Raw genomic sequence first — 72,089 nt, forward strand, 5'->3', positions numbered from 1 at the left:
TTTAAAATTGATTGGTAATTTGTGTTTACATTGTAAAATGCCTAAGTTAATTCAAAACTGTCATATTTTAAACTGTACAGCTATACATACTACCACCAAAAACTTGAAGGATTTTTTAAATAACCAATAGTTACTGCGAGACATTTAATGAGCAATTTAGCTCTATAAAACAATTAATTTTTACACTTACTTAAATTAATCGAATGCATTTGATTGAAGTAAATATCTTAAGATATAATATGTTTGTGAACTATGGACAATAGATCTCATAAGATATGCTTAATAATAAATGAGAATTGTAATTGTATTCAATCGTACTAGCCTGGGAAGCCGTTGATAATATTTGTGCTTTGTCAGAAGAAATCATACCTAATATCTATGCATTAAAGATCCCACTTAATTTGCGCTAATTAGTGTTAATTGGCATTCACGGAGTTTCTGATATTGTCAATTTGCAGGTAGAAAAAGTTAGAAATTGTCAGACTGGATTTCCAGGCTACAATCGTAGCTACGTTTTAGAGAACTGCACTTTCTTTTCCTTGTAAGCATGCATCTTTTTTTATCATATTTGCCTTTGCCTTAGATAGAAACCGACAAGTTTACTTTTCCTGATTTAAACATGTTTGCAACTAGTTTATTTCTACAAACGCGAGTTGTCCTATACCTTCTGTTAAGTATTCAACTGTTTATTAAACGAAAAACAAAATCTATACGTAACACCGGTCAACCGGCAACAGGCAGCACTTCGATGATATTCTTCTTTCGGTTTATTAGAATAGGACTGGTTCTCAAACCGCCGGAAATAAAGGAGAAAACCAATCTCAGAACGGCTGCGCCGAAAAGTATTCGGGCAACGTTTGCATGACCAGCAAATGATGACGATTTATACATACAAAAGTTCCATTTGAATGGGAAACTTGAGCAGTTGTATACACAACATACAGCTGTATTGTAATATACTAGTAAAGGTTTAGTTCCGGAATTGATTAGTATGGACACGTTACTCTAAGAAAGTGAACAAACAATATTTTACCAGTGTGGCAAGTCTGAAGTCAATTCATGTCTGAACATGAAATTTGAGGACGGATTTGACCTCAATGTGACCTTGACCATTGATCTACTGATACGGTCCATGCTCTCTGCTCATCATCGCATCGCCACCTACAGATATATATATATATATTATATATATATATATTTAACTATAATTATAAGCTATATTTTGAAATTCAGTATCCTTTGTCTCAACACATTATAAACGGCCTTCGGAGTCAACACATTTTAAACACTGTGTTGTGTTTCATGTGTATATCCGTTTATCAAACACCAAGAACATATTCTAAAATAGTCTCCATGAAAAATATTCTGTTTAAAACATATGTTTTACAACTTCAAAATAGACAAAGGTAAAGGGACAATGCAGATATGAACAGATGTGCCAAATTATTTGAGTCGCGCCATGAGAAAACGAACATAGTGGCTTTGCGACCTGCGTGGATCCAGACCAGCCTGCGCATCCGCGCAGTCTGGTCAGGATCCATGCTGTTTACTAACAGTTTCTCTAATTGCAAATGGCTTTGAAAGCGAACAGCATGGATCCAGGCTGGTCTGGATCCATGCTGGTCGCAAACCCACTATGTTGGTTTTCTCATGTCGCGGCTCATTATAATCCAGTACTGTTGAAACTCGATATCTCGGACACGCTATTCCGAACACATTTTCAATCTCGTCCCGAAAACGCGTGTTTTAAGTCAAAATTTGGTTATTTCAAAGTAAAACGCTCAATCCCCTGAAATTTGAGGTAACGAATTTCAACAGTATACACTTGTTTTCCGTTTACAAGTTCTAGGCCTACTTTCAGATCAGTACCAATTTGTATATTGACGGATTTACTTTTGTTTGAGAGGAAGAGAAAATCCGTAAATTCTGACGTCTAATGATTAACAGTCACGCAATGCTACATAATAGTAATACATCTTTATACACTACCGTATTAATGCGACAAATCTATCTTTTATGTGTATAACATTGGTTTTTAATCAATGATTCTTAAACATTTTCAGCTGTTAACAGAACGACAAAATACAAAAGAAAGTGTATATTTCTCCCTCAAAGTTGGCGACGTAGTACACACACTACAGAATGAGAGAGATGTAATGTCACTTTACGTGAGCGTCCACGATGATCCGGCGATTGAAAGACTCCTAATAGAAGCATACAAATTGACCGACGACGCACTTTTAAGACTCCCAAGTTGGGTAACAGTTAATTTTCCAAGCAAGTTCCGCAGTAAAGAGAGTTTTATTACAAGTTTGACAGAAATGAGGAACCAGACAGAAAGCTTGACTTATAAAGAGGTTACAAGACAGTTTGCAGACGACATCGGTGTGTTTATAGACTGGATGATGAACGCTGTAAAAGAAGAGAGAGATAGCGATATATGGGCAGAACTTGTAGCCTTTCACATGCTTATCAATGGGAAAGAATGCATAGGCGTACAACTGTCACTTGGAGCTTATTTCTTTACACATGGTAACTATAGTTATCTACTGTATTAACTTTAAGTATTTCAAGAAAATCCGTGATTCGTCAAAACTATAGACAGTTCTAAACACAAATGTATTTTTTCAATTTTGATTTCTCAGCTTTATCTGTAGATTATGTTTTCAGGTTAATCAGGTCAATTGCACTATATTACTTCATACTTCATACTCATTTATTTCAGAAGCAATAAATTAGCTTCAGAAACATATGGAATAGTTAAAATTACCATGTATGTAAATCACACGGACTGAACAATGTGTAATATAATCTCCTTGCTTTGTATAGTTTACTTTTGATGATTTAAGGTGGCTTGGATTTGAAAGCGTTACTTTGGTACAAGGCGAATCACGATCTTGGTGAGACGTTTCTGGGCATGTTTGAGAGTTATTCGGCTGTAGCGTTTAAAAGCAGACTGGATCATATAGACATAGAGCTGGAAAGTCGCATGCAGGTGATGCAGCAGAAGATTATTGAGAATACAACGGAAGTGTACTCTACAGAAGAGGGGATGATATGGGTTGAGAATATGACATCATATATTAACCAGCTAAATGATGTAGTTCGTGCATTAGCTGACTACATCACAATGGTATTTATAAACATATATGCTCAGTCAAAAATAAAACAAAGGAAATACAACAAAAGTATGCATAGTGTTTTAAACAACCATGTACGAAAATCCATAGTTTACATATACGATTATTTGGTATCAGTTTAAAGATTCATTTATGGTCCATATGATTGCATCAATGTTTTTATGTGTTTGCAGAGAAAATGTGAATTAATCAGTGATTTATGAGGTATGTTCAATTTAAAACCCCGCAAATGTTAAAGAAAGCGGTCAGAAAACTGTAGGATAACACAGCGCTTTTCTCATAAGCAGGCAGATATCTAGTGTGACCATCTCTTCCACCGATAAATGCCAGTAAAGGCGATCGCATTGGCTTGACATAACATATGATGGCGTCTATTAGAATCCCGTTCCATTCAAACATAAGCGCATTTTCAATGTCTTACAGATTGTTAAAAACGTAAATTTTCTGACTCTCCTCCCCAAAAGATCCCAAATATCCTATGTGCAATGACAACCTGAGGAAAACGCGGGTCATGGCAAAACATGAACGTTTAGTTCTGCAAAAAATTCCCTTTTATGGGCAGTTACGTGGCGCCTGGCGTTATCATGCATAAGAACTATATGGTGTTATTGAAGAAATGGAACTGCCACAAGACGCAATGTCTTATACACATTACCACATTACGCTTAGTATTCAGTTTCCCTTTGAAAACAGCACTGTTAGATTTTCTTCGTCCCATAATTCCACCCAGGCCATAATACTCATTCAAAAAGACACATTTCCCGATAAACACGACTCCCGCCGTCTGCATTAGACTACATAATGCCGGCTGTTTGTCATTTTACATTGTTTTTAACTTGGTGGGCAACAAAAAGGACCTTACATGCCTGCCTGATGACAGGTGTTTTCCTAACTCTCGGGACAGCGTGGATAAGCTCGGTTTCTCATTCCACGCTGTCCCGAGAGTAGGGAAACCCTGAGTGACACAGGAATGTGTGAGGATCCGTATAATCCGCTACCCGGACAATCTTGTCCAATCACGTATTGGGGAAAGATATCCCTGGCTTTCCCTATATGAAATAGCTTGCACACAAGTGACGTCGCATCAGTACTAGTCAATTTCCGACGTCATAAGCAATTTTGTAGTTTACTGTTAATGAATATCATTTCTTGTTCAATTAAAGCTGAACATGTTTTTTGAGCATGTCAGTTACACTCGGCATTGTTTTATATATTTCATCAAATGATATCTTCTCCTTTGCAGTTAGTTTGCGGTAAGTCAGTCTCTGACGCATTATCTAAAATACTTATATTGATTTCTTTGGACTGTTTTCAAAAGCTTCTGTTTTGTAGGCATTTGTTAATCTTTGTTCTCTGAGGGCATGGTCTTGTAATATCACAGCGAGTTTACCCGTTCTGTTAGCTAAATACGTATTTTGCCGTCCTCAGAAACCTGTATGTCATGTGATACTGGCTTCACAATCTCGAGTAGATGTAGTTCTGTTCGATATCCCAGTTGTCCAGTACAGTAATCTAGTTTCAGTTTTTTATATTCTTTTTGTTTCTAGCATAAATGATGTACTAGCTCAGGGTATTTTTCAGTTGCTTCTGGACAGTAGTAGCATATGAAAGAATACATTCTTCATTTGAAAAAGAAAATCATTACCAATACTGAATATTTCTTGCATCTGCGTATATCTTTTATAATTGTAACATTTCTTTAAAAAATCAAAATTCATTTGAAAAAATAAATTCTTAAATGCTTCGGAGGTATAAAAACGATAAACTACAGAGCGGGAAACCTTGTGTATATAACAATAAATGGTCTAATTTATTGGCTAAAACAACTCTTCCTGTATTGAATTATGTACTGACATAATTATGCATGAAAAAAGATATAAGATATAAAAATAAGATAAAACAATGGACGCACTTGCTTGCCAGTGTCCAAATTGATTACTGCACTCAATATTATATGTCTCGACGTTTAATTAATACACTAACGTCTATTAAGTATCAAAGATTAGCTTGACAGCTTGCTCTATCTATCTTTGTTGGAGTTTACAATAACCTGCTCTGGAACATCGCTCAAAATTTTTTTATCCTTCGCCAATCATCGACCAATTTTCGTGTATATGGTGTATTTCAAACTTGAAAATCTCCACTGAAACATCGATATAGGAATTCAGAAAGGGGGAAGATTGATAATACAGTCCACAAAGAAATTGTCTTTGTTGTATGATATTTTAAATGAAATGTAGCTATAAACTTCATAAGTTTAACATTTACCTTAGCCATTTCCCCTTATAATGACCCTTTTTTTGAAGATTTTAAATTGATTATGGAAACTTCATTTATTTCTAGGTACGGCAACTGAGGTGTTTTGCAAAATGTTTGTTTTTAAGAGACCAAAATGAGGAAAATAGTTATCCCTCAAAGTTTTCAAATCAGTGTACCGATCCTGCGCCGAACATATCCGGTTACCTAGTGTGCGTTTGATATTGAAACCGCAGGGAAAGAGTTTACGTCAATTTATATGAAAATGGAAATGTCAAAATGACCTCAAATGAGTGCAACTAAATGGTGTTAGTGTGCTGAAATGTGACAAACATTGGTCGACTGGTTACACGAGAAAGAAACATGTACACTTTCTCTTTTGACTGAGCATGTATTTAAAGCGTATTTACATTTAATCATGAAAACAGTAGTGTTAGTTTCAACACATTTGTTAGATAACCAAAATTATATTAGACGGTACACAGTTTCATCGAACTTATGCGCTTGCACTTCAATAATTCTGTATTAGGCACATTTGTAAACCCCAAACTTTATTCAATCATACTCATTTATTAACAAATAATAAGCCGACATTTAATCTATTTTTTTCTCTCTCTGAACTTGAACTCATTTAATCTGTTTTATATTATTTAATTTACTGATTTGAGGCAGTTTAAAAAAGTTCTGTTGAAATTTATATATGGTTGAACGAAGTGACATGTAAGACATATGACTATTTTGCACACTTGTCACAAGATAAAGCATTGCTCAGAAGCTTTTACAAATAATTATAACATTGACATTTAGAAACGTCTCACCCTCTATGTGGTTCAGATGAAGTAGCTGCGAAAGAGTAAGACAACCTATGACGTTATGATTTCATTGCGTAGCATGATGCTCTCTTACTGTTTTATGATGTTATAGCATACACTATTCTTATCAGTGTGACTTTCTTTTAGAGAACAAATGAAGAGATTTTCAACCACAGATTGAATGTTACGGTTGATGTGACAGTACTTGTCATCACCATGGTTGTTGCTTGTCTCGTATCCTTCGTTATCTACAAAATCTCCAAAAGTATCGACAGAGTGAAGAAGTGTCTTCAAGAGAAAACCATGCATCTAGAAAAAGAACAGAAACGGACCGAATCATTGCTATCTCAACTTGTCCCGGCTAAAATCGCAAAGCGCATGCAGGAAAGTATCGTTGAACCAGAATATTTCCAATCAGTGACTGTAATGTTTGCTGACATTAGCAACTTTAATACGTTTATGAGTAGGAGTACACCTAACGAGTTGTTAGAGCTGGTAAATGATGTATTTGATGTGTTCGAGAAGCAGCTGGAGAAACGTAACGTCAGCAAGCTTGGATCAACTGGTAAGATAGCAAAGATTTTGACCTGTTAAATATGTGTAATGAAGGCCTTTTCTAAATAGAAAACAGGAATAAATGAATAACTTTAACCTAACCTTTCAACAGAAGTATTTGTTAAAAGACAATAACCAAAGACCTTCCATGTAGATGGACTGTTAAAGCACAGTCGCGTTAAGATCAAACACTGTTTTGGATTACTGTCAATCAAATTGATTTAAGATATAAAAGGCATAGACTCTTTCCTGGGTCATATAACACGTATTATGACCCACTGTGTGGTGTTTCGGTGCACGTGTACGAGAAGGCAAAGACAGAATGTACGAACAACTGAGCTAATTGCCGTGTTTTTAAGTGTTCCGGCCGTTAGACACGAAGATATAAAAGCGTGGCAAACTGCGGAGTGTCATTTGTTCGTGCATTCGGAGTGAAAACTCGAAGACACATTAAATAAATGACAATGATACGACGTTTCTAACCCGCAGGCACGAAAGTCTGGCAATAGTATATTTTGTGAGTTTACAATAAAGTTTAGTTTTTTGCCTAGACCGTTCATGTTCTCGTGTCTTTGCTCACAAGACACAAAAATCAGCTGGTTTTCATCCTTCCGTGTGTTCAGAGCGATTGCATGAAGACTTAACCCACATTGCATAACTCGACTTTTATATGCTGCAAAAACTGCAGAGTCAGCTGATATTGAAAATGTAGATAAATTATTCAATATTGTATGTTAACATAATGGCATGTCCGTTTGACAAGATAGTATGGTCAGAAGACAGTATAGCATAAAGACAAAATAACACAGCTTTTAACAAGTTAATACTGTATGTTAACATAATGGCATGTCTGTTCGACAAGCTAGTAGTTTGGTCAGTAGACAAGACAGTATTGCAAACGGACAAAATAACACAGCTTTTAACAAGTTTATACTGTGTCTTAACATAATGGCATGTCCGTTTGACAAGATAGTATGGTCAGTAGACAAGACAGTATATCAAACGGACAAAATAACACAACTTTTAACAATTTAATATTGTATGTAAACAATGACATGTCCGTTTGACAAGATAATATGGTCAGTAGACAAGACAGTAAGCAAATGGACAAAATAACGCAGTCAGTACTGTATGTTAACATAATGACATGTCTGTTTGACAAGATATTATGGTCAGTAGACAAGACAGTATAGCAAATGGACAAAATAACACAGCTGTAAATAAGTAAATACTGTATGTTAACATAATGAAATTATAGCTGATCACACCAGACAGTCCCAGCGTTCCATAGAATCCATAGAATCCACGGCTTATGGTTACATTAATCCCAATCGTTCATGTTTTTGATACAGCTGCATTCAGTCTATTGAACAGTTGATTGAATTCATTTTTGTATACTGGTAAATAACCAAGTTTGACCTATATTCCGTTTTGAAAATCTGTATTTTCAGTTTATCAATTAATCATTACGAACTTTTAGTAACATCGATCTATCGGAAAATCTATAAATTTGCCTATATAAACAAAGAAGGTTTTGTTTTTGTTTTAGGTTTAACGCCGTTTTTCAACAGTATTTCAGTCATGTAACGGCGGGCAGTTAACCTAACCGGTGTTCCTGGATTCTGTACCAGTACAAACCTGTTCTCCGCAAGTAACTGCCAACTTCCCCACATGAATCAGAGGTGAAGGACTAATGATTTCAGACACAATGTCGTTTATCAAATAGTCACGGAGAACATACGCCCCGCCCGAGGACCGAACTCACGACCCCGAGATCCGTAGACCAACGCTCTACATACTGAGCTAACCGGGCGGGCAAACAAAGAAGGATAAAATTACTTAAACTTAAATAGAAAAGGGCGTATTTGGAAATCAAAAATTCGGTACCCCAAAAATTAAAGTTTTTTTTCCGGATATTAAGAACTTATATATTTTTGAAAATATTTTAATATTTGGTTGGTCCTTTTTGACTTTGAATAGACCCACCTCAGTTCATATAGACTCTGTAGAATGCAGGAAAAATGACTTTTTCAAATATAACAGATAAAATGAGATATTTTCCGCGAATAATCGAAAAAACGGTACCCCTGAAAATGTAGATAAAATATTCAATTTGTGTTATGTGTTATTTGTTTAAAAGCTAATAATGGTTTATTCTGCTTTGGACAATATGAACAATTCTTATTCAGATAGTAAACGTTTTGCTTTTTCAAAAGTTAAAGGTTTCTGTAAAAACTCTTTCGCATATAATGGTTGTAACCTACGTAACAGCTTGCCACAAACTGTTAGGGATGCAACAGAAATTTCAACGTTTATGTCAAAGGTCAAAGAACAAATCAATTCTTAATTATTGTATTTTTATGATTTCACTGAAACTGTGGATTTCTACAGCGCGGACATTTAGACCGGTAAACAAGACTGTCTTTGATGTCTTTCATTTTACACTAATTACTTTTTATAATTCTGACATACTGTCAGGTTTTGCGAAAGACTTTTCCCTACTTGAGCGACTGTTTTCTTGATTGTTGTTTTCCTGTTAGAACATGGCCCTTGTTTTTTTTGCAGAGAAGAAGACACGTCTGTTCTGTAATTTCAGTCATAATTTTGAATCTAGGCCACCAAGCTAAATTGAAACATGAGAGACTTCTGTTTCATTTTTGTTGATTCGCAGTAAGCATTCGTCTCAACAGTTCTTTAAAATGCACACATGAATATCACTTTGTGCTGCTTTAAATGTGAAATTACACGTGAACTGTATTGGGAAATGTTACCTTATTCTTCGCATATGGATTAAATCAATCATCTAGTTACTGTATGAAAATGTGTCGTAATGTCGTTTAATGAACAAACCGTAAACACGCAGACAGATGTAAATTTAACAGAATAAAGGCCAGACAGGTGCTTCTCTCGGTTTTTCTCATTCCTTGCTGTTGTTGATTTATTAGATATGAGCAGATGTCTGTCACATGAACAAATGGAAAGGATGAGTTAACTAACTCAAACTTTGATTAAGGTTTTGAAGTATATCACCAAACCACTTTGTTTTAATATTAAAATTGAACATCAAATTGAATATGTTAACTTTGCTGGTAAATATTTATCATTTTATTAAAATATGCATGAGAGCCCGGAAAGAGACACCAGAAAGGGGTCTAGCATAGTTATTGTTATGATAGTGCATTTATGCAGGGTAAGTGAAAGCTTAAATTTTAAATTTGCAATAATGTCCTAGCCCTAAAATTAAAAAAAGTTAGTGTTTCATTGATAAAATCAGTTTTCTATTTGTCCGCCACACGCAGTTTTCAGAAGTCGTCATTTGCAGTCGTCAAATCCGGTGCCTCAGTGCAGTTTGTAGATTTCAGTTGTTCTGTACGGAAGGCATGATTAGTACTTATTAGGCTTTACCCTAATGCATAAGTTGAATTTGCTCAATGAACAGCTTCAATAACAAAGAAGTAGTGAAAAATCTTTTATCTCAGTACTTAAATACAAATTGTAAGATGTGAAAGGATTATTACAACAATGTCTTGATCTGGCTCGAGTGGATTTTCTTAGGTCGAATCACACGAGTGTGATCTGACCTGGTAAATTCCACTCTAGCAAAATACATTATCCCAACTCTAGATTATGTCCTTTTATTATATACCTCCACCATTTCGTTTTCGGTTTATGACTAATGTACTTGCCAGACAGGACATCCCCGTGTTTTGCCGGTGAGTGAAAACTCGCCTTACACCATTGATTGTAAGATGACTGTCGTGGTTTAATTTATTAATGAATGTGTAAATTAAAATACTATTATAACAAAAAGTGTTTTAAAGGAAGCACCTCGTTTATTTTTTTGTTCCATTATGATTATTTGAAGATAAAATGAGTACAAGAAAATAAATCAGTCACTGGTAAAAGACGCAGATGCAAGTATCCGGTTTTCAGGCTACTGTTTTTGCGGTAACTTATACACGATTATACTTGTATATAATAAAAAAGGAAAACAAGGTTTAAATAGTTAACATGGTCTTGTTTATATATGAAGATACATGCATTCAAATTTAAATCATAACCCGGGTGTCATTTGTTTTAATATTCTCTGGTTGTTTATGGGTCATAGAGTCCATTCAAATTATATTTATATTAGAGTTGCTAGAGCCTAAGCGTGAGAGATATGTACAGATCATTACCTGTATTAACTCAAGTTTACTATCAGTTTGACTTGTTACATTAAATGCTTACAAAGGATATTCTTGTGAATTTTATTTCATATAAATCTACCGGCTCAAACAAAATGTATTCACATGAGATTTGGTAGCATGATCGGTTTAAAGGAAGTGATCTCTGCCAATATTTGTTTTACTTTACTTAGTTTTCTGGACAATGAAACATGCAAGAAAGTTTTAATCTTGAGCATGAAACAATTTCTTCATCGTTTGCAGTTCATGATTTCTCAAAGGACGCATAATGTGCCCCAAAGTTTATCTTAAGCAAATATTTTGTCAGATAGTCATCAGTACCTGCCTAAGATAAATGAAAGATCACATCAATAGAAATTTATATATTGTACATATTAAATGCGTAGCAAAAATCATTTGGTGCATGCATTTTGTTGTGTAAAAGCATATCAGTAACAGTACTTTCTGAAAATTGAATCTAAAATTTCACGTCATTTGTGATGATAAGATAATCAACTCAAATTACTTTTTAAGCCACAATTACATTAAATTTTGCGAATTTATGCAAAAATGCTAAAAGTCCACACGGATTTCTCATGTAAAATGTGATGTACGATTAACACTAACGTTTGTTATAATTTTTCATACTTTTGAACCCATCTCTGTTAAACAAACCGCCAAATGATGTGTTTTGATAAAAATCATAACTTTTGACTTGACTAATATCCTTGATTATCAAACTTACTCACAACTAAACTACACGCGAGGAACAACGCACAGATGACGTATCCAGAGTAATAAAGCAAAACGATCTAATTAGAAATATTTCAATTACTGTACAAGCTTCTGTTGACGATTTTACAATCAATATCTAATTAAATGTTTAAGGTATATTGCGTTTCCTTAATTAATATTAGGTGAGCAAAAGTTGTTACACACAGAACTGATGGAATATATATATTACATAATACCTTACTTTCATGTAACTCACCGTGACAAACGCAGACTTCATGCAGAAAATACATGCAGAATAATTTGAAAATTGAATGAGCCTGACAATATTATGATTTTTGTTTTGTTTGTAAAATATCTATTTACTGTTGTATAGAAAATAAGTTGAAATATACATTTAATCTTCATTTACATGAAAATATATACACCTTATTTAACTTATTATTATATCCTTCCTGTAATCTCACGGGGCCATTTTCAAGGAGAGAGATTTAAATACCGAGGAGTATTAAATCTGAAAATGAATTATAATGCTGAGATGGTGCCAAACAGATGCTTTTGACATATTTTCAAAATAAGATTCTGAATACAAATATTGTATAAGGAAGTTGGGCATGAAAAGGCAAACTCGTATTTAGATCTAATGGATTATTTTCCATAATGGGTACTATAAGCTCTGAGTTATACTTCTATCAAATGTTTTAGTACTTATCGCCTAGTTACAGACTTGAAACTGATGCTTTGTTATCCCTGCCGATGAAATCGGGAGGGGGATATTGAAATGGCGTTGTCCCTCCGTCAGTCCGTCCGTCCGCAGCCATTTCTCAGTAACTACCTGGTAGAATTTCATGAAACTTGAAATAAACATGAACCAACATACTGCGATGATGCCCGTCAAGTTTTTTTTTTGATTGATCAATTTCCTTTAGAGTTATTGCCCTTGATTTAATGAAAAATGTCCGTCCGCAGCCATTTCTCAGTAACTAGCAGGTAGAATTTCATCAAACTTGAAATAGACATAAATCAAGATACTGCGATGATTCAATTCTAGTTTTTTTTCGATTGGTCAATTTCCCTTAGAGTTATTGCCCTTGATTTAATGAAATATGCACAAAAGTATCCGTCCGCAGTCATTTCTCAGTAAGTAGCAATTTCCCTTAGAATTATTGCCCTTGATTTAATGAAAAATACACGTCTGCAGCCATTTCTCAGTAACAAGTTTGTAGAATTTCATGAAACTTGAAATGAATATGAACGAACATACTTTGATGATGCCCGTCATTTTCTTTTTTCATTGGTCAATTTTCCATACAGTTATTGCCCTTTAATTGTTTAAAAATCCACAGATTTGTACATAACAAACCAACCAATTGGAAGAATTTCATTAAACTTCTTTCATTCTTTTCCATGAACATTTATCATAAACATGTGAAGTTGTGTACCCATAGCTGGTCGCCACATTGCCTTGGTCACACCCCCTCCCCCCACACCCCCCACCCCTCCTGCAATTTTTTTTATTCCTTTTTTTTTTTTTTTCAAACCTTCCATGAATATTTATCAACATGCAAAGTTGTACCATTCTCTCATCTCACTCCTCCACCCAGTCATGCACACCACCCCGATCATGCATCATTCCCCACCTTCCTTTTTTTTCATTTTTAATTTTCCATCATTATTTATAATCAACATGTAAAGTTTTGTACCCTCACCCCCACCCCACCCCACCCCCAGCCCCCCAAAAACATTCATTTTCTGTTAATTTGATTTTGACTAATGAAATAATTTGCTTCTTTGTAACGTTCTTAACTTTTTGCTGATTATATTTTTTTGCCGTTCCTCACCATAGACCCTTTCGGCGGGGGATACCAATTCATCGAATTTGCTTGTTCACCGTTAAAATGACAGTTTTCCAGAGCATTTAAAATTTCAGATTCAGTTAGGCATTTAATGCAATCTGACTAAAGTACATCTCCTATTACGCTACGCATAGGATCTGACAACGAGCTATTCATGGCCTCGTTCTGACAACCCTTCCGCTAGCCAATCAAAAGCTACCTTACAATATCCTGCAAGCTTTAAAAGCCGTGGATTTTGATATCAACAATTTTTATGTCGAAAGATGTCAGATAGCCGGTTAGCTCAGTCGGTAGGGCACTTGCTTTGTAAATGAGAGGTCCCGGGTTCGAGCCCTGGATTAACTGCAAATTTTTCTTACTCTTTGACATTGGAACAAGTTGTCTGGTTGGTTCAAACAAAAATAGATTTGCGAAAATAAAAATAGCAATATTGGAAATCCAAAATATACAGAAGACGAATGTGAATGGGTCGTTCTCAGATCTTCGTTTAGAAGATCAAGTACTTTAGTCAGATTGGCATTTAATGCATTTTGTTGTCAACAATACGCTGTTTTATTAGAGAATGTGAGTTTAGATATTTAGTTATATGTTAAAGTTATTTTCGGTGAAGAATGTTAAATGAGCCGCGCCACGAGAAAACCACATAGTGGTTTTGCGACCAGCATGGATCCAGACCAGGATCCGTGCTGTTCGCTTTCCTGCCTATTGCAATTAGAGAAACCGTTAGCGAACAGTTTGGATCCTGACCAGACTGCGCAGGCTGGTCTGGATCCATCTTGTCGCAAAGCCACTATGTTGGTTTCACATGGCACGGCTCAAATTAGAAAAATGTTCTCGTAATTTAAAACATCATGCTTATATCGGTTACAGAAAAATGAGAACGATAATTTTATTTCACTAATTTAAAACCTTTTCATTAGTTTTGACTACCCCGCTCCAACCCACCTTCTTTTCCTATTCCCGCCCCACCCAAGACCATACACATAAAAGCGAGAAAATGATAAATGCGAAGGACTTTGAAGCAACAAATAATAATCAATCATTATTAATGTAGAAAATTAAATGGTAGCTTTTCGTGTGTCTCCGTTTTGGGCAAAGGCGCGAAGACACAAAAGAACGACAAATATACGTATAGTCGTGTCTTCGTGTGCCTGGGGCGAAGATACACAAACGCACGACAAACTGCCACTTCTCGTGCCTTCTGTCGTCGTCGGGACGAAGGCACTAAGATATGAAAGAACATCATTTGACTCGTCTTGTATTCAGAGAGAAGGCATGAAAACACAAAATATCGTCAGACTGCTGATTTGACAATATTCGAATGTTATGCTATCATGCACAATTCGTACTGTTATAACACAGAACATATCTATTTCAGATGAAATTTGTTGAAACACTCTGCAAAATGTCGATGGTTAAAGCATTTTCGATCTTAGTAATTAACTGGTCTTGTGTGTAGCAAGAAAAATAATCAGATTTCTTTTTTTTTTGTTTAATAAAACAGTGACTGTTATATTTCTAAATCCCACTCGGTTTTCTGTTCTTATTCAGTAAAATAATTACAGAATGATGTCAAAATAATGATAGCCAAAACCATATCATAATGCTTTTGTTTGTTTGTTTGTTTTGGGTTTAACGCCTTTTTCAACAGTATTTCAGTTATATAACGGCGGGCAGTTAACCTAACCAGTGTTCCTGGATTCTGTACCATTAAAAACCTGTTCTCCGCAAGTAACTGCCAACTTCCCCACATGAATCAGGGGTGGAGGACAAATGATTTCAGACAAAATGTCTTTTATCAAATCGTCACGGAGAACATACGCCTCGCTCAGGGCTTGAACTCACGACCCCGAGATCCGTAGATCTGCGCTCTCCCTATTGAACTTTGCGGGCGGGCTATATCATAATGCATTCAGACATAGACATACATTGTGTATCTATGAGAGATATATCTATCATTTAAAAACAAATTTGAAGGGCATACTGTGATGGCAAGCCTTTCTAAATCATTAATTCGGCTTTACGGGATCACCTCAAATACAACATTTGTATAGAAACTGGTTAAAGCCCCAGCATAGGTTTATAAAATAGATCTTTCTTCGGTTTTCACATATGTTAAGATTTATTTGAAATTCCTTGTTCCAAATTTAAGATTCTTCATTTTAGACCAAACAAACAAGAAAACAATAGCATCGTGCATGCATCCCCCTCCCCACTCCACTCTCCCCGAAACACATATACGCACACATATATCCTTGATTCTCGTATACAATGCTAATGCTTATACTGTCTGAAGCATTTTAAAGTAGATTAACGGTGATTCTATTCGTACATAATGTTTATACTGAATAATACATCTTAAAGTAGCTTTACAGTCTTCTAGTTCTAGCTAATTCTTATACTGTAATGAAACATTTAAAAGTAACGTTATGGTAATTCTTGGCCTAGCTCATGCTCTTACTGTGTGAAACGTTTAAAGTAGCCTTCCGGTGATTCTAGTCCTGGATGAGGCTTTTACTGTATGAAACATTGTTTGTAGCTTTATATGTTTGTCCTAAGTTTCTAATTTTAATCAATGCTAATACTATATGAAACATTTTAAAGTTGCTTTACGTTGGTTCTTGTCCTAGCTCATACATATACTGAAATGGAAGATTTTAAAGTAATTTTACGGTAACTTTATTCATTTTATACTGGATAACACATTGGGTGGATTCGATTATTCTCGAAATTTTCATAACGTAGGGAACACTTTATTAGCTTTTTCTGGTAATTCTTGTAAATTCTTGCACTGCAGGAAATATTTTGATGGTAGCATGTGGGCTTCATCAGAAACATACCAAACGACACACAGAAGACATTGCCAATCTTGCATTAGATCTCTTAGACAGAGTGCAACAAATTCAAGTTAAACAAGCTTTTGGGGAAAAGGTTAAGCTCAAAATAGGTATCAGTACAGGTAAGTCAATGTCCAAATAGCTTTTGCCCTGGAGCAACACACTGACTCTACGTCTTACAATATGTGTTTCGTTGCATTTTCTGAGGCACACAGTCCTGTTAATTAGCCATTGTTTTTGTGACTAAACATTTTTTATAAAACAAATTATATTGAAAAACACACCGAAATTTCGTAAGTATAACTGACCGGCATTTTTACAATACGGGTCTTATTGCTCTGAGAATTACGGAAAATATCCTTCTTTACAATGGGTAAACTATTAAAATTAATTGCATTTCGACGTTATGCAGATGCCGTACTTGCTGTATGATGATTGTTTTTGTTTTTCTTATCCGAGTGCACTGTTTATATAGGGGCAGTGATAGCGGGTGTAATAGAGGGTAAGTTGCCGAGGTATTGCCTGTTTGGAGAAACCGTTGTTGAGGCCCAGCTATTGTTGGACACCTGTTTACGTAAGTATAATAATCATTAGATAAACATATTACATGTAGTATTAGCATTACACGCATCGCATCAATGCATGAAAGATTGTTTTCTAGATGATGATGTGGTCTCACTCCATTTGATTATTTTTCACCCATCAAGCTAAAATTATATGACATATTATAATTTGCGTTGGAAGTAATACAATTTACAAGGCTGTGTAAGTAACCACATAAAATACAAATCGCCAGTGATCATGATTTAGAAGGGAGGGCGGTGGTACGGTCGTACAAAGCCTCTTCAGGCCTTTAGGATAATAGGGTCATTCGATATTACTAACAAGAGAGTTCCGATGGGATCAGAGCGTTAGAGGTATAGCACAGTTCATTGCCTCTCGTCAGCAGTCACAAACAAATTGATTCTGTTTTTGTTTCATATGCCCAGAAGAATCTCGTTAAAGACTTAATCATGAAGGCGTCACGATACAACTTAACAGTATAATGGGGTTATTATAATAGTAGCTAGATCTGGGATGCTGTATTCGGCTCGAATGGATTTTGCCAGATCGGATCTCACTAGGCACACAAGCGCCGAGTGTGATCCGTCCTTGTAAAATCACGAGAGCCGAATATAAAATCCCAGATCTAACTTCTGTTGCAAAGACCCTTTATTACAATATCTTACTTTTTGTTTGTCGTTTTGTTATCGAATGAATATTAAATGTTTGTCGATGTTAAAATAGAAATCAGTGAACTATTTGTATGCGCTATTTATAGAAATGTGTCAGGTCATGCATATTAAATGAAAGTAGTCCAGTAACGTTCAATACAAAAGGTACAATACGGAGTTCCAACAGGAGCACAGAGATTAACCTAACCGTTCATTCGCTTTATATAAAAAGTTACAAAACGCTTTAACATAAATGTTATCAGCATTTATCATTGCAATAGTTGTGATTGCTCTAATATGTCATATGGCCCACTTTACAATAAAATACTGCTTTTTTAAAATTGGTGTGATGGCCCACTTTACAGGATATTTTTGTTTTTATAATTGGCGTGATCGCCCTATCAAGTAATCTGGCCCACTTTATAGGATATTTTTGTTTTTGGTTGCGGGTTTATCCCGCTACTAAAGTTATGTGTATTTCTGACAATCACGTAGTATCTTTATTTGATTCCAAATCACATCCAAAGGAAGGATGTTCATGTGCTACACAAAGTAGTCCCATTCAAGACAATGCGGATGAATAATCAATGATCAAGTAGTTCTTATTCATCCTCTATCCATTCACACTGGCCATTTAGATTATATAAGATCTGTCCATGATTAGGTATTCCAGCCCATGGTTACATCTCTGATTTCCAGCTGTTCATGTTAGGTCAGGCAGAGTTTATCTTAGATATGAGGCACATTAATATTTGTTTCTTATACATGTATATTTATAGATTTGCATTTTAAATGAAAATAATTCTAGCAAAACCCGCAACCACCAGACATCTCAAGGCTTTGATTATAATTCGCGTGATCGCCCTATCAAGTAAGCTGGCCCACTTTACAGTATATTTTTGTTTTGTAATTGGTGCGATCGTTCTATCAAGAAATCTGGCCCACTGGATAATATATTATTGATTTTTGTAATTAGTATGATTGTTCTATCAAGTAATCTGACCTACTAGACAATATATTATTGTTTATGTAATTGGTGTGATCGTTCACTGGTCTACTAGACAATATATTATTGTTTATTGTTTTTATAATTGGTGTGATCGCTCTATCAAGTAATCTGGCCAACTAGACAATATATTATTGTTTTTTTTGTTTTGTTTTTTGTAATTGGTGTGATAGCCCACTAGACAATAAATTATTGTTTTTGTAATTGGTGTGATCTCTCTATCAAGTAATCTGGTCCACAAAACATATTTTTTTTTTGTAATCGATGTTACTGTCCACTAGACAATATATTATTATTTTTGCAATTGGTGTGATCGCTCAGTCAAGTCATTTGGCCCGCTAGCCAATATATGATTTAGGCATAGGAAATAGAGATCAATATAATTGCACCTTACTAATCCTACCAGGTGTTCTGTATTACAAAAGTGATTCTATTGTGACATTTTGATACAAGCAAAACTGTATTATCTGCACTATGAAATACTTACAAGTATTTCATTTTATTATCGGCTTGTTAAAAGTTAATTTTTCACCATAAGTAAGTTGACAAAATGATAGGAACCAGGTTTTGAGGGGTAGATCAAATACATACGAATAAAACCTAAATGTTTTTGTTGTGCAAAAAAGTATCATATTGTGTCTTAAACCGCTTTCATTCTCCACTCATATGTGTAATTGCAAGGGAAGTAAACTAATAGATATCTCTGCTTATAAGTACTAGCCCAAGGCAAGAGTTATCATTCTTTGCGGATCACAACTTTAAATTAAATATTTAAACTTCAGTAACTGATATTAAGAAAACTATCATAAATTTCACATTTGTGAAATCATTTTTGGTTATTTCAAGGACTTGGAAATCAATTTCTAGACTTTATTAAATGTGTTTCTATCATTGAAAATTTTAGGGCCTATCTCTATATGATTTGTGATCGCTCGCCGTCCGGCGTCAGTCCGTCCGTCCACACTTTCCTTTAAACAACATCTCCTAAACCACCAAGCCAATTTTGAAACTTCACAGGGATGATCCTTGGATGGTCTTCTTAAAAAATTATTCAAAGAATAGAATTCCGTACAGATCTCTGATTGTCATGGCAACCGAAAGGAAAAAAACTTCAAAAATTTTCCTGTCCAAAACCACAAGGCCTAGGGCTTTGATCTTTGATATGTAGCATCATCTTATGGGCCTCTACCAAGATTGTTCAAATTATCTCCCTAGGGTAAAATATAGCTCCATCCCGGGGGTCACATGGTTTATATAGACTTTATAGGGAAAAGCTTTGAAAATCTTCTTGTCCAAAAACATAGGGCCTAGGGCTTTGATATTTAGTATGTAGCATCATCGAGTGGGCTTCTACCGAGATTGTTCAAATTATCCCCTAGGATGTAATATGGCCCGGCCCTGGGGTCACATTGTTTCTATAGACTTATATATGGAAAATCTTCTTGTAAAAATCAAAAGGGCCTACTATGGCTTTGATATTTGGTATGTAGCATCATATAGTGGGCCTCTTCCAAGATTGTTCAAATGATCCCCCTAGGGTGAAATATGGCCCCGCCCAGGGGGGTCACATGGTTTATATAGACTTGTATAGGGAAAAAGTCTTCTTGTCTGAAACCACAAGACCTAGGCTTTTGATATTTGTATGTAGCATTGCCTTGTGGTTCTCTACCAAGATTGTTCAAATTATTACCCAGGGGTGAAAAGAGGCACTGTCACGGGGGTCCCTAGTTTTACAAAGACATATATAGGAAAACACTTTAAAAATCTTCTTGTCTGAAAATGCAAAGCATAGGCTTTTGATATTTGGTGTGTTGCATTGCCTTGTGGTCCTCTACCAAGATAATTCAAATTATAACCCCGAGTTGAAAAGAGGCCCCACCTAGGGGGTCCCAAGTTTTACATAAACTTACATAGGAAAAACTTCAAAAGTCTGAAACTGCAAGGCTTATGCTTTTGATATTTGGTATGTTGCATTGCCTAGTGGTCTACTACCAAAATTGTTCAAATTATGCCCCTGGGGTGAAAGAGGCCCTGCCCTAGGGGTCCAAAGTTTTGCATAGACTTACTAGTATTTAGGAAAAACTTTAAAAATTTCTTGTCTGAAAGTTCAAGGTTTATGCCTTTGATATTTTGTATGTATCATTGCCTAGTTGATCTCTAACAAGATTGTTCGAATTATGCCCCTGAGGTGAAAAGAGGCCCCGCCCCAGGGGTCATTTGATATTTGAGTTATATATATAAAAAAAACTTCAAAAATTATCAGATCATATTTCCTAGACTGTTTAATTATATTTACCCCAAGCAATAAGGGATCACCCGACTGTGACCTACTAACCTACCTTCTTGGTTTTTAAGATACAGGCTTGATATTTGGACGACATGTACAGTTTTGCACACCAATCTTAAAACTGACTTTAGTGATTATGAATATGACCTACTGACCTACTTTCTTGTTTTTGAAGCTTTAGCAAAGAAATTTGTTCAAGCAAGCAACTTAACACAGGTGAGCGATGTAGGACCTTCATGGCCCTCTTGTTGTAATCGGTGTGATGGCCCCTAGACAATATATTATTGTTTTTGTAATTGGTGTGATCGCTCAGTCTAGTCATATGGCCCACTTTACAGTATATTATTGTCTTTGTAATAGTTGTGTTCGCTCTATCAAGGAATCTGACCAACTTTACAATAAAAAAACAAACAAACAAACTTTATTTGCAAAATCAACATACACTTTGCCTTTAGCTAATACTTAACCAAAATATACACAATAAAATACGTACGCACAAGCGTAACATGATAAAATACAATCATTTATACATCTATATATGTCTTAAAAGTGGAGAAACAGTTAAATATCGGACATAAAAATAAATTACAGTACGTTATCATTTCTTACTTTGAAAGCTTCGCATAGATGTTTTGAAATTTTTCCAAAATCGACTGATTTTTACTTGACATAAGATTGTTAAACCTAGCTAAGGAAGGCCATGAAGTGTTTTGAAAATAGTTTTGCCTATATTGGAGTACTTAGGGCAAATTAACAGAAAATGGTATTCACTTTCTACTGCATGCTATTACAATACTCACATATTCTATTTTGTCTCTCAATACCATGGTAACGACCTGTTTCAGTTGCTTAATTGTGACTACTTAATCTAAAGGACGCGTACTATTTTATCTTCTTGTCACTTTTAATTTTATTTTAATATTCCTCAGATTATTGTTTATGTAATATTACAGCATAGACATATCTCTAATCGTTGTATGCCAGTGTTGAATAAATCGATCTCTTATTCTCCGTGACAAAATGGAAAGATAGTTAACTTCTCTGCTAAATTTATGCCATAAATCACTGAATCCTAAATCGTCTATCAGTTTCTTAACACTGTACAGTATACAATTGTTTTGTAATAGTTGTGATTGCTCTATTAACTTATTTGACCCACTTTGGGTATATTATTCTTTTTTTAATGTGTGTGACGGCCCGCTTTATACAATATCATTGTTTTTGTAATAGGTGTGATCACTCTAATCAAATAATTCTGGTCCTCTAGCCAGTTTAGCTTTGTTTTATTTTTATGATAGCTGTCATGAACGTAACATATATGTTTTATCAAATACTTACAGCTTTGCGTATACACATATCAGAAACGACATACTCACAGTTGTCCAGTAAGAAAATGTACTTGATAAAGGAAAGAGATGATATTCCTAAAAAGGTAGGTAACGTATAAACTGATATAATTTTGGAAATTAAATAAGTTGTGCACACTTGTAAAAAAAACGTCGTTTTCGAACACTATAACTAATGCAGGTATACAGTACGCTACCTGATCTATTGGGATAATGAACAATTTGTAGACTAGATATGTGGTTGTTGAACAATTAAAATGAACATGCTTTCAAAACGACTTTGCACCATTGACCAACATGCCATGACTATGTATCGAAGGCAAGAACCTTAAGACAATCCCTCTTACCTTTTGAATTATCAGCCTTTATTGAATGTTCATCCGAATTTTCTTTCCGGTTTGTAACTTCATAGATGGATTTCAAAACATCTTGGCAGGCAGCAATAATCAGCATGACATGTTGATATATCGTGTCCTTTTTTTTATTATCGCCCTATATTTGATGTTCTTTTCCAGGTCATAACTCTAAAACTACGGTAGTAAATATATGCAAATTGCACACAATGACAGAGAAAATATAGAGAAAATGCAATGTACATTGACTGTAATCTATCCGTCTTACATTTTTAATTATCTAACTATCTCCCTTTATTGAATGTCCATCCTGATTCTGTATCAGTTATCATTTTTACATCAAATAAAGCAGTATTTGAGGGTGGGATGGTGGATGGGGTGGTGGCAGAAAGTTTTTCAAAAGTAGCATCTTATATTTTGATAGAGTTTGTTCCCTGGCAAGGCAATATGGGAAATTTAAAATTGGCAAAACAGGTCTACTTAGACTTGTGAAACCGAATCTGTCCCATACTTTTTGACATTTTTTTTTTTTGATTATTGCATAACAGATATCTAATTTCTTAATCACAAAGACATTTTATTAATGATTATGTAACTGGAATGGAATTAAAATGGAATTTGATTTGTTTTTTGTAGAGGCTTGGCTAGTATTTGAAACATTTTGATTGCGTTGGTGGCAAGTCGCCGTTTTACATAAATTGTTTCCGTGTATATTGATCTTAAATTTGTTTGTAAACAAGACGGTTAATAAAGTAAAAATGAAGTAAATGCCATTTCGGTGTTAAAAAGTATAATAGTGTAAAGCTACAACTTAAAAATCCCAAACAGTTTCACAAATATCATGGATCATCAGTATAATGATAAAAATACATAAAATACTTTTGATGGCATACTGCTTAAAAACCAAAAATTACTTTTTTTGAAAATAGAGACGGTTATAATTAGCATTATGTAGCGAGTTTCATTTTCAGAATGGTTCAGTGCAGAAGAAGACCTATTGGCTTTGTGGAAATCTAAACAGCACAGTTTTGCAGATTGATCTGGATGTAAACAACTCTTTAGTTTAAATAACGAAACAGGCATATGAGCGGCATATGTCAGTAACTTTACAGATAACTGATGAAATGCTTGGATTTCACAAAAAAATAAATAAAAAATACAAAGGGCATATGCCAACAGCTCCACTTCAAGTTACATTACACATGGGACATATGTCAACAAACGTAATGAAATATGATTTAGGGAAAGTAAATTATCATTTGTTAAACTTTCGTCAAAATCCATCACTTGATCAAAATCCGATTAAGATATGATTAAGTTCTCTGATTTAGGAACTAAATGAAATGGATGAACACTTGTTATTTGTACATTTTCAATGAGGTCGAGTTAACGACAGAACTGATCACTTAATTGTCCTTTATATTTATTGTTTCATGTCAGCCATGTTGTTTTGTTGATTGGCATATTGACACACACAGTGAAGTCTGTTTAAAGGGTCACATGAAATAAAATATAGATACGACTTGTGTTGTTTTACTTGGTTTTCTCCCACCCCGCCCCCTATAAACGACTGTACTCCCCCTCTTGCTGTTACGACCGATCAAAACAAACTACTGGCTGGCAGGCGGAAGGTAAGACATCGTCTTCACATTAATTATTTTGCTTTACATGGTGTATATTTGACTATTACGATAAGTTGAACATAAATATGTGCATGTGGTGATATAACAGATGAAACAGACAAATAATGTTTACAAAATGCTAACAAAATGTTGACTGATCACACACAATGCATGGAAGTTCACTCGACCAAGTCACGAAACTTGTGAATAACATGTCAAATTGATTTGCAATCCAATAATACAAATTGTTTCTGAAATAAGCATGCATACTCCATAAATATATGTAAATAAGATGTTGTATAGGTGTTGCGTTTTTGAAAGAAATTACTTTTTATTTAGACGGTAAATAACATTCACTGTATGCCGACTTGCCAATTTTGATATTTGATCTGAACTCTTCTTTGCGACTGACACTGTACTCCATTTTGCGACTTAAGTATGTGATTTATGTCCTTTAAGGGGATAATGAAATAAAAATACACACCGAAGTGTCTCTGTCGATCAGTCTTCATGTATATAATGTCATCCTGGACCAATTATTAATGGCAACCATTTTTTTTAAACAAAAAGTACCAGTAGAGGCAATATTTGTTATATACAATTGTATATTAGGATGCGTTAACAAGTAACATAAGTTATGGTACGGACACGAAAAAAGCGATCGTTTATTTTTATTTTGTGATCTTGACTTTGGAGCAAGGGACCAGCTTGGGGCAAGTCTTATCAAACATCATATCCTATCGTATGACCGATATGTTGTCTGAACACTCTTGCTAATACTAGTAACAAAAACCGTTACCAATTTCATGTGTTCAAGTTTTGAAGTGTAGGCCTACGGGCAGGTAGCATGTTTTCTGTATAATGTGTCCATATTCTTAGAAATCAGATATTACAGTTTTGACCTACGATCGATTTTAGTCGTACTACAGTGTATGTTTGATAAGACGGCACCCTGTGTCTTATGCGCTACACATCGACTCATTATGGTGAATATTTGTAACAAGTTACTTCAGAATCCCTTCATGCACAAAGACGTTATGGCCCGGAAATGAAAAATGAACAGACCCTACTTTTGACATTTGACCTCTTAAGTTTGACATTGACTTTAAAAAACATATATTGCCTATATATGTTTGTGAAGTTTGAGAGAAGTACAAGTAATTGCAGGACCAAATTTATGAGGACACACATAAAAATAGACCGCGCATGGTGACTCCTATATACCCTTCCCCCCTCCTTCAAACTTCGTTTGCAGGTTATAATTATAGAGAAATACTACAGAGCAAGGGAAAAGCCGATATTTTTAAAATAAATAAGTCAGTTGCTAACAGGCATATACATTCTTTTTTACTAAAGTCGCAAACATTTGTACAATACTGCAAGCAAAAATGCATACAATCAGGACATCACACCGAATTACCGTTTTAGCAATGACTTTATTTAATTTTACCAAAAAAGTATTGTTTCTTTATCCAAGAAACATAGGGATCTATATGTAGATCATTCTTCAAACAAGAAAATATGTACTTTTGACATCGACAATGTGCAATTTCTGGACAAAATCAGTGATCAATCGAGTTTTCGCTATAATTTTACCTGTAATCAGACTAACACATTATATAAAGAAACAAATCATGTTCAGTTTCCAATTAAATATAAATATACACACGAACAAAGCACATTCACTACTTTAAAATAGTTTTTTTCCAAGTTTAAGCGTCAGCTTATTGTTTTGATCGGTCGCAACAGGAAGAGGGGGAGTACAGTCGTTTATAGGGGGTGGTAAAACATCCAGACTGAAAGTAATGCGAAAACTTTTTTTACACATTAAATACAAACTTAGTTAATAAAAAATGCCCGATAGGAAGATCCATGTTCAAAGATCGCAACATAATGAATCAACAGCTACGTAACAGTGTATGCACGGACGTGTACATGATTAACATAAAAACAAAAGGTATTTAACATTTACAGCGGGACACCGCCTTGGAACGGTCAATGGTAAAAACAAACTTTTGACCCCTCGATTGTCAGTCGTTCGTTCTCCTTTCTGAAACGACAGTTCAACTACTAATAATTACAAATGATATAAAATAGAAGTTCTCTCTAAAAATTATTAGCTGTGTAACTGAAACAGCAATGTAACTTTCTCGAAGTTTGAGGTATCATGGGACAGAAATAGTGAAAAGGTCATGTGTCAAAATTGTCCATGTCCTCAAGAGTGTAAAATCCGTAACTTGAGGATCACGTAAGTAGTCTTCAGTCCTCTTTACTTGGGAATATGTAGAAGAATGTGCAAGCAGTGTACAATCATCTTTACTCGAGGAATATGTAAGCAATTTCCCTTTAACTTGAAGAATATATAAGCAATGTCCAATTTCATTTACTCGAGGAATGTTTAAGCAGTTTTCTTCCTTTAGCTTCAGAAATGTGTAAGCAGTGTCCAATCTAATTTATTTGAGGAATGTGTGAGCAATTTCTCTTTAACTTGAGGAATGTCTAAGCCGTGTCCAATGTCCTTTACCTGAGAAATATGCAAGAAGTTTTCCTTTAACTTGAAGAATGTGTAAGCAGTTTCCGATCCCCATTACTCGAGGAATATGTAAGCAATTTTTCGTTAACATGAGGAATATGTATTCAGCGGTATCCAGTTCCCTTTACTTGAGGAATTCTTTACTTGAGGAATTCATAGCAGTTTTTCTTAAACTTGAGGAATGTGTTAGCAGTGTCTAATCCCCTTACTCGAGGAATGTGTAGGCAGTTTTCCTTTAACTTCAGGAATGTATAAGCAGTGTCCAACCAAGTTTAATTATTAGAAGAACGTGTAAGCAGTTTCTCTTTTACTTGCGGAACAAGTAAGCAGTGTCCAATCCCATTTATTCGAGGAAGGTGCAAGCAGTTTCCTCTTACCTTGAAGAATGTGTAAGCGGTTTCCAATCCCTTTTACATTTCGAAACTGAAGAATCATTCATCAGAAGAGGGTTTCACACAACAGTGTTCTTACCATAAAATTGATGGTTACTGAAGGAATTCCATCTAAATTGTTAGAATATTTGATGAATTACAATATGCATGCAAAACTAACTCCGTCAAATATTAGACAATTATTAATCTGTTGATAAAGATTAGTCTGCGTTGTTTATCACACTCTTTGAAATCCGTCTTCTAGGTATTATGAATACCGGTAATAAAAATTCTCAGTCATTTTGAAATGACATTTACATTGGTTTCTTCTGGTTTAAGATATTTCCTTGGACATATTTTTTTTTTAATTTCACATATATTCTTCAATATTTTACTTAATCAGTTTCTGCAATAATTAAGATAAACTGTCACCATGCTCGTGTTTAAGGTAAAGATAGGAGAAAGAATTTCCAGTATGAAATTACAGTCAAATATATGAACCAAGAACTGAAGCAAACAATGAATTAAATTTCAGGGCAAATTACATTGACTAACAAATTAGTTCGAATTTACTTTTGTACATTTTGTCACAAAATTGATACAAATAATTATATGAAATCCAAAATCAACAAGTTCTTAATTCTTTTTTTTTCCGAGAAATAATCTCAATTTGATAAAAAAATAATTAACAAAAATTGCACACTTTTATCATGACATTTTTTCACTTGACAACTGTACTTCTTTTTTACTGCACCACCCTTGCGATATTATCATACTAACCTTACCAAATATTTTCCTGTTTCGTGAGGTTTTCCAGATACGCAAGCAGACTTTGTTAATGCATTTAATGATACATCACGCTATCTGAATGATATCCTTATTATGGATAATCCGTTTTTTGGTCAATTAGTAGATACTTCTTATTCCCTGGAACTTCAGTTAAATAAAACTAACAATTCAGATACTACTGCTTCATTTTTAGATTTACATCTCGTTATTTATGACAATTTTATTCATACCAAAATTTATTAAAAGAAGGAAGATTTCAATTTTAGTATTGTAAATTACCCCCGTTTTGATCAGGATGTATCCCAGGCATCTTATGAAATATATATTTCTCACTTAATTCGGTTTGCCATATTGTTCTATCAAAGTTACATCAAAACTGTCATACCTAACTTGAAATTGAAAGTCAACAACATTTTCTTTCATTTCACCGGCAAGTGTGTCACACAAAAAGTAAGGGTTTCGATTTTCTTTGGGGTCTTATCTGCTAAACCCTGGACTAGAGAGTATAATATGCACCATGAACAGTCTCAAACCCAGTCTGCAACATTTTCATTTTTGTAATATTGAGTGGCCTGTGCAATTTCTCTATTTTACCTGGGACATTTTCCAAAGAATACTTGTTTAACGGAGTTGACTAAGAATAAAAGCTACATCCAAAATAACTCTTGAGTTATCAAAATTCCCCATGCATTTCTTTCCAGGCTCTCTCGACTGGAAAAGTTATGGCGTCATAAATAACGACATATTGTGTACATTCAAAGTCAACAATTATTTTTTTGTGTGCAAAAATAACGGAAGTGCCGTTTTTTACGTGAATGACAGCAGTCTCGTGCAACTCGTGCAAACAGAGTTATGAAAAGTATGGTAGAGAATTCAAGGACACATTTTAAATGGCATTAAAGTGAGGATTATTGTATATTCGTCCAGTTTTGATCATTGACATTCCAGCTGTGTATTACAAAGTTTTGTGAATGAGATTAGAATGTTACTTTTGCACATATACACATTGATTGGACCTCTCAACCCAGTTTCATTTCTTATTTTTAGGGATTTTTAAGACAATACATTTTCAAAAATTTGTTGAATGTGTTTTGATATTTAAATGCATTGTAGTTCATGAATACTAAATTGAAAATTAATAATGGAACCATTTCTAGGCCCTTATTGCAAGCCACTCGACTTCTGTAACAATAAATGTTTAATGTATTAAGGGGAATATACTCTTTTAGTTTTGGAATGTGGCCTTCCTTGACCACCATATCTTTTCATATGCACTACTTTGTAAACAAACTAAATACTGTGTTTTATCTTACATATGCAAAATGAAAATAAAGACAGTGAACTTATTTCACCTTTTTTTTTTTAAATTAGAATCTGTAGGATATTGATAAATGTTTGGACAAGGTAAAGCTCTATTATTTTCGCACAAAAAATATTAATTGTTGACTTTGAATGTACACAATACGTCATATGTAATTCAACAACAACTTTCTTGTTTGAGTTTTTTTTTCATTTTTATTTTAGTGAGCAATCCTTTGTGTACTTATAACAGTTGAAACAGTATCCGTTTCATGTACCTAAACTTTGTACTTTTTTGCAGGTAAATTTTATCATACCCCACCCACTTTTTTCTAATTTCAAAGTCTGCGTCCCCTAAACATAAACACATTTCCCTGATACCCTTCTGCAGTTAGCTGAATATAATTGCGGAACGTCCATGGTAAACTCAGTATGTTGTAAATGCAAGGGTGATTAACTACATCGCTACACTAGCTACTGTCTGAGTCATAAAATTAATGACACACAAAATGTAAAACCTTTGATAGACAAGAGGGCCAAGATGGCCCTAGGTCGCTCACCTAAGAAACACACCATAACAGTGTAAAACATGTTTGACCTAGTGATTTCATGGAAACAAATATTCTGACCAATTTTCATTAAGGTTGGACCAAAAAATTGGTCTCTTGCGATAAAACAAGCATTTTCTTAGATATGACCTAGTTTTTGATCCTAGATGACCCATGTTCAAACTCAATCTAGATTTTATCAAGGCAATCATTCTGACCCAAAATTCATGAAGATCAATTGAAAAATACAGCCTCTATCACATACACAAGTTTTTTCTTTGATTTGACCAAGTGACCTAGTTTTTGACCTCAGATGACCCATATTCAAATTCAACCTAGATTTCATTAAGGCAATCATCCTGACCAAATTTCATAAAATCAATTGAAAAAAACAGTCTCTATCGCATACACAAGATTTTTCTTAAATTTGACCTAGTGACCTAGTTTTTGATCTCAGATAACCCATATTCAAACATGACCTAGATTTCATCAAAGCAATCACTCTGACCAAATTGCATGGAGATCAATTGAAAACTACATCCTCTATTGCATACACAATATTTTTCTTCGATTTGACCTAGTGACCTAGTTTTTGATCCCAGATGACCCATTTTCGAACTAGGCCTAGATTTTATCAAGGTAATCATTCTGGCTAAATTTCATGAAGATCAGTTGAAAAATACAGCCTTTATCGCATACACAAGGTTTTTCCTTGATTTGACCTAGTGACCTAGTTTTTGAACCCAGATGATCCATTTTCGAACTCGGCCTAGATTTCATTAAGGTTATCATTCTGACCAAAATTCATGAAGATCAATTGAAAAATACCGCCTCTATCGCATACACAAGGTTTTTCTTTGATTTGACCTAGTGACCTAGTTTTTGACCCGAGATGACCCATTTTCGAACTCGGCCTAGATTTCATCAATGCAGTCATTCTGACCAATATTCATGAAGATCAATTGAAAAATACAGCCTCTATCGCATACACAAGGTTTTTCTTTGATTTGACCTAGTGACCTAGTTTTTGACCCGAGATGACCCATTTTCGAACTCGGCCTAGATTTCATCAAGGTTATCATTTTGACCAATATTCATGAAGAATAATTGAAAAATACAGCCTCTATCGCATACACAAGGTTTTTCTTTGATTTGACCTAGTGACCTAGTTTTTGATCCGAGATGACCCATTTTCGAACTCGGCCTAGATTTCATCAAGGCAATCATTCTGACCAATATTCATGAAGATCAATTGAAAAATACAGCCTCTATCGCATACACAAGGTTTTTCTTTGATTTGACCTAGTGACCTAGTTTTTTAACCTGAGATGACCCTTTTTCGAACTCGGCCTAGATTTCATAAAGGTAATCATTCTGACCAAGTTTCATGAAGATCAGTTGAAAAATACAGCCTCTATCGCATACACAAGCTAAATGTTGACGGACGACAGACGACAGACAGACAGACAGACAGACGACGGACGCCGGACATCGAGCTATCAGAAAAACTCACCTGAGCATTGCTCAGGTGAGCTAAAAATACAAACGGTAAACAAATACACAAATCCTTTTATATGCATATATAAAATTTATTTATGTCTTATTGTTTCCCCAAAGGAAAGCTCAAATTGTGCATCATTTTGCATAGAAAACTCAAGAAGCACATTTGCATAAAATGGTATGCTATCAAGATTTTCAGATTGCATTTATTTTGATAATTTACTACTGATTTATTTGACGCCTTTGATTCGCATTAGTGATATTCATCTTCTTCTTTCAAGACTTCCTTTACCAAAGTGACTTACTCTGAGATGTCTAGGTAAGGAAGTACGTCCGTCGTTTTTCATTAGAGAGTTTGAGATTTCAACCTTCGCCTTCCCCTTCAACGTCTCCTGCGAAGTTAACGTATGAAGTTGAAGTTCGATTAAAATTCCTTGAGATTTCAAACATTAGAATGAACCTTACTTCTTTTAATCCGCCCATTCAATTTATCCGTAATTATGATCGTTTTTTTCGTGCATTTTGATACTAATTGTCCGAAAGGGCAGGAATTTTACAAGAGGTTTTAAAAATGAAAAGAATGAAAATTAAATGGAAAAAAAAACATTGCAATTAATATAATCATCGCATGGATATTAGAGCGATTACCTAAAAAAAACAAAAAACAAAAACAACAACAACAACAACAAAAAAAAACACGATAAAACAATGTGAACAATGTAAAAACTCGTTAGTGTTGCTCCAAACATTTAGGTTTTATATAAAATTATGTCAGTATAGTCAGTATACAATGCACGATTGTAAATCATACACGAGAGGAAATAAAAATGATTATTACATAACTAAAATTTATTTTCCATTGGGTTTCAATGGACCGCGATCGTGCAATATTTTTCCATATCATGACGTTGAACGCTTTCATATTGGACTAGTCCCAATCTGTGACTCTAGTTACCTCCCCTGACGGTCCGTCCATTGCGAATCTCGTTTCTTTAGATTTTTGTTGCTATTGTGTATTTGTTTAATTTGTAATTTATGCAACATTTTGTTTACTTTTACACTTTGATAGGGTAGGGGTAAGGTAGGGTCACACCGAGTTTCAAGACTGACGTTCTTTGTAAAATGCAAGAACCAAAGGAGGAATTAATCCACAATGTCTTTCTGCCAGGCTCTGGTTCCATGCATTTAAAAAATGGAGTTATCCCATACGGCTAACAGGAAAAGTCTCTCATCATGATATCATAAATCTGAAATTGTCTGATACTTCAAAAGAATTTTCCGTCTTACTAGTACCATTTTATGTTTATAATTAAAACGCGATTGTCGTATTAAGTGTCCGACAGAAACAGATTGATTTTATTTGGATGTGAAAATAAAATGTTCCACCAAATGATAATCGCGCGTAATTATTTATTTTTCAAGTAAAATGACTGTCATGCCATGTGCCTCCATCCAGATTTCAGTCTTTGATGCCGAGTATGTGGATAGAGTAGATGTAAAAAGAATGAAGTTTCGACTTTCGTGATATCACATCTTCGGACGTTCAAAACTTCACTTCATACGACAAAAAGGCCCTTCTGGTATAATCGATACCGCCTGGGGACACAAATATGCCGTAGAAGTTAAAGTTTGAACAAAATCTCAAAGTTTCTCAAAATCAGTTGATAACTTTATACTTCCAGGTTCAATTCAGTGTGTTTTGTTAAAATTATTAGCCATACAAAACTTCATTATTCTTATACCTATTGATAGTGTTTCGCATCAAATTTAGTCTAATTATAAATATGGATAATCAAATAACTTAATAAGCAGAAATCCTGAAACTAAGCTTTTTATTTCGGATAGCAATAAAGCGAAGTCTTAGGCTTACGTGATATTACATGGAAAACTTTAGTAGCAACGTGTGATTTAAATAAAATACACGCATATCGGTGACGTTTTACCCAAACTATATATGAGAGACGTTGAAGGGGAAGGCGAAGTTTGAAATCTCAAACTCTCTATTTAATGAGATCAAACGTCACATCAGAATGAATATCATTGATATTAAGATTTAATATTAGCACTTCTTTCTATCAATCAGTTCAAAATAACGATTTATCAGCACCCTAACGAAAATTACCAGGTAACAACTACATAATATCTTAAACAGAAATGAACTCGTCGCCATAAACTATTTTCTATAGCTTCATATTGTGTTTGGCATAATTATAGATGTGAAAAGTGTTCACCTAATTCGTACTTGATAATGGAACGGCCGGCGGGTGTCAGGGAAAACACACAGTTAATAACAAAGTTTAAAGTAAAGTTCCAAAATATATTGACGCACGAAGTACGTGTTTAAGTTAACAATATCTAGACTCTATTTAATTCAAGTAAGCACAATAAACCAATAAACAGTTTGGTTTAATTTCACATTGAAATAAGTTTAACGTAATTAATATAATGTGGACACAGTTCAGGATATACAGTATATCGGAAAGACGGACGGATGGTTTTTAAAAGACTAAATGTTTAACTTGCAGTTTGAATTTAGCGCTCTTACGCAAGAACTACGTATACGAATAAAGTGCTGACGCCATTGTCCGCCAGCCAATATATAGCTTCCTGGGATGTGACCACGTGATGTAACTGAACAATGGCTGAAGGCCCGGTGGGGAAGTTGTGTCCGGGTAAACCAATCAAATACGGACCGGGTACCGTTCTCCAATGAAATCACAGAACGGTGACCGGCTGGGATTCCAGGACACCAGTCTCTTTATGGAGCTTCAGGCAGGGTTTCTCGCAAATTATGTATTAAATAAACAAGGTCTTAAATGAAAGTAATCCTCAAACAATTCCTTGCTACATAACAAGTATTTTGATATATAACACTAAGAAATATGAAGTAGTTTAATCACAATCATGGAAAAACACTCCGAAGCGGGGCTATTAGCAGACACTTAGATAGACCGGTAAGAGATTTACATTGTCACAACAGAAAATCATAAAATGCAACAAATATAGACTAAATCTAATCAAATATGAGTGTGGCTGGAATAAAAACTTACAATAACATTCTCCTGAATTTGAATCTGCCATAAAGTTATTAGTCTTATCACGGTTCTTAATGATATATTTCAAAATTACTTAAAGAACAACCCAAGAACTGGATGCTCATGCATAAAATACCTTTAGGCACAAACTTTATCTCACCTGATATAGAAAGTTTAACAACATGGTAAGTATAGTTAACTCATAGTAACATTTTATGACAAGAGCTCGTCGAACACGAAATGCCCCCCTTGATGCATTCAGTAATTGCACAAGGAACAGAAATTATCTGCTCACTGTAATTACAAATTCCATTTCGGAACACAAAACTATGCAAGTGGTCCAAATTTGAAGCCTGTACCTTCAGAAATGTGAAAGTAGGTCACTAGGTCAATCTCAAGATCAAAGTTCATTTCAGTACACAAAACAATGCTTGTGGTTCAAATTTGAAGGCTGTAGCTTGAGAAATGTGAAATGTGAAAGTAGGTTCACTAGGTCAAATAAAGGGTCAAATTTTATTTTGGAACAAAAACTATGCATGTGTCCAAATTTGAAGCCTGTACCTTCAAAAATTGTGAAAGTAGGTCACTAGGTCAATAAAAAGGTCAAAGTTTTTTTCAGTACACAAACCTATGCATGTGATCCAAATTTGAAGGCGTAGGTACAGAAATATAAAAGTAGTCACAAGGTAAAGATCAAAGTCAACTCATACAAGGTTCATCTTGCCACTCAAAACTATACATGGGGCCAAAATTTGAATGATGTAAGTTATGGACATGAAGATTCAAAGTTTTTCCCTGTAAAGTCTATATGAACCATATGACCTCTGGGGCGGGGCTATATTTGACCCGAGAGGGATAACTTGAAAAAAACTTGGTAGAGAACCACAAAAATGATGCTGCATTAAAAATTACCAAAGCCATAGTCTTTGTGGTTTGGACAAGAAGATTTTCAAAGTTTTTCCCTATATAAGTATAAGTAAACCATGTGACCCCCACGGCGGACCATATTTGCCCCCTGGGGGAAAAATTTTTGAAAAATCTTAGTAGAGGACCACTAGATGATGTCATATACAAAATTAAAAGCCCTAGGTCATGTGGTTTTGGACAAGAGGTTTTTCAAAGTTTTTTCCTATTTAAGTCTATATAAACCATGTGACCTTAGGGGTGGGGCCATATTTGACCCTAGGGAAATAATCTGAACATTTGGTAGAGGACCACTAGATTTTGCTACATACCAAATATCAAAGCCCTAGGCCCTATGGTTTTGGAAAAAGAAGATCAGAAACCTTTTAAAAACTGTTCCTGGCCAATGTACCTTGACCTTTGACCTAATGACCCTCAAAATCAATAGGGGTCATCTGCTGGTCATGGCCAACCTAACTATCATTTTCCTGACACTGGGCCCAAGCGTTCTTGAGTTATTGCCTGAAAACATTTTACTGTTCCTGGTCACTGCGCCCCTTGACCTGTGACATACTGACCTCAAAATCAATAGGGGTTATCTGCTGGTCATTACCAACCTCCCTATCAACTTTCGTGACCCTAGGCCTAAGCGTTCTTGAGTTATCATCCGGAAACCGTTTTATGTTCAGGGTCACTGTGCCCTTGCCTTTAACATACTGACCTTAAAATCAATAGGGGTCATCTGCTGGTCATTACCAACCTCCCTTTCAACTTTCATGATCCTAGGCCCAAGTGTTCTTGAGTTATCATCCGAAACCGTTTTACTGTTTCAGGGTCACTGTGACCTTGACCTTTAACATACTGACCTTAAAATCAATAGGGGTCATCTGCTGGTCATTTACCAACCCCCCTATCAACTTTCATGATCCAGGCCCAAGTGTTCTTGAGTTTATCATCCGGAAACTGTTTTACTATTCGGGGTTTCACTGTGACCTTGACCTTTGACATACAGACCTCAAAATCAATAGGGGTCATCTGTTTGTGATGACCAACCTCCCTATCAACTTTCATGATCCTAGGCCCAAGCGTTCTTGAGTTATCATCCGGAAACGGATTGGTCTACATTCCGACCGACCGACCGACATCTGCAAAACAATATACCCCGCCTTTTTCAAAGGGGGGCATAAATATACATTAAAGAACAGAACTTTTAGCACAGTCTGTATTTCAGTCTAACAAGTTATTCATGGTAAGTATAACTTACAGCACACCTGTATCTCCTAGTGACAAGTATCAGTGTAAGTATAATTAACAGCACACCTGTATTTTAAATGCCAGTACGTTTGTATGCTTACAACATCTGCTAGACAAAAATTATGGTATGTACAACTTATGACACAACCTGTATTTAATCTGTTAAAATTGATAGTAGTATATTTACTGTCTATTGTATGAAACATGTATCAGTTAGTTGTTTAAAAATCAGTAAACTTTCTTGAAATGGACCAAAAGTACGGCTTCAGCTGAGCACAACAAAATAGGTAAATATTTTTCTTATGTTAAATACATGGCAACTTTAACTAGAACTGTCACAGGAGTGACTCATACCCCCACCATACGGTCTTGTCACAGAAGAATGGCAACCATAAGAAATCTTAAAAATCCTTAGTCTTTGAGTACTTCAATCCTGGGTTTTCCACAATAAGTAATACTAGTATAATACTAGTATGATGATACTAGTAAATATATTAAATCTCTGATATTAGAGATCCACTAAAAGTGAATAAAAAAAAGTGTCTTACCGACCCATGTTACCACAGAAAAATGTATTTACTTTTTACATAGGACTTATAATAAAAACGTTATAAAAATACCTAAATATTGAAATCTAAAAATAGGATTTCTAAAGATAGACTAATTCCTGGAATTTAAGGGGAAGAAACTCAGTACAAAAATTAAAAAGATTACTTCCCTTTGGCTCTAAGCCAATCAAAAATGAATAGTGAAAATACATCAAAATTACCTTAAATTCTGGTAAAAGGGGACACAATTCAAGAAAAATTAGTGTCAGAGTATTGCACCTTGTGTCACAGATGAGGTGGAACATCTATTTTAAGTTTGCATCAAATTCATTTTGTAATAACTGAATATGTGCAAATACAACAAAAATCAACCTTTAAAAATTTTAAAGTAAAAGGGGACATAATTCATAAAAAATTATGTCAGAGTTAAGCACCTTATGTCACATGATTGGGTGATGAGGTGGAAACAACTATTTTAAGTTTGATTCAAATCCATTTAGTAATAAATGAGATTATAGTGAAAATACAACAAAATTAACCTTAAATTCTAAGTAAAAGGGGGCCCTAATTCATGAAAACTTGGTGTCAGAGTTATGCATCTTGTTGTAAACAGATGTGGGCACATGATGTGGGTGATGAAGTGGAACATCTATTTTAAGTTTGAATCAAATCCATTCAGTAGTAACTGAGATATAGTGAAAATACATCAAAATCACCTTAAATTTCTCAGTAAAAAGGGGCAAAATTCATAACAAATTGGTGTCAGAGTTATGCACCTTGTGTCACATGATGTGGGTGATGAGGTGGAACATCTATTTTAAGTTTGAATCAAATCCATTTAGTAATAACTGAGATATAGTGAAAATACAACAAAATTAACCTTAAATTCTAAGTAAAAGGGGACATAATTCATGAAAACTTGGTGTCAAGAGTTATGCACCTTGTGTCAAATGATGTGAGTAATAAGGTGGAACATGTGTTTTAAGTTTGAATCAAATCCATTTGGTAATAACTGAGATAATAGATTTCGGGACGCGACGGGACGCGACGGGATGCGAAGTGACAAAACTGACTCCTTTATACCACCCTCAAACATGTTTGGTGGGGGTATAAAAAGGATCAAGACTAATACAATTGCCTACAATCCTACAATCTAAATTCTTAATGGAATTTTGTCGCACTGTCTCAACAGTTTCTCATCGGTGGTGTCCTTGAGCATACTACTACACTCTAGCACTGCGAGCCATTTTCCAGACTTGATATTTTTACTATTTGCTAACATCCTAAGAGTTGCATAGGTATGATACCTAGAGTGTGCACTTTTCGGGTCTTTCGCAGCATCGGATAAACAGTATGCTTTGGTTCTAGGCAAGACAAGAAAATTAAACTGGTCAAGGATGTCTGAACGTTCTAAGTTGCTGGTATTTACCCCACGTTCCTGTGAAATTTAAAATTAGAATTTCTAGCTGGAGCATTCTCTAGTCAGGTGAGAGTTTTTCAAGTCTTTAGGTGGCCATTTACAGGTTAGGTTTCTTTCTGTTAATGTAACGGACTCATCCTTCGCCCACTCCCTTCTGGCAGGGGAACACAGTGGCACTGAACCCATTCTAAGTAACTTTGTAGCCCGGTTACCTTGATTGTTACCTTTTGGTTGTTGTGGCGCTAGAGTCTGAGTTCATGGTACTAATGACTGGTTCCTTACGTTTTGATACAATAACTGACCGAGGTCGTTGATTAATATTCAAAGAACTGCTAGTATTTGAAACTGGAGCAGGCAGTGATGGACTTGCGGTAATTGTAGCTGTTTTTTTTTTGGTAGTGCAGGTGGTTCTGTGACATCTGAGGCTAATTTGATTCTCTTTGAGCCCATTTCAATTTTAAAAATGTGTACCTCCTTTATTAAACTCCGGTGTATGCATGATTTTAGCGCAATAATTGATTTCAGTTCGGGATATATTTCAGCAAGGCTAGTGTCAAAATATTCATGTCCAGCAGTATCTTTCAGTACAGCCAGCCTGCGTTTATCTTCAAACAGATCATTGGTCACAGCAACACGTAACTTGTTATATCCTTGATGTAAGTCAATATGAGGGTTACTAGTGTTCAGGGAAATTTGATTACAAGGTCATCATATGTGTTGGGTAACTGTGGATTAATCAGTTCAAGAGGCATAATATAGGAATCATCACCTACTTCCCATCCTTCCAGTAATTCTTCGCTAGTTGTGCTATATTTACCCTCTTTGCCCACGTAGTCATTAATGTCCTAAAACGTACCACATTTTGACTTAACCGGTCTGCTTTTTGTATTTACTTGGAATATTCCTTCGGCAATAGTGAAGCAGAATCCATTACTTTCTTTGAAAGCATCTCATCTAGTTCTTTGGATTCGAAGGGTGTTTTTTTTAAAGAATTTAACCCTTCAAACGAGACTTTTTGAAGTGATTTCCTTATGGCAGATAGGGGCAAATCACGAAGTATGGAATTTTCCCGTCCCAACAGTTGTTTTTAGTTTTTTCCGGGTTTGGGAACACAGTTTTACAAATCCAACATGATTCCCCATTCTAAAAGAATTTTTAAAAAGACAAAAGTGTCATTTTTCTCAGGCTGATAACTTTGTCTCTTTCACATTCAATGCAATATATTTAATTGTTTCCAGCTTTTGAAATTACTGTCTGGTGAAAATTTAAAAAAATTTTGCTTTTTTATTTTTTCAAAAGATGCATGTTCAAAATACTGTATTTTTATTAAAAAAGTGCTTAGAAAACGATGGGCTGTGCCACTTTTTTTACCACTATGTATGTAAAGCTTCATTTTATAAAAAGTCTTTTAAATTTCCATTTCTTACACACACGTTGAATTTTTACTACAGGGCTGATTTCTAGTAAGTTTTATGGGGTTCAATTTTATCACAAAAAACCCAAAGGTCAAACACATTATTTTTGGGTGCGGTACTTTGCCTCAAAAAGAACCCCATATTTTCATTCATGAGTTTGCGTCCAGAACCCCCCCCTTTAAAGAAACATTTCAGTCTCAGACCACGTTTCTTTTTTTATGCCATTTAAAACTGCTATATTTCCCCCTCCAGTTATTACCTGGGCGTTAACTTTGAATAATCGACTTTAAAGCATACAAACAGTAATTTCAGTTAAACAATTTTCATTGATAATATTAAACAAATAACATAAGTAACTGTCTAACATTCTGTCTTTTTATTTGTTTTATGCAGATGAACACATTCGATGTTTTTACCGCGGAATGATAGTACTGCTCACTGGAATTACGTCGTAGACCTAGACACCCCACCCAATCACATTATTGACCGGGCGACCAGCTAGCGCTATCCCCTTAATGATGGGCGCCAAGCGAGGAAGCTGCTAGTACCATTTTTGACGTAGGTAAATAACAAAAACTGAACAATCTATGGGAACTTGTAAGAAATCACATACCTCTTTAAAAAGACCGGGAGAAAAATTAGTCCCTGATCGTAAAAATTTGAAGTGGATACCAAAATGCAGTAAAGTTTTGAAGAAACCGGGGTGACATCTGTCCCATAGTTGCGTTTTTCATTTTTCTTTTCGCATTGGTTGAAGAGCCAGTTTTTTTCTTTAAATTTGAGCTTCGCATATTTCACCCGGGCTTGCCAAAAGTAAAATCTGGGGGTTGAAGTACTAGGCCTTTTCATCCCCCTTTCAAAAGAATCAAAGTTTCGTTTTTGTTTGCAGAAAAAGGACCAGTTTTAGAAACTTCACGCCCTCGCATTGGCTTATTTTTTAAAATTTTTTTTGTCGTTCACGAAACGAAAGGTCTCGTGATAAACGTCGCTTTTAAATTTTTAAGACCTAAGCGAGGGACAATAGTCAATCATAGGTTTCTAATTTTGGCCCAGCGGCTTTTGCCTGTACTACTTTTAAACTGCTTTTAACCGCTAACGCAGCATTGCTTTTGGGAAATGTAGGCTGTACATAGATTAAGAGGGAAATGTTTTTAAAGGCACAACTACAGCGAAAAAGTTCTTTTTCTTGTCGTACAGTATACATTTTGGGTTTTTGGTAAGTGACTTGTTAAGTGACTGCTTTTCCGCAAACCTTTTCGTGCCCGTTTGTTTTGCGAAGTACTGCCCCAACACATTTTCGTTCCATCAGTGTCAATTTTAAAAGGGGTGTCGGGATGTGGTATCCCAAAATTGGTGCACTTATTAAAATTTTTTTAACTTTTCCCAAAGCTTTCTGAGCCTTTTGCCATTGGGAAATTTTGTACCCTTTTCACATAATTTAAAATAGCTTGGCTTTACTTGCAAACCCCTAAAATTTTTTTTTTTGTAATCGAAAAAGGCCTAAAAAGCTTCGGTTTCCTTGTTGCCCTTGGGTTGAGCCAGTTTTCCAGCTGTGATTTTTTTGGGGATCAGTAATTTCCGTTCTGAGACAACTCCCCATGAAATTTGCCCGTTGGGAAAAAGGGACTTTGGAAGTTTAATTTAAAACGGCATCAAAACCTATCAAGTTTTTTCGAAATCTTGGAGACTTCTGTTACGCTGGGGGGGAAGTGGGTTGCGTATTTTCGTTAAATTATTTAGGGCCCCTATATCTAAAAGAAGAAAAAATAGCCATATTTTTGGGTAAAAAGTACTACTGGTAAACCCCAAGGACTATTCATGACCAATTAAAACCCTTTTTAAACCCTTTTTGTCAATTTCTTCTCTTTCACTTTCGTTTTCCATTGGCAGAATCTAGCTGGCGTCCCCTGATACTTTTCCTGCTGTATTCTGTGGTTTCGCGATCACATTGACGGATCGTTAGCCTTTCCGAAGCCTTCTTCGTTTAGCATGTCTTTTAATTTTTGCTTTCATCTTTTGATAATAAATAGAATTTCTTTGGGTTAAGGATTTAAATTTTCGGGTGTTTTTTTTTTTTTATTTGTGTTTTAGGTTCAATGTTCTTACGTTTCCGTTAAACCCATTTTTTCAACGTAGGGTTTCAAAAGACCATCGTTTGATTTTCATAATGTCCGGTTTTTTTTGAGCAGTTTAAAAAATTTATAAAAACGTTTTTTTTGATGTTTTAATTTACACAGGGCCCAAAACTAATGTCTGATAATTTTTGGGTTTCATTTAAAAACCCAACTTCTGAAATTATTGTTTCCTGGAAGCCAAATTTTCTGTTTGAAGAAACAGTTTTTCTTGTTGAATCTAATGCGACTGTCTTTTCACTGCCGACACAAAAATTGATTTATGTTTTGTACAATTTTGCACTTTTAGGGTTTATGGTCGTAATCTGAAAAAAGAAAATCTTGCCCAAATGATACCTCTTGCCCAATACCAAAGAGGCTGATTGTTCGAAAAATCCATCTAATTCTTGTTATAACTTTTACATAGACAATTTTTTATTGTACCACCACTGGCATCGAACAGGATGGGAAAAAGGTTCAACATTTGGGCAGCTGCTCTTTAAAAAATTTTTTTAAATTTTTTAAATGAAATGTTTGTAACTGGGGAAACCATTATCAATCAAAAATTTTTTTGTTGACCGGAATTGTTCCATTGTGAAAACCCCATTGTCCATTTTTTTCTAATATGTGGCCTGTTTTCAGTGTTGTTGGTAATTATTTCATCGGGCCCTTGTTGTTTCGGGTGTCCACTTGCGGCCTACTGAGGGGCACGGTCGCTTTTTCCCGGGGGACAATTTTAAAATGGGGTTTTTTAGCGGGTATTTTTGGTTTAAACTTTTTAAAAAAGAGGAGTTCGGGTGTCTATGTCTGATGGGCTTTTCCTATATAGATGGTCGTGGCATTGCTTGTTTAGCAGTTCGCAAGGCTTTGCCCCTTGAGTTTTTTTTTGGGGATTTGTGGCGAAACGGTATTTTAGTCGTTCAAGTGTAGAATTTAGTTTCAGAAAAAGATTTGAAATGTCTGAGTCAATGCAAGTTGTGTCTTTAGCACGCACAAAAAAACCCCCCCTGTGTTTCACTTTTGATTCTCCAGAAGAACTTCATCTTTTTTTTTTTCAGCACAGCATTTTGAAAGGTATACGTTTTATAAAGGATTGCATTTCATCTACGGTATTAGTTTTTCAGGTGTTGGTGCAATTGCTTTTAAACTGTCCAGTGATAGTAGCTTTCATAAAATTTGCGAATGCCATTCATAGTGCAGAAATAATTTTCCCTTGTTTCCAAACATATTTCCCCATTTGCAGCATGGATATATGCCAACTCTATGTGCATTGGATCCCAGGGCATTGTAGTCTTGTCGCTGATGTGGACCCAGACCTTGGAAGGGCGACCCTTTTTCCCCCTAAGAGATCTCCCAAAGAACAGAACTTTGTTTCTGTCATCTTAGTCCCAGCCTGCCAGTTTTCAAAATGTGAACAGTATTTTTCCCCAAGTTTTTTCCCGACAAAGGCTCTGGTTTCGATAGGTACGATGTATGAAATTGGGTTGTGATGCGGAGAGATGGATGTGGTTGTGTGGGAGGTCAAACAGTAAATTATTTCATAGTCATTGTCCTTAGTATCTATACCTTTCCTATTAATGGACTGGGGTTAATTTTCCCCTATGTATTTTTTCTCTTGATCCCTAAACTCGAAAACGTCTATCCCCAATTATTTGGACTCCGTGGTTGCACTGTCGCCTTGGTAACAAGGCGAACGCAAGATTGGTTACGTCAGCTAATCGGGCCTAGGGAAATATTTTGGGGATTTTGATTTATGGGGAAATCGAATGATGTCTTTCGGTCCTCATTTTTTGACGCCCCCTAGATCTATACTTGGGGCCTGCTGATAGGTTCTGGTGCATTTTTAGATATAATTGAATGTAGCCCCGGGGATCTTTTTGGCCCTTCTTGGTTACTAAAAAGGGACCTACCAGATGGGGTATCTGTATTGACTTGTTTTTATGTACTACTGGTTGTTACTATTGCCCGGGGGCCCCAGGTTAGATGCTGGTTTTTGGCAAAAACCCACCTCATCTCATGCTAAGCTCATGTTCTTTGTTTTTTTTTTGTTTATCAATTTATTGTCTGTTAATCATTGTCATATTTTTGTGTAAACATCCCAGATTTATTGCCCATTGTCATTTTGATTATTTCTTTAAAAGAAAAACTTCTTTGAGTTATCTGTCGTTATTTATTGAATTTTTTTTCGCTAGTTAAAATAGTTAATGGGCTATTTCTTTAATAAGATATTTTTTGAAAGCATAATAAATTACAATAAAAATAAATGCTGAGATTGTAGACTAGTTTTTTAAACCAAATGAAGTGTCAACAAAAAAATTAAAGTTTTCCGCTGTCCCTAACGTAATCACTACACCGTTTTTTATATGTGCCCCCGATTATTGGAATCTGTACTACAGTTATATTTAGATCACTGTAGTCTGTTCAAAAACGTTAATTAGTCTTACTTTTTGCCACGGTTCGAGATGTATTGGGCAATAAAACTTTTGCACTTCTGCACCAAATTGTAAGGGCCCGGGGATGTCAGGAAAACACACGTTAATAACAAATTTTAAGTAAATTCCAAAATTTTTGCGCACGAAGTACGTTTTAATTTAAACTATATCTAGACTCTTGTTTTTTCAAAAGTAAAAAAAAAACCAATAAACATTTTGGGTTTAAATTTCACATTAAAAAACGTAAAAAATTAAATTTTTAAAATTTGGACACAGCTCTGATTCATATGGGGAAAAGAGGGACGATGGTTTTTAAAAGACAAACTGCCAAACTTGCAGTTTAAATTTGGGCGCTTTACGCAAAAACTAGTTACGAAAAAAGGCTGACGCCATTGTCCGCCAGCCATATATAGTTCCGGGGATGGCCACGTGATGAAATGACCAAAAACCGTTCCCCAATAAAATCACAGAACGTGACCGCCGGTAAGGACACAGTCTCTTTACGGGGGTTTCCGAAAATTTAATATTAAATAAAGAATGCATAAATGAAAGTAAATTTAAAAAATTTCCCTTGTTACATAAAAAGTATTTTGATTTAAACTCAAAAATTGAAGGTTTTTTAATCACAATCACAAAAAACACTCCAAAGCGGGCTGTTAGCAACGCTTAGATAGCCCGGGAAAGATTTATATGTCACAAAAAATCATAAAAATGCAACAATTTGACAAAATCTAATCAAATAGGTGTGGCTGAATAAATAGGGTGTATATGTTGCATTTACCTAGGTTACCTTTACCAAAAAAGTCACATAATCAAAATATTTCTCTTCGGTCTGAAAAACAACAACAAAAGGGCCCGCATCTTGAAGAAGTTTTTGTCTGAAAAAATGTTATATAAAAAGTGAAACGTATACGATGAAGTGCTTGACAATCTGGCAGATAAACAATCGAAAAGTAAGTGTATAATTTTGAGGTTTGCATTATAAAAAAAAAATAAAAAGCGGGAGCTGAAAATGTCATGTCAAAAATCAGTTTTGGTTTTTCTTACAATAAGTTTTTAATAAGAGGGTTGTTCATGGAAACATCCCAAAAAGAAAATATCACAGAAAATTTTAAACCCCTACCCCTGGTTACTATGAGAATCAGGCCTAAAACAAAAAATACACAAAAACCCCTACCTAAAACGCGCAGCTCGGAAAATAAGTACTATACATAATTATTGGACAATTGGCAATTTATCTTACATTGTGTACAAAATACATTTTCTTAATGTTTCTTATCGCAAAGACACTCCTCGTGTTTTACGTTTTTGTCGACATCATAGAAGAACTTGCATAAAAGTTTCTGCTGAAAGTACGGTCTAGGTGACATTACCGCGTGTGCACATAATTACACCCGAAACGAAAAAAAATTTCAGACTGCAAATATCTTGATTTTCATTCGTGCTGGGCATTTGTTAAAATATTGTCTGTGTTCTTTTTTTAAAATATTTTTTCGATCTTGATAAAACAATCAAATATCGTTAATTTTGTGGGACTAGGGTTTTTCGCTACCCCTTTTTTATCACAGATTTTGGTCCAGTAAACAGTAAAGATGAAGTAAAATCAGTTATCAAAAAATGAAAAATATAATAAAATTAAAAAATTTTAAATCTGAATCCAATGTTTTTTAAATTTTTGTAAAAATATTTATATCATCAAACGTGGGGGTCGTACCCAATTCGTATTAGTTTTCCCTTTTTTTTTTTTAAAATTTTTTTTCACACCTTTACTTTTTTAAAAATTTACGGAAAAAAATTAAAGGTTTTCCCCAAAGAATTTTTTCCCTACGACATAAAGAATTTGCAATGACTATTGAAAATCGCAGTTTTAAAACCAAACACAATGCAGTCTTGTCAAAGGTTACGAAAACCCCAAATAAATATGAAAATGTTACAATTTTATTCTGTTTCTCTAACCGTGCTTTTTCAATTAATGTCTAAAGAAAATAACACGAACCTGTCAAAACTTGCTTTTTTAATAACTGTTTAAAAAATTGGGGAAGAATATGTTACCCGGAAGCTCCATTCCCCCGCGACTATACAAAAAAAAGATATAAAAAACATTAAACATTACTTTTTTTGAACAGTTCAAATTAAAAATGTAATTCCCAAAGGCATTTTGCACAATTTTTAAATGTTAGTACACGGGAAAAGCTTTTAACGTGTTAAAGCTCTTTTCAAAACTTTAACCCCGGGCAAAAGTTTTTATGTTATGTAGTAAAGTAATTAAAAAGTCTTTTAACTTTGCCTGTAAATGCTGTAATTTGTAACTTCAGGAAACTTTCTATATGACTTAATCCGAAAAAGCAATTTCTTAAAGTTTTTGAAATAACATCTTTTTAACTAAAAATTTTTTAGTAAGATACAAAAACCAAATTTGAAAAAAGATTTTATCCTCTAACTTTTGATGTTCGTGAGCTGCTGAGTTTTGTTTGGGTAGATTAACCTTCTTTAAAAGAAAAATTGAAATATAGGAATCACAAATTTTTCCGCATTCATCATTAGCAGATTGAGGAGTGACAGAGTTTTTCCCTTTTTTTTCTTTGTTTGGTTAGAATCATTTAAAACATTAAAAATTTTCATAGTTTCGTTCAGTAAATTTCAAAATTTACGCCACAACATACCAACGGGGGTTTAATGTACTCCAATCAATAGAACATTTTAAACCCGTAAAGAAAAGGATTTCCTGTTTCCATAAAGAAGTTGATTAAATATTTATTCATGATTCCCTGTTTGGTATATTCTCATCCCAATGCCTGTATTAACGACAGTTTCAAATGTATACTTTCCAAAGTATATTTATAGAGCTCACAAAAATTTCAAACCCGTTTGGAAAATTTTTTTGACCCCCACCCTGAGAAAACCCCCCATAGTGCATTTTCGACCCCACCCCCCCGCAGTCTGGTCAGGATCTATGCGTTCGCTAACTTTTCTAAATTTCAATAGGTTTTGAAAACGTTTTAAGCGAACAGCACTGAGGGCACTGGTCGGTCCCCGTTGTCGCAAACGCACTTTTGGTTTTCTCGGGCGGGTTATTTTTTGCAGAAGCGGTATTATTACATTGAAGGGACACGTTTTAAGATTGTTATCTTTGTTTCCGAAATTTGGAAATTATAATACGTAAAAATTAATCACGCAGTACAGATTGGCGTAACAGTAGAGTGATGGAGGTTTATAGCTGTTATTGGTTATAAATTTGTCCTATTCGCAAAATATGCGCGATGTTTTTAATAATTAATACCCTGTTTTTTATATTCTTCGTCATCCTTTAATATATGAAAAATTTGTACGTGTTTGAACTTATTAAATCACCCTTTTAAAATTCATCATACTTGCAGTATTTTTTTTTCATTTTAAATTTCCACTGAAAAATTTCAATAAAATTTTTTTCCCCGAAACAGTTCCATTTGTTTGTTTTAGGTCAGAAGTGTCTTTTATTGTTTTAGGTCGGAATGTAGTAAAAAGTTTAACACCGGTCTAAAGCATTTAAGATATTAATGTGTAATTTTTAAACGCGTTTTTGGGAAGATTGGTTTTGTTTTTAAAATTGGACTTTTTTACTTTTTAAAATCTGCATTAATATTTTAACCAAAAGGGACTTTTCAAAAAAAAAAAAAATTAACAATATTGAATTCTAAATTGTGAAGGTCGCTTTAAAAATAACTATAAATTGGTGAAAAAAACTTCCAGTCCAAATTATAAAAAAAAAACGAAAATTTTCCCGTGCTATAAGGACAAAAATTCTGGAACAGAGTATCTTTTAAATTCCCCAAGGAATTTCTTATTATTTAAACAAAGAATAAAAATTAAAAATAATATATTTTATAGGCCACTGTAATCCCATCTTGGTTTTTAAAAAAATTATTTCAAATTTAGTAAATTGTAACATTTTCTTTTGCCTTTTAAAAATGTAATTTGGTAATTCCCCTAAAAAAGAAAGGGCAAAAAGTGGCTATGAATGACTTAATTGAAAATTTCACGACAAAATCAAATAACTTAAAACCTTCATTTTTTTTAAAATTTCTTTTTTTCAACGATTTAATGTTCCACCAACCTCTTTCTTCATAAAGATATATCAAATAGTTCGCATTTTTTGTAACGAAAAGCTTTTTTGAGAATAAAATATAATTATTCATCGCATTCAAAGTAACATTTACAGAGAGAGAGAGAGAGAGAGAGAGAGAGAGAGAGAGAGAGAGAGAGATTTATGTAATTCTGTTCGTACCAATTTCCTGTAAAAGTAACGAGCAATTAAAATTTATGATTTAAACACTAAGTGAGCGGAAATCTGTGTTATTCTAGAGACGGGGGTTTTATTCTTTGAAAAGGCAATCTTTTCAGTTTGATTTATAAAAGGATCCTTAAGTCAGTCAGAGAAATTAATCAGAAAATGGAATTGATGAAAAGGGTTATGGGTTTCACACGATGATTATTTCGGAAAAAATTTTAGCAAATCAAATATTTAAACTAACTATTTATGTTTTGATATTGCAAAAGAATATATATCTTAAAATGCTTTCATAAATCATATTTTCAAAATTTTTTTATTTAAAGACGACAAAAAGGGAACAAAAATCCTGTATGAGGTTTTTTATTATGTAAATGGAAATCAGTCAAAGGTAACAAGCTAAAATGTTTGTGATCATAGAAATTTTAGGGGGGAATATTATTACCCTGTATGCACTCTCTTTGTTTAAATTTAAAAAAAAAACGGGTTCTCTGCTCAAATTACGGCAAAGAAAATATCTAATATTGATCTTGACGAAAGATTTTAAGATTTCCCTTTCCTTCGCATTTCTTGTGAAAAAAAAGCAAAAAAAAACAAATATGGATACACAGGAAAAGAAACCCAAATTTGAAAAGGTGTTTATTTAAGATTATTGGGAAAAACGTTTACAGAAGACATATTTGCTGCTTTTTCAAAGAAAGTCGGGATTCGTCTGTGTTTTTTAAAATTCAATATGCAAAAAGCATATATTTGTTTTTTAAAACGACCAATACTTACTTTTCTGCTTTTTATGACAATGCCGATAGTTTATTCAACTGAACTCATCTGAATTATTAATTTTCGAAGGCACATTAAAGGTCCACTATACGCTCGATCGAGTTTTTATGACAAAAAAAGTTTGTAGCTGAGATCAATTTCTGAAAAAAATGACCCCCGCATCGCATCTGACCCAAAAAGTCAAGAATTTTCAAGAAAAACAACAAATAACAAAAAAACCTTTTTTCCTATTTCAAAACCAAAGTATTTTTTCCGACTGCTTTGAACCCGTCGCGTTTTTTCTGAATTTTTTTTTGGGAAAAATGCTCTGGGGAAAGGGTTATAATCTTTAAAAAGATGCAAAATGTATAACGATAAACGTGATGTTTACAAATATAACATAGGGAATTCAGATCAAATCTTTTGCCGTGTGGGTTCGAAACTCATGATAGTTAATTTTTTGCCCACCCAAAAAAAAACTTCAGAAAATCATTCTTAAATAAGATAATAACTAACTAAAGTTTCAGGGACAATTTAGGCCCCCCCGGAATAAATGTGTTTTCACTTTTCACAAATTATTCAGTAAATCTCTTTTCACTAGTTTTAAGAATATAATGAAAAAACTTCTTTTAAATAAGAAACAAAATGTTGAAATTTAACTAAATACACCCAAATCAGCAATAGATTTCCCAAAAAGCAATTTTCACGTTAAAGTAATTTACGAGATTGTAAAAAACAGCATCTCTTGTAATAAATTAACCCGCGTTAAAAAACGAGTCTCTGGGAAAAAAAGTCGTACGGGTAAGTACGAAACTTCCTACCACACTCCCAAAAAGTCTTAAGTCGATTTTTGATACGCAGGTCAATTTCAGTCAAGATCAAAATGGGACAAAAAATCACAAAAGAAAAAACCCAAAATTTGCCAAGTTCATTCAGGATGAAAAAGAACAGCAACCAAAAAAGGCGAAGAAAATTCTAAAAAAAGACGAAGAATTTTTTAAAAAAAAAAAATTAAACCACAAAACAAAAAAACAGGAACCTATTATTGGAGATTCGGTGGGGAAAGGATTTAACAGAAAAGGTTCATTTATAACGGATATTACCTTGGTTCTGGTGCGACAATCAAGGATCTTTCGGCAAATATTGAAACATTAGATCTGACCAAGTATGCTAATGTTTTACTTACATTGGAGGTAATGACGTCGCTAGAGGGAAACAGCCGTGACGTTACGCGCCGAAATCAGGGACGCCGCCAACGAAATCAAACGTCAGGGCTGTAAAGTTTTCGTTAGCACGTTATGCCCCAGGAAAGATGCTGACGTTACAATCTACAATGAGGTGATTAAGAAGTTTGTGAAAGAGGGGCTGCGAGATCAATGTCCGTCCATTTACCTACTGATAAAAAACCCGCGACCACTATATATGGGAGACGGAATACATTGAAAAGACGGGTTTTGTCAGTTGCTTAGGGGTTTCCCCCAAAGTTTATCTTTTAAAAAAAACGCTCATCTCGTATTGATTCAGTGACTCTTCAAGATGGCAAAAGGATATTACTTTGGGTAGGCGTCCCAGCAACCACGAAAACAAATTTTGAGTGGTGGACGGTTCACGTGTAAATTTGTGCGGATGGTGTCACGGTCCTCGTGGCAGGAACCCACTAGGACTCAGTCACGTGGTGAACGGGAGTATTTTTGACCCTTAGATATTAAACAGTCATAACAAAAAAACTTTTGGGAAAAGAAATTTAAAAAATTGTGGGACACGGCTTCAACTTTTAAAGTGTTAACAAAGCTAAATGTTTTCGAGACTTGTGTGATTTAAGCAGGGAAATTTATGTTTGGTAATTTTGTTTCATTTCTGAAAAAACTTACTCAGAAAGTATATCATAAATATAAAGGTAATGAAGGGGATTAAAAAAATTTTTAACAAAATATCTTAAAGCTTCTGTGCGTTCTAATGAAAGGACTTTCGAAAAAAAATGTATTTAAAGCCCCACAAAATAGTGATGCGATGAGATGATGTGATGAGATACAACATCTTTTTTATAATAAAAAAGGGGGCCAAAAATTGCCCTTTAAATATTAGAAGTCCTTAAAAACTTTATCGATACGATTCTTTTGGTTTAAATGAATGCACAGACGTTTTGGCTTTTGTGAGACATTCCTGACATCAGAGATAAACGACAACTATCTCAAAATAATAATTATACCTGTGAAAGGAAAGACAGTGTTAGGAAAAAAGGTGGAGATATACTAATATTAATAGCCAAAAAAGTACCAATTTACGTCGGGATTCGAACACCGAGTTTTTTAATTAATCTGTATTCAGTAAAATATAATAATTTAAACCGTTCCTTATAATGTTTTTTTTATAACCTCCCGATGAAGTATTTTTGGGTAGACAAATGACATTAGATTAAGTTTATCGCTTAAATTTTGAAAACCCTATTCTTGGGGGCATTAACATTAAGACTATTACCTAACAAAAAAATGGCCCTTTTTAAAAAAAAAAATGGCAAGACTGTTTTGAAATTTGGCTTGACAAATTAGTCAATTTCCCAACCCTGTTTGAAAAAGGGCAGTCGTTATCATTTAACACATAGATGCGATTAATTACGAAAATTTAGACCCGCTTATAGTAAAGTGATCACTTCCAATGTTTTAAAAGATCACTGAAACAAACAAAAAAAAAAACCAAAATAAAACACTAAAAAAATAATTATAGATCGTTAAAAAAATTTGAGAAGTAAATTTTTTGGTAGAACTTTCTATTGCGCCCTTAATACTATTGAAACGTGAATTCCCCAAAAATGTCTTTCACTTTTCATAACATTATTAAAGATGTTCTTTTAAAACATGGCCCTTTAAAAAAAAAGGGTTTAAACGTGATACTCGAAGCATGGTTTTAAAAAGAAATAAAAAATGTATTATTCAAAAAGGCCAATGCTTAAAATAAAGAATTTAAAAATATAAAATTTTGCGTGAAAGAATTTTATCAATGATTTTAAAAAAAAAAAAAAAAGATATTTACAAACAGGCTGTAAAAGAAAACAAAGCACAAGCATCTTTGGAAAAAAAATTTTGTAATATCCCGAAAATGGTACGTAGACGAGGGCCAGTATTACGGCTAAGTTAACGAGTAATGTCGAGTTATAGGGGACAGACTAAAATATTATATGCAAAATGAACATTTCACCAATTATCAATATTTTTAAGAAAAATTTTTTAGAATCAGATTTCTCAAACTTAAGGACTTCATTTTAGTAACTTTTGTACCCAACAATTTTATTACGAACCTTAACACCCTTTCGAAGTTAAAAAAAAATATTGTAAAATTTGATTTTCATAAATCAAAAGATTGGATAGAAACGGTTCAAATATATTGCTACTGTGGTGCCAATTAACGCGATTGCTTTTTAAAAAATACAAGATTGTAAATGGTTTCTTTCCCGGGGTCTCAAAGAGGCTTTTTCACCCCCTATTTTAAAGGACCCCAAAAAATAAAGGCCCATATTATTTTGCCAACAATTTCAAAATATTTGAGAGGCAATAGCAAAACATAGCAAATCAGATCCCTTTTCTTTAAAAACTAAAATATTCAAAAAACTCTATCGTAGACTATCATTCATTTTTCATACAGCACGAATAGACATAGAAGATTTTGGGTTTCGATATAAATTTTGGTAAATTTCGGAAATTTTTTAGTTCTACGAAAATTTTGATCTTGTTGTATAAAATTTTTTTGCATAAATTGAAACCTTTCATTTTTCAGAAAAATGTTGAATTTTTTTAAATCATTTTTTAAAAAAGAACCCCAAAAGATAAAGTGGGGAAAAATCAAATCTGTAACCCTGGAGTTTTCCCCAAGGGTTTTATTCTTGGCCCTCTTTTATACTTATTTTTTTTTAAGATATTGCTTTAGCTTCAAGGTGGCAATATAGACCCCTATGTGGCGACTCTACTTTGTATGAAAAGATTATGATTTTGATAAAAATGCAAACTAAACCCAGTAAATTTTGAGTTGTGCAACAATGATGCTTTTAAACAACATGTCACTTAAACCAAACAAGAGGGCCATGATGGCCCCCATATCGCTCACCTGTAAAAAAAGGGCCCCGAATCATCAAGATAAACATTGGCCAAGTTTTAATGGGAAAGGGTCATAAATATGGTTGACAAAGTTAAAAAAAGTTTTTCTTTGACCCTATGCAATCTTTTTAGAAATTGAGGTTTTTAGACCTAAGTGTTCTTCAGTTCCCATCGAACCCCAAAAAAAAAAATGGGTTTCAATGAAAAGGCAACCATCCCCAAAATCTGACCTTGTGGGTAAGCATTCTGTAGTTTTTTGCAGAAACCAGACTGAATGGCAAAACAATATTTCTTATTGGGAAGGGGGAGGAGGTTTAAAAAATTTTTTTCATAGACTATTGATGGAATTGTAAGCCTTTCCCCCTTTCCATGCCCGTGAAGGGGTATAATTATTTTTAGTACAAAATTTCGTTATTAAGGTGTAACCCGAATAAAAAAAACTCCTTTTTTTTTTTTAGATTTAATAGAATGTCGAAAATAATGTTTATAATATAAGTATTTACATCAGCAGTGATTTTCTTAAGAAACACTCATATCATGTAATTCTGACAAACAATAAACAACACGTCAAAATCATTACAGATAACTAATTCACTATTTATGTACAATGCATTTGTATTTAAATACGCAGCATACTGAAAAATACATCATGTCAAATGCAGAATTTATGTTTAAAAATTTATCTGCATAAATCATTGTTCTTTTGACTTGCTTTAGAAAATTCAAAATGATGGTTACATAATATTGAATCATGTTCACTGTTTTGTTTTTATTGTGTTTAGTGTCACATAGTCACAATCTATGTCATAATATTGGCTCTTCCTTCAACTGTTTTTTTCATAGTTGTACTGTAACATCTGTCATTCTTCAGCAGTAAATATTCTGCATGCAGTGTTAAATATCTGCTATAAATACTGTTATTCTCCTTCAAGAAAAACAATGCATTTATCAGATATGCATACTAATAATTTTTCTGCATATTTGTGCTTGGTTATATATGTACAGTACTTTATCTTACAGTTGATACAAACAGATTTGCACATCTTGAATGGTAGCATTCTCAAGATTGTTTTATGCCAACTTTGATTTTTTGTTTGGTTTAATGTTGCAGTCATATATTGATTATCCAGCTTTAATGGTGGAGGAAGAAGGGGCACCTGGGTAGAACCATTGACCTCCAGTAAGCCAGCTGGATGGCTTCCTCATTATGACTGATTAGTTGAATTTAAGTAGAACATTATTTTCTTTAAAATAGGAAAAAAATAAATAAATAAGATATGACAAGACAGTACTTGTATTTTTCAGTATACTACCGGTAAATAAGGTTTGCACAAAAACTATAAATTAAAATAATTATACAATTGTAGCATTTTAGCTCCTGGTTGAACAAAGTTATTTAATATAATGATTAATGAAATAGGATAAGTTACAATGATACTTATGTGACCTTTGTTTCAGAATTCAGTTGTGTTATATTAGCTTTGGTCTTGCTGCACAATTGAAACATAAATACATGTATCTCTTTATCATAAATTTTCTAGTATGTTATGTATCCGAAGCAAAGTTTGAACTTACGGCGGTAAGGGTCAAGAGATTTGAAATGCGGGACTTTAAACCACTTGGCCATGGAGGCCTCATGACAAAATACTTATAACAGCACTGCACAATGAAATCTACACAAAATTAAAACAGGCAAGGCAAATACTCATATTCATATCCCTTACTCTGCTAAATTTCTATAATGAACTTGTCCATCTTTCAATTTGGACAGTAACATTAACTGTTAAAAGGGGTGCTTACCAAATCTTATTTATTCATTTGGGTTTTACGGCGCACCAACACAGTATAGGTTATATGGCGCCAAACAGGACTACAAATTTTGGTTTCAGATCTCATTTACATCGAAATAAAAACATGAGGTATGGAATCAAAATTTGCATTCCTGCTGGAATCACAGAGTTACAGCAAAACCAAGTGTTAAGACCCTATTAGTCGCCTCTTACGATCATGCAAGGGTAAGGCAGTGGTTCCAATTCTTTTCATACACAGATCGTCCCAGAACCACATGGGGCTGCTTACCAAAAGATACTGTCTGAATGGCAAACAAAGCAGATCATGATCAGACTGCAAGGATGTGCAAGCTGATCATGATCTACAATAGTCGCAATGGCAGAATCAATCATGTCCAGCACGATAAGGGATATTATAATCAATATTTACATAATTTATGAATTATTTACAAGTATACAAATTGTAATAATATCAATTTGAAAGATAAAATATTTAAAACATTCTATTTGAAAATGCATACCATCAATCGTCGGACTTTGTTAAGGTTACAACAATAGATATTTGATTGAGGATGTTAAAAGTATTTACATAAAAATATCATATTAAAAGGGCTACTACATAATGCTACATGCCGAATATCTAAGTCCGGGTCATTATGGTTTCAGGCAAGAAGATTTTTAAAGTTTTTAGTATAGAAGTATGTAAGGTATGCTTATTACATGGTTTTTATCACAACAAAATGAAAATTGATAAAAAACTACAATACAAAATATTCCATGCTCAAATACATATTTATTGTTACTGTTTGTCAAAATCTTCAACATCTACGAAAAAGTTATCACACACAGTTAATTAAAGCTAGATCTAAGCATTTTTGTAACAAGACCAGAGCTTGCAATCATTAGTGGAACCCAATTTCAATGAGGGTCTACAACAATATACAAGTATAAATAGAAAATTTACAATATCTACACAACAGACTATGAAAATATGCTTCGGCTAGCATAAACATACTTGATGTTAGGAGTTAACATAAGCATTAGATATACACTAAATATTCAATATCAAATTTAAAAGTACTGCATCTAGTACGATGCAAAACAATTAAAGACAAGAGCTAGGACAGTAAGATGACAAATGCTCTTGAATGTACCATGTTAAAAGTGATAGAAACTGTAATATTGTATACATTATGAGTAAAAGAAGAAGTATAATATGCTAATTTGTGCCTCACTAAGGTCTGTGATGGCACCTGACCTTGACCTAGTGACCTGAAAATCAAAAGGGGTCATCTAAGACCAACATTTCTGTCAATTTTTGTTGATACTAGTTCCAAGCATTCTGCAGTTATTGATCAAAAACCGTCATTGTTGAAGGTCAAGGACCTTGACTGTAGACTTCAAAGTCAATAAGGGCCATCTATTAACCACGACTATCACTGGTTAGCACCAAAACCTTAACTACACAGTGTAAAAATTGACCATCATTTCCAAACAAACCGCAGAGCAGAAATTTTGGTATATTTTTTTTTATTGAAGGTCACAGTGATGTGGACCTTTGACCCAGTGATTTAAAAACAATAGGGGTAAATTACTAGTAATGACTAACCAGCATATAAAGTTTGAGAATCCTATACCAAACTGTTCTTGACTTATCAATGTAACAAACAGATGAATGAACAGACAGTGCAATTGTTATATGTCTCCCTACAGGGGGCATAAAAGACATCTAAAAAGTTAAGAAATAGGAGTTCCAGAATAAGAAATAATAACAAAGATAAAAACTACCATAAATTCCTCTTAATAATTTGTCTTTTACATTGTGGAAAAGATTTAACAGTATGCATTTGTTGTGGTAAAGTATTCCACAGATCCGCTGTATCATTTAAATACATTGAGCATTAAACAATAATCTAAAAATGTTCCTTTATTCAAGAATCACTATCAAAATAAGCTGTTGCACATATCTATATCCAACAGAAACTTGTCAGATATAAAAAATAATATATCTGACCATTTCAGCATGCTGGACACTCTAAAAATGCCAAAAACAATGAAAGGCAAAATAATTGTTATACCAACTTGTTTCTTTGAAATACCGTAGAAAAGATAATGGAGCTGAATGAACAAGTTAGACAAAGCTGGCAAACACAGTAAAAATGCAGACAATCAGCTTACAACAATATTTTCACATTGTAGACAAAGTGATATTAGAACCCGTCTTACTAGCCACCTCCCTGACTTGGTATAAATACAGTGGATGCAAAAACATTGTTCCTTCCTATGTCATTTTTTGTTTAAAAAAAAACATTTAAAAACACATGTACTTGTGATATTTGACATACTTTGCTTCCTGAATATATATATATTATATTTTATTTTAATGACAAGACTTAACAGAATAAATGCATAACAATGTGGTAGTATTACATCACTGCCAATATACTAGTGTTGTATTCTGAATACATACGTGACATCTTATATAATACAACCTATATATATATATATATATATATATATATATATATATATATATATATATATATATATATATATATATATATATATATCCTTTAAACTAGTGCATTAAGCTAAATTGCATCTGACAAACAGAATTTGTTATGGGATGGAAAATCTTCCTTGACAATTCTATTCTGATCGTAAACATTACATGAATGAACCAAACAAAGCTAGTCTTTGATGACATACTAGTTAGTACTTCCTTGAACAATTTCAAAATAATTCATACACTGTTGTACCTCGCAATATGTCTACTCACAAATGCCACCTCAAAATATATATTTTAGTTTATTAATAGCGCTCTGCTAAATTTCCCGTGGAAACATACATTTTGCTTTATAATATTAATAGCAGTCCGCTCGATTTCACATGGAAACATACATTTTAGTTTATCAATAGCAGTCCGCTCAATTTCACATGGAAATATACATTTTAGTTTATCAATAGCAGTCCGCTTAATTTAACATGGAAATATAAATTATAGTTTATTAATACCAGTCTGTTCAATTTAACATGGAATCATTATGAGATGGCAAAGAAGAAATCAAAATTGTTTTAATATGAATGCTAGACAAACCATTTTTCCTATCAATCTATTGGTCTCAATTTAAAATAGAGGTACAAAGATTATTAAATTAATATCAGATATTCAAGGACTCACTATAAATGGCCAGAGAGGTGGCAGGCAAGACAGGACCCCTAAGTTAAATGGTGGCCACCCTCATTAAAAAAAAAACACCTTGTACAAAAGCAACCTCAATCTATGAGGTTGCTTTTGTACATTTAAAACTCCTGCGGGTGAATAACTTATGTAGCTTTTATGTGCAGAAAGACAATTTTGTGATCTGACCAATAGGTTTCACAAGTTCCAACTGCGCCAGATGAAAAATGAATATTAGAAAATACCAAATCAAGCACTGACATATGATCTGTAGTATATTCTTTTATAAGCATTTTGCATGAAAACATATCACTTAATTTCTTTACAATGTTATGTTTTAGCAAACTGTCAATATTGAAATCTCCAATTATCACCAATGGTTTTGGTGGGTTCAAATACGGAATAAGTTCCTGGTTCAGACAAGAAATAAGATTACTGTCCAACATTTGAGGTGACTTATACAAAAATATAATCTGTGTTTCAATAAAGACATGGCTGGCAGTTATCATGATGAATTCTAATGTATCGGAACTATACTTTCTTTCCTGTGTTATAATGGTATCATCTCTGACATATATTGCTAATCCATGAGGAGGTCTTTTACAAGGATTGTATCCAATTTGGTCGTTTCGAATCAAACAATAGACTTCTATTGCATAATCACTATCATTATCAGGCTGATGTAGTCGTGTTTCTGCTAATCCAAAGATATGGGTTGACAACAGATTTTTGTCATGTCTAACATCATCAAAATGAAGGTTTAAGGATCTACAATTATTGAAAGCAACTTTGAAATGTGACACTGGATCTACCAACTCTAAAGAAGTATCACATAGTTCAAGGATTGATGTTTCATGCAATCTCTGCATTTCTGACTTAACTTGATCATCAACATGTAATGCTTTCTCATTTAAGTTAAGGATTTGAAGATTTTCAATTGACCTTACTCGGCTCATTGCAACATAGTGCAAATGTGCAACTTTGCGATTTTAGCGTTGTGACAAGTCAATGACAACTCTTTCAAGGGTACTACCTTGGGCTCTATGTACAGAACGTCCTGCAGAAGGTTGCAAAGGAAACTGAATTCTCTGAAATGTCTTCCTGTTATATGTAAAGGATCTGTTTACGTCAAAAATGGGAGTCCAATTATCATTGATATTGTTATGGTACAGTCCTCTGTTTTTGTATTTGATTCTCGTTTCCATTCCTGCTTTTTTGTCATCAAATTGAACCCAAATTATGCTTGGACGTCTTGTGGTTTCTAGTTTATACTCTATTAATTTAACTACACATGAGGCTCCATTAGCTTGTCCATCTTCTGTTTTTATGTTTACTGTTAAATCATAAATCATGTCAACAACAATTGTCAAGGAGCAATGTAAATTTGCTGTTTGGTTTGGATCTGTTACGTTCTTTAGGTTCTTGAGGGCACAATCTATCTTTTCTTTAGATAACCTGAGCGAGACATACGCATCTATACATGGTATTGCAACCTTTTCTGTGATCATATCTCTTATAATTTCATCATTAAAAACATGCATGAAATAGTTTTCCGCAAAAAGGTGAGGTGCATTTTTTTTATACTTATTATCATTTGTTGTAACTTCACATTGCTTCAATCTAGTCGTTAATGCATTGACTCTTAATCTATTTAGCAACTCTGCAAATTCAAGATCATCTTTCTGTCTCATAATTTCTGTTAATTCAAATATAGAAAATAAATCTTTCCATAGATTTCTTGATAGTGCAGAAGCATCAAGTTTCATGTCATTAAATATTCAATCACCACTCACAGGATTCAACTGATAAAGATCACCAACAGCAATAATGCTAACACCGCCAAAAGGTGTTCTAGTTCCTTTCAATGACTGAAGTCTTTGATCAATAAAATTTAACATAGAATTACTAACCATTGAAATTTCATCAATAATCACAACTGACAAATCACGGTACTTTGATCTAAAGGTATTGAGACGGTCACAAGTTAATGTTTGATCTGACTGCTTATACTTTTGTTTAAATGCGGATGAGATTGTAGAACCGTTGATATTAAATGCAGCTTTTCCTGTAAAGGCACAAAGAAGAACCCTTGTATGATAGCATCTTCTCCTTCTGTCATATCTAATATTCTAAACAAAGTCTGATACAATGCTCGAATAACTAGACTAGACATATAAAGGAGCATCCTTTGTTTTTATCCAATGAACCACATGGTTGTAAAATTGTTTCTGTTTACTATTTAAACACTGCAACAGCTTTCAATATTCAATATCTGACAGGATATTTTCATTTACATCAACTTGAGGTGCAGAAACATAACAGCCAATTTCAGTCCCTATATCATATTCCCTGTGCTCAATTCTATCAGGATTAAAATATATAAACTGTTCTGACTCAACTGGTTCTTCTTCAGCATCATCACCTTCAACCTGCTGTGTACTTGGTGCAATATCATCAAATGCATCATATTCAGCTCCAACTCTTCCGCATGATGTTCATAAGTAGAACATTTATGATCTGTGGTATGCTTCATAGATTCATAGTGTTCTTTATATGTACTGAAATTTCCAAATATGTCAGTGTCTTCATTTCTCCATGGGTGGAACAGTAAAATTTTCTCTCTATAATGGTTCTCTTCGTCTGTTTTCCGATTGAATCTCACATACCTTATTATTTTTTTATGACATCGTTTTATTTTAATGCCATTCTTTAAAATTAAAATAGTTTCACTGTCACCAAAGCATTCACCATCTGACATGTCTGCATTTTTCTCATTATCTTGCTCCTCCTCATCTCTATGGCCATTCTGTCCATCTGGGTAAATTACTTCTAACTCTAACACATAATCAGCTAGACAATACTTTTCCAATTGTTTTGGCCGCTTCGAGTATCTTTTTATTTTACTGTCTGACATTACATCTGTTGAGTTTGCAGGCAATTCATCAAGCACTGACTTGGGTTTCAATAACTGTACTCTCTGGTTTGGAGTCGATGTATTTACAAAGACAACACTCCTTGAACTTTTAGTCAATGGCATTTGCAGCACCAAATAAACTGCCTCTTGTGCACTCACTTCGACACTGTTTGAAAATACATTTCCAATATGTCTTACTTGTCTTTTAATATCCAAATTGCCATTTCTTGCTTCTTTTGCAGCTGCATGCAACAAATTACTCATTCCTCTTTGGGATTTACTGATATATGAAACTATATACATAGCACAAGCATATGGATCTAACACAAACTGTATGTCAATGTTTGCCTTCCATGCTTTTAACACACTATCATTGTACAAATTTACACGGATTTCACTTGGATTTCTTTTCAAAAACAACTTTGAAGAGTTTAATGAACTTCTAATACATTTAACATATTCTTCCTCAGTCATTTGCACAACTGTTTTCAGAAAGTATTCGTAAGATATATCGTATCCATCTTTCTCATTGTTCATTTTTTTCTGTAAATTTTGGTACAATTTATAATACTTGTCCTTTTCAGTTTCCAGTGGTTGTAAGACCATAGTTTTAGGAAGAGATGGCAACGGATAACCGAAACGACATATTTTATCTTCTCGTTTTCTACATGTTCTGGAATGTTTGTGAATTTGAAGTTCTATTAAATGACCAAGATCCGAATTGTTTATAGAACATTTTAAAAACTGATCCACATAAGCAGCCTATTCCTCAGCCGAGTCCACATTGAATTTTGTTGCATTTTCTACCCATACAATCATGTGAATGTGTGGTGATCCACGTTGCTGAAATTCGACTCTAAAAAAATGATCAATAACTTTTCCAACAGGTTCATGTTCACTTTTCAGAACTGTGTTTATGAACTCTTTAACTCTATGATCAAAGTATCTAGAACATGTGACTGGATCTGATTGAATGAGTGTTATCTTTTGTTCCCATGTCAAATTTTCAATTTCATCATCAGTGTAGTTCACTTTTTCATTTAAGCTAGCTAACATTTTCAAAAGATCAGCCCATCTTGTATCAGCCGAGGACAATGACATAAACCAAGTTGGCAAACCCAACTGCCGAATCATAGCATAAACATCCTTCTTTTTAGATTCTAAATATGCTGGAGAATTTCTAAGCTGTTTAAATAAATAGTAACCTTCATCATTTTTGACAATGTTGTCAATACACTCGGAGTTCCTAGCTTGTGCAGCAGTAATATTTCTTGTCCCAGTTTGACATCTTCTAACAGCAAGATTTGCTTTATCATTCAGTTGCTTCATTTGTATTTTCTTAAGTTTGAAAAATATATTAGGTACGCTATTAGCAGCCCGTCTATCCTGACTTCTCAATTCCCATTTTGCAATATCACTATAATGTACAGGCACTTTTCTATCATCATTATCTATTCGCCTCTGTCCACAAAATATACATGGGAAACAAAGATATTCTGAATCTTTATCTTGAAAAATAGAGGCCGTTGACCACCTCCAGGAGCGAATGTAAAGGTCGAATTTCTGTTTTCAATATCTGCATCATCCAACAATGTGTCAATATTGCCAACATTTTCCTGTTCAACTTCTTCTGCATCTGAATTATAAACTTCTTCCACAGCAGATATGTTTTCATTTGAAATATCAACATTTTCTATGTTCTCATCACATGGAAAATTCTCGCACATTTCACTTACAACACCATCAAAATCAACAATACCGGACCTTGACAAAGCTTTTACTTGTGACTCAAAAAATTCATGCAAAATTTCATTACTGTTTTCGGTGGCACCCTTTATCCACTGCTGATCAATCTGAACATCAAAATCAACAATACTGGACTTTGAACAAGCTTTTACTTGTGACTGGAAAAATTCATGCAATATTTCATTACTGTCTTCTGTGACACTCTTTATCCACTGTTCATCAATCTGAACATTTGCATTTTTGTACAAAACACTACCTTTCATCAACCAGTGCAAAGCACGGAGTACACGGAGGGGTCGTACATTTTCAGAGAACACACATGATTTAAATGACATTTTTTTCTTCAATTTCACAGCTACAGTAATGTTTTCATCAAAAGGTCTTGGTAATGCATTTACAACTGGTTGAATTTCAACAGGAACATTAACAACATTTCCTTTTACAGACAAATGGCGACCTCGAGGTAGTTCTCGCATCTGCATGAAAGGTATATGTAAAGCAATTAAACGCTCTTCAAGTGCAAACAGTTCCAATTCTTTCGGTTTTGATGGCCATTTCATGCCATTTAAAACAGATAATGTTGGGACCTTACCCATGTTAATGCTGTTTCTACAAGTAGTGCATACCCATTCTTTGTTATCAAATGATATTACACCAGTAAAGTATTTTTCATTTCCTTCTTTCAAAGACTTACATTCTGATACACTTTCTTTGAACCATGTTTGATGACAACAACTACATATATAAAGTGGTCCAACTGATATATTTTTATGAAAACGTGCAATGCAGGCGTCCATATTACTACCATATTTCCTTTGCTTTGCAGTTACCTTATCAACACAAGCAAATGAAGGATCTTTGCGCTTGGAAGTTTTTCGTTTGCAATCCATGATGTTTTCCGCTTTGTGGTTTCTTTCATCAAATCTCCATTGTTGTTTTGCAATTCTTTCTTGTTCTAATTTCAAAGGATCCGACCTTGCCTTTCTTTTTGACTTATTTTGTATCTGAATTTCCTTTTGCTTGAATTCATTACATTTCCGTAAATTTTGTTTCTTTTCAGCCTCCCACTTTTTGTATTCTGCTATCAATCTTGCTCTTCTCATTGATGCCTTTACACTGTCATCTTCCTTTTTTCTGAAGTCTTCAGACTGCCTTGCACGTTTCTTTGATTGAAGTGAGTACTCTCTGTCCTTTTTTCTGAACTCTTCAGATTGCCTTGCACGTTTCATTGATTGAAGTGTGTACTCTTTGTCCTTTTTTCTGAACTCTTCAGATTGTCTGGCACATTTCTTTGATTGAAGAGAGTACTCTCTGTCCTTTTTTCTGAACTCTTCAGATTGCCTTGCATTTTTCATTGATGTAAGTGTGTACTCTCTGTCCTTTTTTCTGAACTCTTCAGATTGCCTTGCAGTTTTCTTGGATTGAAGTGAGTACTCTCTGTCCTTTTTTCTGAACTCTTCGGATTGCCTTGCATTTTTCTTGGATTGAAGTGAGTACTCTCTGTCCTTTTTTCTGAACTCTTCAGATTACCTTGCAGTTTTCATGGATTGAAGTGAGAACTCTTTGTCCTTTTTTCTGAACTCTTCAGATTGCCTTGCATTTTTCTTGGACTGAAGTGAGTACTCTCTGTCCTTTTTTTGTTGCTGATCACATTGCCTTTGTTTCTGTTTGTAAACTTTCATATATTCTTTTCTGTTTGTTATGCTTTGGCTATTTATTTTTCTTTGTGTGTTCCTAGCATTTTGATCTTTAAAGTAGTTGCCAATGAGGGTTAGATTATGTTCATTGTTCGACTCACTTGAAAACTCAACTCTTTCACTTGCTTCCTTTTCATGACTCGGGGACGGCTTTCTTTTCTTGTATGTGACGGTTTTCCATTCACTTAATTTCGAGCTAAGAGCATTATCATGGCTTTTATCTTCAACACCTCTAGTGTGTTCATCATCATCTACACCTGGATCACTTGTAAACATAACAGGCAGCAAGTCAAATTGATTTGTAATGTCAATCAACATACTTTCATACACTGCATACATAAATGTCACAAGATCTTGTAAGTGATGGAATGAAATGAGTATTGAAGTTCCATTTTCTGATGACAATCCATTTAGACCATGAGAATGTGAGTCAAAAAAAAAGTATTGGTTCTCCTTGTTAAACACAGCTGAGCAAACTGATCCAGTCATAACTAAAATATGTGAGTGTGTCATGAAGGCAGTATCCAAGGCTTGATATAGATATGGCAAATGGATGGTCAGAAACTGTTATGTGCAAACACCGGATATAACAGGGAATTTTTGAATTCTAATGTCTTTGTTGAAAACATTTACAACATGCGGTAATTCTTCAAAATTTAATAATCTACTCTTAATAAGTTTCTTCTATGTAAGTTATATACAATTCTCTTGTACAGTAAGTCTCCTTCCAACAATACTTTATCCAAGTCTTTCCTAGTATTCAAACAAGTGTATTTTGCATATATCAAAGCACAAAGAGCATTTGATGTACATTGACTACCACGTGATTCTTCGCTAAACATTGAGTCAGCTTGATGAAAAGAACCAAGGATGAATATATCTGAACCTACAGGTCTTAATGTAATTTGGTTGAATACTGGGACAGCAGTATACAATAGCTTATTGTGAAGCGTCTGAGAGTTCATCAAACTGTTGTCTGCTCTTCTATGTTCATCAGAAGTTTTCATTGTCACATCTTTACAAGTATCTAAAGAACTTTCTAAAACATTCTTGATAGGTTCACTAGGTAAGCAACAATAACTCAAAAAGTCTTCGGAAAAGCTCGAAATGTTCTCCAAAATTTTACAAGACACAGATGGTTTTGTGGGTTGGGATGGACCCCCATCTGATAAATCAACAACACCCATCATAGACACAGATGGCCCTTCATCTGAAACAGATGAAGGGATAGGGTGGGCTAGGCCCCCATCTGATATTTCTGAGATACCCATCATAGACACAGATGGTCCTTCATCCAAAACAGAGAAAGGGAAAGGGTGGGCTAAGCCCCCATCTGATATTTCAAAGACACCCGTTTGCGCTGCCACACCTTCACTGACCACAGGAGAGCCTGCTTCTGACAACTGAAGTCTTCTTCTTTCCTTTCTCTCCCTGTCTTCCTTCCTCCTCTGACTCAAAGACTTCTTCAAAGTACGTGGCATCATGCAAAACAAAATTCAATCACTACAGCACCTATAGCAACTGTCTTTCCAACACTACACTGTCACAAGCACTGTATCCGGAATAATCACAATCTAGTTCCTCAATATAGCACAATTTTAATAGTCACACATATATAATTGTTATTCTTTGTGAATATAAAATGTTTGTAGCACAATAATTGTTCAGAGAATTCTGTTTGGTGATACTAAAAAAGGAATAGAAAACTGTATTAGTTTTTATAGAAACAAACTTTGCAATTATTAATAATTTGATCTAAATAAATTAATAATTGAATATTACTAATTAACATCACTACTAACACATAAATTATGTTTTAGAAGTGTTGACTCGATAGTGGTCAGATACTGATCATGACAAATCATTCCATCAACATTGTTATTCCTAGGTCAAAGCATTCTATAGTAACTGATCAGAAACTGAATTCTTGTTGAAATCAAAGTGGCAATGACCTTTGACCCAATGACCTAAAAACCATAGGGGTCATCTTCAGTTATTACCCTCCATATGGGTTGCCTAGTTATTGATCATATGATTTGACACCACTTATTGGATCAAGGTGATACCTATATAGCAACTCTAATGAGTGTATTTTAATGAAACAATAAACATTTTCATTAAATAATGTCCTTTATAGTACATCAATAAAATAAAACTATCACATAATATAGTACATGTATGAAATTGTAAATAAAAAACCAAAATAAAACATTGAACACCGTGATCAACAAGGCGGTATTATCCCAGGAAAAGACCCATTTCAGCATTGGTAAATTTTTGAAAATAGAAGTTTAACTTTTGTGAGGTATTATAATGTTTTCAGTCATTATTAGAAAATATTTACTTTAATCAGAATGTGTTTAAAAAGACTAAACAAACAAAATGTATGTAACTATTTTGTTTCCACAGAATGAATGAGCTAAATTTTGTTTTCACCAATGGCATTTACCCGGTACAGGCGAACACCTACATTAACCACAAGTTGAATTAAAATGTCTTATTCAGTGTTAAGAAAGCAATAAAGCAGCTGTGTTTTGAAAATCAATACAATCATTTTTTTAAAAAAATGGGTACAATTCTGTCCTTGCAGAATCCTACAGATTTTTTAAAAACATTATTTTCTGGCAGCAGTATCCCTCATGAACACTCCTGAAAAGAACAAGAAGATCACTGAAAGTAATGACAAATGAGAACCATCACAATGACACAATAACATAACAAGAGCACTGCCAAGCGGGGCAATACATGCCCGAAGGATTACATTAGAGGAGGATAGGGGCAAAAGATTGACTGATGAAGCCCAAAGGACAGGAACAAAAAAGTGAAGAAATTGAAAATAAATCTAAGTACTAAGAAAAAATATCTAAGTCCAAAGGGCAGGAACAACAAAGGGAAGAAATTTAACCAAAAAGAAAAAAAAATTCTTACAAGGTACAGATATGTCAAAATACACCTAAAAATTGAAGGTACCATCCATGTTGTACCACAGAAAAGTGGTCTTGTTTTTTCCCTATGGTCAATAATAAAAAGTTACAAAAATAAGCTATTTATAGTAACGAAAAAGGGAAGTTATTAAAAAAATATTATTGTAAGTGAACAAAAGAAGGATCTGCCAAATAAAAAGAGTACTGCAATGCAACAAAAATGCAGAGCAATATACACACAAAACAAAGTCATATGACCTTTGACCCCTAAGTGTGACCTTGACCTTGAAGTGAGCCATCCAAAACATGCACTCTGTTCGTCGTTTTGATGAGGTGAACATTTGTGTCAGGTTTCTTTGAAATCCTTCAAGGGGTTCAAGAGTTACAGAGCGGAAGGCAAATTGCTAATCAACAGACAGACAGACAGACGGACACCGAGGAGGCGATAACATAGTACGTCCCTTCGGGCGTATAAAAAGGAATCGAGATCTTATGGTAGTACAAGTTGTGTGCAGGTTTGGTTAAAATCAAGTCATAAACGAAGCTGCTATTGTGCAGACAAGGTCAAAATTGCCAATTTTGGCCCTTTCTGGGGCCATAACTCTGGAACCCATAATGGAATCTGGCTGGTTCAAAAAAGGAACCAAGATCTTATGGTGACACAGGTTTTGTGCAAGTTTGATTAAATCAAAATCATAAATAAAGCTGCTATTGTGCAGACAAGGTCATAACAGCTAATTCTGGCCCTTTCAGGGGCCATAACTGTGGAACCAATAAGGAAATCTGGCCGGTTCAAGAAAGAAACCAAGATCTTGTGGTGATACAAGTTGTGTGCAAGTTTGGTTAAAATCAAATCATAAATGAAGCTGCTATTGTGCAGACAAAGTCAAAATATCTTATTTTGGCCCTTTCAGGAGCCATAACTCTAGAACCCATTATGTGATCTGGCCGGTTGAAAAAAGGAACCGAGATCTTATGGTGACACAAGTTTTGTGCAAGTTTGATTAAATTCAAATCAAAGATGAATCTGCTATTGTGCAGACAAGGTCAAAATAGCTAATTCTGGCCCTTTCAGGGACCATCATTCCGGAACCCATGATGGAATCTGTCCAGTTCAAGAAAGGAACCAAGATCTTATGCTGAAACAAGTTGTGTGCAAGTTTGGTTAAAATAAAATCATAAATAAAGCTGCAGAAAATGTCAAAATAGCTAATGTTGGCCATTTCAGGGGCCATAACTCTAAAACCCATAATGGAATCTGGTCAGTTCAAAAAAGGAACCGAGATCTTATGGTGATACAAGTTGTGTGCAAGTTTGGTAAAAATTAAATCATAATTAAAGCTGCTATTGTGCAGACAAGGTCAAAATAGCTAATTTTGGACCTTTCAGGGGCCATAACTCTGGAATCTATAATGGAATCTTGCCAGTTCAAGAAAGGAACCGAGATCTTATGGTGATACAAGTTGTGTGCAAGTTTGGTTAAAATAAAATCATAAATGAAACTACTATCGTGCAGACAAGAAATTGTTGACGGACGGACGGACACACGACGGACGACGGACACACGACGGACGACGGACGAAGGGTGATCACAAAAGCTCACCTTGTCACTATGTGACAGGTGAGCTAATAAATATTGTAAGTGGACAAAAGAAGGATCTGCCAAATAAATCTGTTGACATAAATGAAATTTCAGATCAGTATCTTCATTAGTTATGGAGATGTAACAATTTTAACTTGAAAAGAAAGGTATTTTGACATAAAATCAGTCCATAGTTATCTACCCTGATTGTCTCAGTCCAACTAATAACAATAATGAAATTTCAGATAAGTCCTGTAAGTACTTACTGATATAAATCCATTTTGATTACAATCAGGGGAGGTAATCAGATATAAAATAACTCTGGAACCTATGATTGGATCTGATTTGTCATGGAATCCTAGATTTCTTGTTGTTGAAGGTATTTTGGAAGTTTGTATCAAATAAAACCATAAATGAAGTCTCTATATGGCTACAAAAGCCAAACTAGCCAATTTTGGACCTTCAAGGGGCCATAACTCTGGAACTCATGATGGAATCTGGCCAGTTGAAGAACGAAAGCAAGATCTTGTGGTGGTACAAGTTGTGTGCAAGTTTGGTTAAAATCAAATCATAAATGAAGCTGTTATTGTGCAGACAATGTCAAAATAGCTAATTTTGGCCCTTTCAGGGCCCATAACTCTGGAACCCATTACGGGATCTGGCCAGTTGAAGAAAGGAACCGAGATCTTATGGTGACACAAGTTTTGTGCAAGTTTGATTAATTCAAATCATAAATGAAGCTGCTATTGTGCAGACAAGGTCAAAATAGCTAATTCTGGACCTTTCAGGGGCCATCACTCTCGAACCCATAATGGATTATCGCCAGTTCAAGAAAGGAACCGTGATCTTATGGTGATACAAGTTGTGTGCAAGTCTGGTTAAAATAAAATCATAAATGAAGCTGCTATTGTGCAGACAAGGTCAAAATAGCTAATTTTGGCCCTTTCAGGGGCCATAACTCTGGAACCCATAATGGAATCTGGCCAGTTCAAGAAAGGAACTAAGCTCTTATGGTGATACAAGTTGTGTGCCAGTTTGGTAAAAATCAAATTAAATAAAGCTGCTATTGTGCAGTCAAGGTCAAAATAGCTAATTTTGGTCCTTTCAGGGGCCATAACTCTGAAACCCATAATGGGATCTGGCCAGTTCAAGAAAGGAACCGTGATCTTATGGTGATACAAGTTGTGTGCAAGTTTGGTTAAAATAAAATCATAAATGAAACCACTATCGTGCAGACAAGAAATTGTTGACACACGACGGACGAAGGGTGATCACAAAAGCCCACCTTGTCACTATGTGACAGGTGAGCTAATAAAACAAAATGCATGGTTTTGTGTACTAAACAAAAAAGTAACAATTGTAAAGAACTATTTTTAAGTATTTCCAAGCAAATAATAGAAAATGTAAAGGTTAAACAATTATTAGGTATTTATATAGACAACACATTGTCGTAGAATGTTCAAATTGAAACAGTTTGCACTAAACTTAAGTCAAAAATAGCATTGTTGAGACGTATATCGTACTATTTGACAGATGAAATGAAAACGTTATTCTATAATGCATATAAAATGTTAGTATTTGATTATTGTTGTACTGTATGGCGTCAAGGAAACAAGAGTTCTTTAAAGAAAATAATGAAAATTCAGGGTAGAGCTGCAAGAATACTTTTGAATAAAACGTTCCAAACAAGAACAAATGATATGTTAAAAGAACTTGGATGGATGTCATTTGTTGAAAGATGTAACTTCCACATGGGCTCTTCAAAGAGGCACCACAAAATAACTGTATTCTTTCGTATTTCCATGATGGTAATTATACATGATTTGCATGAAAAATATGAGATATACAAGAATTTAGTTTCAAATTGACAATGAAAGACAATGTGTTTATTGTCTTAACATTTTAATGAATTTATGTAGAAATATGTACATAAATCAGTGCATTTAGTTAAATTTCAATCATATTTTGTTTCTACAGTGTAAGACAGTTATTCAGCTATATTCTTATACTGTGCTGAAAAGAGATTGACTGAATAAGCTTGCAGATAAAGTTGTGAAAACACATTTATTTAGGAAGGGCCTAAATTGTCCACATGAAAACTTGTAGTATAGCTGTATATTACCTGTATTATAAGAATGATTTTCATGAAGTTTTTGTGGGCGAGAAAAGCAGGTCACTAGGTCGTGGTGGGTCTTTAAACGGATATTCGTTGAAATAATTTTAAAATCACGTGATCCCGAAGATTTTCCGACTGATAACGGAAAAGCGATAAACACGAAAGTAGGAAAAAAATGACCACCCATGTCAGTCTAGGAAAATACAAGAAAAATAATTCGTTTCTCTGCACATGTTGCTCACATTTTGTTCAGACTGTCTATTTGAAATGAAAAAAAAAAAAACATTTACAGATAAGGTGCACCAGTTTTTATACACATATCCGTACAAGCCATAGTACAACCCTAGTTTTGTTGTAATGTTTTGGAATTTTGTATTCGTACATTCTATTTTAATATATGCTTTCGGTTGAAATACTAAGATATAAGTGAAAAATACGTTTGGTCACTTTAAAGTGAAAAATATCAAATATATTTTCACAGTACTCCAGCTGGGTCAACTTAAAATCTCCCCTTTTGGTGCCTCAGATACTTTCACTCATTGCGTTAATAACTTCAGTAAGAGTAGTTTCGAGTGTACAAATCAAATTCGTATTGAAACCAAGTTTCCCTTTGTTTTCACTATGTGCCATGTATTAATAAAAACAATAATAGTATTATTTAGTATTGTTTGGACTTTCAATAATATAG

At 34.3% G+C, this 72,089-nt stretch overlaps 1 protein-coding gene across 1 annotated transcript; it reads left to right on the plus strand.

Annotated features, from left to right (window-relative positions):
* The first annotated feature begins 2,042 nt into the window (after window positions 1–2,042).
* On the plus strand, window positions 2,043–24,061 carry LOC123524484 (guanylate cyclase soluble subunit beta-2-like). The gene is made up of 7 exons (XM_045302718.2): window positions 2,043–2,532; window positions 2,850–3,133; window positions 6,356–6,773; window positions 16,315–16,476; window positions 16,830–16,928; window positions 22,202–22,293; window positions 23,532–24,061. The coding sequence occupies exons 1-7, from the start codon at window positions 2,043–2,045 to the stop codon at window positions 23,625–23,627; spliced, it is 1,641 nt and encodes a 546-aa protein (XP_045158653.2). The 3' UTR covers window positions 23,628–24,061.
* Window positions 24,062–72,089: the final 48,028 nt, after the last annotated feature.

This window comes from Mercenaria mercenaria, chromosome 1 (genome assembly GCF_021730395.1).
Source record: "Mercenaria mercenaria strain notata chromosome 1, MADL_Memer_1, whole genome shotgun sequence".
Lineage (NCBI taxonomy): Eukaryota > Metazoa > Mollusca > Bivalvia > Venerida > Veneridae > Mercenaria > Mercenaria mercenaria.

Excerpts from the sequence above, each read along its gene's own strand:
- LOC123524484 (XM_045302718.2), top strand. The coding sequence starts at position 2,043 with ATGATTCTTAAACATTTTCAGCTGTTAACAGAACGACAAAATACAAAA. Across the intron at positions 6,774-16,314 it reads CAGCAAGCTTGGATCAACTG|GAAATATTTTGATGGTAGCA; the intron begins GTAAGATAGCAA and ends CTTGCACTGCAG. Across the intron at positions 16,477-16,829 it reads CAAAATAGGTATCAGTACAG|GGGCAGTGATAGCGGGTGTA; the intron begins GTAAGTCAATGT and ends CTGTTTATATAG.